This window comes from Acipenser ruthenus, chromosome 41, assembly GCF_902713425.1.
Source record: "Acipenser ruthenus chromosome 41, fAciRut3.2 maternal haplotype, whole genome shotgun sequence".
Taxonomy (NCBI): Eukaryota; Metazoa; Chordata; class Actinopteri; order Acipenseriformes; family Acipenseridae; genus Acipenser; species Acipenser ruthenus.
Window position 1 is genome coordinate 1,981,438 of NC_081229.1, and position 71,244 is coordinate 2,052,681.

At 45.4% G+C, this 71,244-nt stretch overlaps 3 protein-coding genes and 1 long non-coding RNA gene across 8 annotated transcripts in view; 2 read left to right on the forward strand and 2 right to left on the reverse strand.

Annotated features, from left to right (window-relative positions):
• The window catches only part of LOC117434006 (protein capicua homolog), a 38,674-nt gene extending 28,392 nt beyond the window's left edge, over positions 1-10,282 (reverse strand). For 2 of the 3 annotated variants that reach the window (XM_059011090.1, XM_059011089.1), the window contains exons 1-2: positions 9,319-9,521; positions 1-2,644 (exon numbers count right to left, since the gene is read on the reverse strand). The exon at positions 1-2,644 is cut by the window's left edge and continues 1,801 nt beyond it. In XM_059011090.1, coding sequence (XP_058867073.1) covers positions 1-2,556 — 2,556 coding nt within the window. In that variant the 5' untranslated portion in view covers positions 2,557-2,644; positions 9,319-9,521. Of the gene's footprint in view, positions 2,645-9,318; positions 9,522-10,129 lie in introns of those variants that run through there. The other variant, XM_059011088.1, reaches the window with a different exon arrangement.
• Positions 10,283-17,693: 7,411 nt separating this feature from the next.
• On the forward strand, positions 17,694-45,307 carry LOC117964933 (ETS domain-containing transcription factor ERF-like). Of its 2 annotated transcripts, none has more exons than XM_059010692.1 (4): positions 17,694-17,862; positions 34,876-35,113; positions 40,000-40,115; positions 40,856-45,307. In XM_059010692.1, the coding sequence occupies exons 1-4, from the start codon at positions 17,841-17,843 to the stop codon at positions 42,865-42,867; spliced, it is 2,388 nt and encodes a 795-aa protein (XP_058866675.1). In that variant the 5' UTR covers positions 17,694-17,840; the 3' UTR covers positions 42,868-45,307. The 2 variants fall into 2 exon arrangements, with proteins under 2 accessions (XP_058866675.1, XP_058866676.1); XM_059010693.1 differs by having other exon boundaries at positions 34,894-35,113.
• A 5,016-nt stretch (positions 45,308-50,323) lies between these two features.
• LOC117434039 (CD276 antigen-like) lies at positions 50,324-57,545 on the reverse strand. Of its 2 annotated transcripts, none has more exons than XM_059010695.1 (5): positions 56,510-57,545; positions 55,456-55,522; positions 54,199-54,549; positions 53,125-53,421; positions 50,324-50,957 (listed from the first exon to the last, which is right to left on the reverse strand). In XM_059010695.1, the coding sequence occupies exons 2-5, from the start codon at positions 55,505-55,507 to the stop codon at positions 50,770-50,772; spliced, it is 888 nt and encodes a 295-aa protein (XP_058866678.1). In that variant the 5' UTR covers positions 55,508-55,522; positions 56,510-57,545; the 3' UTR covers positions 50,324-50,769. The 2 variants fall into 2 exon arrangements, with proteins under 2 accessions (XP_058866678.1, XP_058866677.1); XM_059010694.1 differs by having other exon boundaries at positions 50,325-50,957; positions 56,520-57,543.
• Positions 57,546-61,198: 3,653 nt separating this feature from the next.
• Positions 61,199-63,431, forward strand: LOC131709053 (uncharacterized). Its single transcript, XR_009311353.1, has 3 exons — positions 61,199-61,316; positions 62,770-62,963; positions 63,309-63,431. It is a non-coding gene; the product is annotated as an uncharacterized LOC131709053 (long non-coding RNA).
• The last annotated feature ends 7,813 nt before the right edge of the window (positions 63,432-71,244 follow it).

Genomic DNA, 71,244 nt, shown 5'->3' on the forward strand with positions numbered 1-71,244 from the left:
TGCAGACGACGACATCACTTCCTGGCTCAGCAGGAGGGGGGAGGGCTGTTCAGGGAGGATGAGGCATCGATTGGAGGAGCCACCTGTCAGCACCAAAGGCAACACTCCCCCTCCCCCTCCCCCTCCCCGAACCCCTATCATCGGAGGGTACCCTGCAGACTTGGAAGGGGAAAGAATCTGTCTCTGGGAGCCGTGCTGCTGCTGCTGCAGGGAGGGAGGGGGTCCCCGGGAGCCTGGCCGCTCCGCCCCACCCTCCTCCTCCCCCACACCCCCACCTCCTCGGTCCAAAAGCAAAGCCACGCTCTCCGCCCTTAAAGGGGAGGCCATGTTCAGGCTGATCTTGGACACCTCCATGTCTTCGGGAGGGGTGTGGTTCTGGATTAGATGATGCTGCTGCTGTTGGTTCTGGTGCTGGTTCTGCTTCTGCTCTGCCCCCTTGTTTTGTGTCTCCCTCGCGGAGAGCAGCAGGAGGGGCTGGTTCTGTGCTGCAGTGGGCTGGAGAGAGCTGAGCTGCTGTGGTTTGAAGCGAGGGCTGCTGCTGTCTCCAATGGCCATCGCGCTGCTGCCGGCAGGAACGCTAGTATTACTGTTATTATTACTGATGCTGCTGCTGCTGCTGCTGTTATTGGTGTTGGAGCTTATAACCCCGCGGCCGGCACTGATAGCACAGATCTCCTTCTCCACCTCCATCTCTTCCGGAGTTTGCGTTTCACTGGCGGAAGACAGACGAGGAAGAAGAGGAGGCCCCCCCCTGATTCTCTCGCTGCTGCCCTCCTCGATTATGACACCCCCCACTCCTCTTCCTCCCCCTCCTGGACCCATGAGTATTACTGCTGCTGCCGAAGTAACTGAAGACAAAGAGGAAGAGGGGGGGCTTTCCTTGTTACCCCCCCAGGGAGCTTGCAGCAGCCTTAGGCTTGAACGGGCAACCCAAGCCCAGTCCTTCTCTTGACCAGACGCACCTGGGTCGCTGTTACTCCTGCTGGTGTCGTCGTTGCCATCGTTATCATTATCATTATTCTTGTTATTATCATTATTGTTAGGATTATTATTGGAAGCTCGGTCGAACCGCACCCTGTAGGACTGGGGGGGGCCGGGTCTCGTTTCCATGACGACCCCCTCCCTGTAGCGGCTCTCGTCCTGGCCGACGCGGGCGCACACCCTGGTTCCCACGGCAACAACGGCGTCGGGGGGCGGGGCCTCATCCAGAATGGGAGGCAGCGGCGGGGGGGCCCCCTCGTAGAAGGCCAGGGCGCGCTCCCCGTGGAACTGCACCCCCAGACCCTGCAAGAGGCTCCCCTGTGTCTCCACCCCGCGCTGGGGACCCTGCTTCCTCCGAGCCAGCGGCCGCTGGGACGGGATCCCCGGCCGGAACTCCCACTGCTCCTCCGAGGGGGCGAGAGGTGGGGGCTGGGGGGAGGGTGTGTGGATGGCAGGGAGGGGCGGGTGCAGGGGGAGCCTGGCTGCCGTGGAGCTGCTCGGGGCGGGCAGGTTACAGTTAGGGTTGGCGTTGGCTTCCTCCAGCTCGGAGTCGGCAGAGTGCTCGCTGGCAGTGTCCGTGGAGGAGGAGCGTACGGACAGCAGACCGCACTTACCGTCCTGGTTGTTTTCGTTATTATCGTCTTCGTCATCTTTATTATTGTTGTTGTTGTTGTTATTTTTATTGTCGTCGTCATCGTCGATGCTGTCGGGTTCTCCATCGGCGTTGCTCTGATCTGCTGTCTTCCCGGCGTCCCCTCCTCTTCCTGATTCCGACTGGGGTGCCGAGGCTTCCCCCAGCCCAGCCTGCACCCCTGAGCTGGCGAGATTCGAACTCGGGGCCTCACTGCCATTGCTGTCTTCCCGGCTGCCATCAGAAGCAACCACACTACTGCTGCTGCTGACTGGAGAGGCTCCCACACTCTCCATGGTGCCCCCCGACACGGCCTCCGTAGTCCCAGCACCCCCTGCTCCTCCTCCTCCTCCTCCTCCTCCTAAACCCCCCCTGTAATGCTCCAACGTGTACTTCTTTTTCGGGGCGCGGGATTTGAAGGTGGCGGTTTTCCGGCTGGAGGGAGGGTTGGTGCTGGTGCTGCTGCTGGCGTTGCTAGAGGAGGGCTCTCCCGTCCCACAATCTACCTCTCCTGGCCCCAGTCCTACTGCGCTCTGCGGGCGCTGGTTCTCCCTGGCCCTCGCCCCTTTGCCCTCTCTGAACTTGGAGCCCTGCGGAAGGGGAGGGGGAGGGGGAGGGGGAGGGGGGTGCTGTGGGAGCGGATGGTGTTGGTGATGGTGGCTCCCTCTGCTGGGAGAGGCCGCTGTGTCCTGGCTCTGCACTCTGCTGTTCGGAGTCCTGCTCTGTGCATGATAGGCGTCCGCTGGGCTCGCTTGCGGTCTGCGCTGAGCCCCTGTTGAAGACGGCTGCTTCTCTCGCTCCCTCTCCGCCTCCCTCCCCCCTCCTGTAGACTCCTGGGCCCCCTGGGCACAGGGGGTGCTCTGCTGGGCTGAAGGGCTGCGTTTCTTCCCTGCTTTGGTCCTTGTGGAGGGGGGTGAGCGCCCCCCTTGCTTTTTCAACGGCATCTTTCTTTTCGTTTTCTTTCGTTCTCTCTTCCTTTCCTCCTCTTTCTCGTTCCTTTTCTACTTGCCCTTGAGACGTTATTTACAGAATCTGAAAAAATAACAAATGCACACACACAAAAATTAATAAACAGATGAACAAACAGAACATCAGTGTTTTTATAATGAGTTCCGTTATAACTTTATACAGGTGCTGTAATTCACAGTTGTTGTTTTTTTTTTTAAATAGTGTTTTATTGTGTGGTCAGGTGATCCCTAGGTGTAGTTGCTGCAGGTATCCACCAGATGGCGAACAGACAAAAAAGAGCTAAAGCTGCGCGTACTGTAGGTAGTCTTCAGTTTCAAAACGGAAATGTGGTTTTAAAGCCGGTGCAGCACATACAGGAGGTCCTCATGACGCGTAACAAGCGCACAGACAGTGAAGGGTTAAACGGTTTGTATGAAAATGGAAAGTTAAGCGGATTACAGCCAAATGCAATCCGAAACATTTATAAGGAGGCCACGAGTGTGTGATAAAAGTTTGCCGAGGATTCACAGACGACTAAAAACTCAGATCTGAAGAAAAACAATGGAATCAAAATCAAACATCAAATGCATTTTATAGTGATCATAACACTAATACTAATACTATTATTATGAATTAGTCATTTAGCAGACACTTTAATACAAATCGACTCAGAGAGACTAGGGGGTGAACTATGCATCAACAACCAATAGGAGCTCGTTTGTTTGACGTCTCATCCTGAAGGACGGAGCACAAGGAGGTTCAGTGACTTGCTCAGGGTCGCACACAGTGAGTCAGTGGCTGAGCTGGGATTTGAACCTCCTGGTATCTTTAACCACTGGCCCACCAAGCCTACTACTACTAATAATAATAATAATAACAATAACAACAATAATAATAATAATAATAATAACCAATCTTGGTGAAATTCACAAACAGGAAATGAGACTATCATCATTATCAGTCTTGAACTTTCACATACTGAACAGTTCTGAATCAGAGAGGAGAGAGAGACAGAACAAGAGAGAGGGAGACAGAAGGAGAAAAACAGGAGAGATGAAAGGATAAAGAGGCTGAGAAACAGAGAGGACAGAGAGGAGAGAGAGAGAGAGGAGGGAGTGGGAGGAATGGAAATTCTGGTCGGTTTCACACTGTGTGTGTGTGTTTTTTTTACTTGTTCGGTTTTAACCGCTTAGCTGCTGGCTGAGTGACGTGCCCCCATTTCAAAGAAATGCAACTTCCTTCCTGTCTGATATTAGCACTACGGCCATGACATCACCCAGATGAGCTCTATCTCCCTCTCCCACTCTCAGCTACTCCTCTCAACCCAGATGAAAGGCATGAACATTAACCCGCTAGAGCCACCTAGCCCCCCAGATTGGAGCCCAAGCCCCCAGAGGAAGGTGAAAGGCTGGTTTAGTGCATTTTTTTTTTCTAACAAAACACTTGAAAAATCGCTGTGTGCTTGAGGCCTGGTTTATTGGCATCATGAATATTCATGAGAATGCGAGCATTGCGCTGCATGTGTGTGTGTCGGTGTGTGTGTGTGTGTCAGTGCGTGCGTGTGTGTGTTGGAGCGGAGCAGCAATTGATGTTCACTCTTAAAAACCTTGGGTGCGTCACGTGAACCCACGCGCCTGTCTCGAAACGACGGTGAAGCAGGGATCTGGAAACGGTCGCTCCAGCACCCCTCACTCAGCAAAAACAAAAGACAAAACAACTAGAGCAGTGAAGTGGCCGCTGGCTGAAAGCCTGTTTCATCTTTAAAGAGTTCTTGATTGATGCAGCGTGCTGAGCAACCCTCGGGGCAGGCTTGAGAGGACGTTTAACCCTGTCTCTATGGGACTAATGACTAGAAATGAGCCCAAGTCCAGCATACAGTACGATGTGTCCCATGGCAGCAATGAAATAAGAATCATACGCTGTCCCCGACAAATACTAATCAATAAATAGATTATGAACAGAGATGCCAGCTTTGTGAGATAAAAATCCCTAGCACCCATGTCAAAGTGTGTGGGGGAAAACATTAGCACAACAGAGCTGCTACATTACAAAATAAAGAAATCAATCCAAAACACTGGTTAATCCCTGCACCACATAGCTTCTCAAAGAGGCCATTTACCCTAGGCAGTCTGGTAGGGTTAAGATGCTCCGAGAGGCTGAGAGATTGACCTCTTTTTGGCCATTCAATCTGTGGTTCATGTCACTGTTTTTCAAATTCAAAATAAAAATATGACAGACAGAAAATAGTATCCAGTCTTTATGGACTCTTTATTGATTATACATGCATATGCAAGTAGCATTCATGTACCCAGAAATACTTTTCTAACCATTATTAATACAATACTAACCCATACCATAACTGAAAGTTCAATTGTGTGTGTGTGTCATTATAGATAGATAGATAGATAGACAGATAGATAGATAGACAGATAGATAGATAGATAGACAGATAGATAGATAGATAGATAGATAGATAGATAGATAGATAGATAGATAGATAGACCTCAAGTAAACTCCTGGCAACTCTCAATACTGTAACAGATAGGGTTTTAAATTTTAGCCACATTTTCATTGATTTTTGTACAACTCAAGCTCATTATTCAAATGTTAATAAAACACAATGTTGACAACATAACTAAATACAGTGGACATTACTAAATACAGTGGACATTACTAAATACAGTGCACAGAACTAAATACAGTGGACATTACTAAATACAGTGCACAGAACTAAATACAGTGCACATTACTAAATACAGTGGACATTACTAAATACAGTGGACATTACTAAATACAGTGCACATTACTAAATACAGTGCACAGAACTAAATACAGTGCACATTACTAAATACAGTGGACATTACTAAATACAGTGGACATTACTAAATACAGTGCACAGAACTGTACCTGTAAATACATTTCTTATCATTTAATACAAAACTGTACCTCACACTGGCATATGAAGTTGAACTAAAACATATCAACTAAACCTCTGGCAACTCAATAACAAAGCAAAAAAGGTGTGCCATTTTAGATTGTAAAACTGTATTCCCTGTCCTAAAGACATGTTCTCCTGTCGCTGATATATCCTCTCAGGATGGCAAAGCAAGCAGCTGCGGTACCACTTTACTGAAGCAGAGTATTGCTACTGAGTACAACGGAGTCTCTGTATCATCGCTATCATCTGTGGGGAGGGTGAAAAGGGCACTTTTCAAATCTGGGGTATATGTGTGCAATTTTTTTTTCTACAGTTGTAGGTTGATTCGTGGGTTCATGTTAATGCACTAGACCAGCCTTTCACCTTCCTCTGGAGGCCTGGGTTCCAATCTGGGGGGCTAGGTGGCGCTAGCGGGTTAATGTTAATGCACTAGACCAGCCTTTCACCTTCCTCTGGAAGTCTGGGCTCCAATCTGAGGGACTAGGTGGCGCTAGCGGGTTCATGTTAATGCACTAGACCAGCCTTTCACCTTCCTCTGGAGGGCTGGGTTCCAATCTGGGGGGCTAGGTGGCGCTAGCGGGTTAATGTTAATGCACTAGACCAGCCTTTCACCTTCCTCTGGAGGGCTGGGCTCCAGTCTGGGGGGCTAGGTGGCGCTAGCGGGTTCATGTTAATGCACTAGACCAGCCTTTCACCTTCCTCTGGAGGGCTGGGTTCCAATCTGGGGGACTAGGTGGCGCTAGCGGGTTCATGTTAATGCACTAGACCAGCCTTTCACCTTCCTCTGGAAGTCTGGGCTCCAATCTGTCGGAGCTAGACAGTCTTATTCTCCTCCCCACCCTCCTCCTCTCTATCTCTCTCTCTGACTCACTGTAACCAAGGAAATTCCTTTGAACACAAAAGAGCCAATAGAATCGGTTCAATGCCGATGATGTCGTAGCCCATTGGAGGAGGGAGGTGGAGGGGGCGGGGATAGGGGAGGGGGAAAGCCAATTAGAGAACAGTGCCGGCTTTGGGACTGGAAAAATCCTAAACACTGAACAGTCTGCCCGAGAGCTGGGGGGGGGGTTCTAGTGGTCAGGACGAGCGCAGGGTTTTTCCCATATTCTGTCAGTTTTAACTAATGCTTCACAGTTCTTTAATTCTGAATCAGTAGGAAAACAAAAGTAGAACTCGTACCGTACTGAGAGTTAATTCAAAAATCAAATAAATCACATAAAAAAATATATATCTCTGGAGTAAAAAAAATTAATAAATAAAAAATGATTGTGCTACACCTAGGCGTGGAACGATAGATCAAGTGTCAAGTTATTATTGATAGATCTGTTTAGATTACTTATTGAAAAGCAGTCATGTGATTTGATTCGGAATCAGGAAGCCGCTCAAAAGGAGCTGGTGACTCGGACTCTACAGGCTCAGACAGAGAAGATACAGGAGCAGAGAAAAAGCACAGAGTTTGACTGGTAAGCATCATACACAAACTGTAAAGGAATGGTGAATGCAACGACTACTACTACGACAAATAATAATAATAATAATAATAATAATAATAATAATAATAATAATAATAATAATAATAATAATAGTCTGCTTCCCCCTGGCAGGCAGGTCTACACTAGCAGGTCCAGCACTCCTCCCTGGAGCCTCGGGGCAGGCAGGCAGGCAGGCTGCAGCTACACACAGCTATGCTAGAGCTGAAGTGTACACAGCAAACACAATCAAAGCAACATATAAACAAACTGCCACTGCCACTTCACTGTCTCAAAGAGCAAGGCCGGCACTCACTGAGCTGAGCTGAGCTGAATTGAGCTGTGGTGTGCTGTACTGTGCTGAGCTGTGCTGTGCTGAGCTGTGCTGAGCTGTGCTGTGCTCTACACACTGGGGAGATGAATTGTTGCTTGTATGTATGCAGAACTAAGGGGTGTGGGGGTTTGGGTGAGCGTCACAGGCTGTTTTACTACACACCCCCCAGCACTAGCTCACTCTCTCTCCAGCAGTTGCTTTCTCTCACACACACCTTGTTTTCTCACTAGGGTAACCATGAACAGATAAATCGTGCCGCTCTTACAGCAAAAGATCTTACAGAGAAATCAAAGCAAGCGTTTCCACAACTGCAGTGGCACCCCAAAATGTTCCAATCTATTTTACTAGTAATGCTCTCGCTCAGGATGGAAATAAGATTCCTATTGCACAGCCGTTTCACCCATCTCCAGCTTTCACTACCAGCTTGATTAGCCACAGTGTGTTTAAGTAACAAGCTCAGGTATGTCTTATTAATGTCATGGTAAAACCAACCCCTCAAAATGTTCCAATCCATTTACTACCAACAAAAACACAAAGATCCACTGGATAGATAATCCTCCAATCAATACAGGCATGGCAATAAGACTCCCACTGCAGAGCGGTTTGATCCATGGTTTCACGATGAGTTTAATAAAACACACCTGAGCTTGTTCCCTATGTACTGTGGCTAATCAAGTTCATAGTAAAACCTGGAACAGGTGAAACTGCAATGCATCTTCCTCTGGAGCCTGGGTTCCAATCTGGGGGGCTAGGTGGCGCTAGCGGGATAATGTTGATACACTAGACCAGCCTTTCACCTTCCTCTGGAGGCTTGGGTTCCAATCTGGGGGGCTAGGTGGCGCTAGCGGGTTAATGTTGATACACTAGACCAGCCTTTCACCTTCCTCTGGAGGCTTGGGTTCCAATCTGGGGGGGTAGGTGGCGCTAGCGGGTTAATGTTGATACACTAGACCAGCCTTTCACCTTCCTCTGGAGGCTTGGGTTCCATTCTGAGGGGATAGGTGGCGCTAGCGGGTTCATGTTAATGCACTAGACCAGCCTTCCACCTTCCTCTGGAGGCCTGGGTTCCATTCTGAGGGGCTAGGTGGCGCTAGCGGGTTCATGTTAATGCACTAGACCAGCATTTCACCTTGATCTTCAGGCACGGAGACTGAACTGCTTCCTCTCTTCCTCCCTCACCCCCCCTTAGAGAAAGGATGGTTCTCCAAAAAACGTTTCAATCCTGCTATAGCTCTGCCAAGTACAGTCACATAAAACACGAGAGGTATGCAGTACTAATAGTAGAAGAAAAATCTACTAGCACAGAGCAGTATGCATGATATTTACTATTGTAGAGAGGCCTGGATTTATCAACATTTATCACCTCAAAGGGAAATATATATTGTGCATATAACGTATACATGTACATATAAGATGGTATGATGAGATATATACACATACACACACATTATATATATATATATATATATATATACATACACATAAATGTATAGATAGATAGATAGATAGATAGATAGATAGATATGGTAAGTTAATAAACTGTGAGCAATCACTTTACAGAGCAACACCAACACTATTGTGTTATTGATAGGGGGCAGAAATATGTAGTGCTGTGTCTTGTTTGACTTTACTGTAGTACGCTACGAGTCACGTTAAAAAAAAAAAAAAATGAAAAAAAAAAATTGACAATAATAACCAAAAACTAGCATACTCTCCAAGTAAGACCGTCAAAACTGCTCGTGCGTTTTATACAAATAATAATAATAATAATAATAATATATTTATAATTTAACGGACGGGAAATGATTCCTGCAACACGAAGTGGGGGGAGTTTGTCTGTAAACATGTTATTATACGCTGTGGATAAACATTCCAAAACAAATAAGAAATAGAAAACGCAAGATGATAAAACTTTCCCCCTGGTTTTTTTTTTTTTTTCGCTCAGTACAGGAATTACTTCGAGAGCTGGGCAGGATTAGATTACTATGTAAAAACTACTCGTCTACTTGACACTTACCACGAACCAAACCAACGCGCCTCAGTCACGGGGGCCACGATACGACACCGCTCCACTCGACAGCTCCGACATCGCGGCGCGTTATTTTATTCTTCTTCAGGTAAAAAAACAAAAACACATAATACAAATTAACATACAAAACTCTGCTCGCTTGTTTTACTCCACAGACACAAAATGGTGAATGAACCTCGAACAGCTGGCCCGTCTAGCCAATCAGAATTCACTGACAGGTACAGTAGCCAATCCCCGCGGCTGCAACTCCTCGAGGGCGGGGCGGACTGTCAGATTCAGGTTGACAGGCGGGCCCAGTCGGCCAATCCCAGGGTGGGAGAAGGCTCGGAGAGGGCGGAGTCGATAGCTTCTGTGCTTCAGACCTGGCATTTACAGTAACCAATCCGAGAGCCAGGACGCTAAGTAACAGCGCGGAGAGGGGCTCAGGGGCAGAGACAGAACGCAAGTGGCCAATCGCAGTAGCCCGGCCCTAAGCACGGGGCTTGTTTACCAACGCCAAACACGCAGGCGCTACTCTTCCCTGCTCAGTGGTCTCTGGGTGTTGTAGTTTTTAAACGCAACTTCCAAGTTTTAAAGCGCATACAAAAAACTACAACACCCCCCTCCCCCAAAAAATACACCCACCCATTCCACCACACGGACACCGTGAAAAAGTAAAATAAGGTGGGGGGCTGAAACTCTACACTTTTAAAAAATACAGCTGTCTCTTTTTTTTAAACTTGTCAATTTTCTAGAGGCTTCTGCAGCCAGAGGTAACATTTTAAAAAGTGGAACACGATTTTTCGAAGACAAAACTCACCGTCCGTCACCATTTTTCAGCCGCGCTTTTGTTTCTGTTTCTGTTTGTTTTTTGATTTTTTTTTTTATTTATTTTTTTTGTAAACTCTGGTCTCTGTTTCCTCTCAGCAACAGAATCCTTTTCCTAACCCAATCACAGCGCTCTCTTCGCCTCTCCTGCGACGTCACTGCTCAACATGCTCCGCCCCGTCCAGCCGGGACGAAGAGTTCGAAGGTGACGTCACCATCCCGCGTTCCCATTGGCCGTGTTTAGACCGGTTCTCTGACCAATGGCGAGGCGGAGTGGTGATGTCACACGCGTGTTGCCACCAGCTGTAGCGGGTGGGCGTGTCCTGGAGTAAACTCGAATTACCCCGTGGTGTGTGCGCGTGTAGGTTTTTACTATTAGTAATAGTGCAGCGCTTCTAATGCACACAGAGACGGGTTATAGCTAGATGCCAGTTACACACACACACACACACACACACATATATATATATATATATATATATATATATATATATATATATATAGCTCAAACAGCCAGCTGCCCAAGGTTTCGATATGTTGTACATATCTTTATCAAGGGAGCATGTGTTTGAATAAAATAAATAAATAAATAAATAAATAAATAAATATATTTGCTTACCGACCTACATGGGCAAAGCAGCTTAAGTAAAAGTACACTTTATAGAGAAAAGAGATTTAGCAGAGCTCAGCTGTGTGCACTGTTATATACAGTATTAATAATGGCAGATTGGACAACTGTACTGCTGCTGCAATCTATTAAACTGAAGGCTAAACCGTGGCAGACTCCCTCCCTCCTTCCCAGCCTCTAAACTCTCACCACTAGAGTACTGTAGACATACACACACACTGACACACTCACACACACAAACACATATACACACACACACAACCACACAGACACACATACATACAGACACACACACACACACATACATACACACACACACAGACACAGACACAGACACACACAGACACAGACACACACAGATACAGACATAGCACACAGACATACACTCACACACATACACAAAGTTCTCTGTTAAAGTTTACTGCTTTGGCATTGTGTGGTAAAAGCACAGCACAGTGCAGTAAAGCACAGAGAAGATAATGAACCAGCCCCCTTCTCAAAGTTTACTGCTTTGGTATCCTGTGATATGAAGGATGAACACAGAGGGCGCTATTTACAAGCAAGTGCAAATTGTCAGTGAGTGACAGTGAGTAAAGTGTGTTACATATTATGAACAACTAGACAACTAGAACTAAAGGGCAGCTCCTGAACTCATAGTCAAAGCAACACAGACGTATCAACGAATACAAATAGCAATGCCATTGGAGTAATCGCAACACGAAGCACTCAGAATGGCTGCACATGTCTTACACAAAGTAAGGGAGCAGTACAACAAACACAGCATTGTCTACCATTATTACATTAACAGAGATTTGGATCATCATTCTCTTAAAGGGAAGTCTCTTACAGGGGAGCTCATGGTCTGTTGTATGTAAATGCTTTGGGCCATACAACCACCCCCCCCCACTCCTTTCTCAGACTCTTCTTAAACTTCTCTGCAGGACTCCTGACCCTGACTAGACCACGACCTTTCCTGTTTGCACCCCAGCGTGACCCCTACAACGTTCTTTTATGTCAACTGTCAATCAGCCCTCCACCCCGCTGCAATGCACACAGACAGACAGACAGACAGACAGACAGACAGACAGACAGCACTACAATAGCAATGAAACAATTCCATACTAACAGGTCCTTTAAACCTTCACATAATAATAATAATAATAATAATAATAATAATAATAATAATTAAATACAGGTTGATATTGGTGAAACAGTTCTAGATTGTGGCAGTTTCTACAACACATACACTTTATACAAATCTATTTTGACCTCTTTCAGGACAGCTAACCATTGCTTCTTTAAAATAATGTTTCTCTGGCTAGCACTCCTTCAAAGGGGTGCCAGTGATCATGTAAACTAGTGCTCATGAGAGATAAGAAAGTGGATTGAAGAAGCAATGGTTAGCACTCGTTTAAAGGGAGGCCAGTGAATGTGGGGCTGTGCCTGCCTCCCTCCCCAGGATCCTCATTAAGTGTTTTTGCAGCAGATAGTAGATTTGCATTTCAAACACAGTTTGATATCATCAGCTGGTAGGTGCTGATTGAATTCCCCGCTGAAGTGGAACTGATTCTCAAAAACACACTTACTCTTCACTGAGACGCCCCCCTCTCCCAATCATCTTCAATGGCACTGCAGACAAACAGGCTGGGGCGCTTCAGTGGCAATGCAATGGTTCTGTATTATACTGAGAGGCAATGGTGGCACGAGTACAGGGCAGCTACAATGGGGCGAGGCTGGTAGAATGAGACCGCAGTGTGCTAACTACACCCTTCCCAAACGGACAGTGGCACTACAATGTAATGACAGTGCTGTATTACACTGAGGGGCAATGGGAGTACAAATATTGGGCAGCTACAAAATTGGACGAGGCTGCCAATGGTAGAATGGCAGCAGAGTAAACTAACTATACCACTCAGAGAGATCAACTAAACAGGAACAGCAGCAGGGTCAGCCCTGGCCAGTACTGCTTCATCTCGGACTGGGACCTGCTCAGATGAGCTGCAGGAACAGTTTAGCTCAGTAGGGGGCTCCCTTTCTCTTTCAATACCCCAGAGTATTAGTTTAGTGCCTATGTGGGGTGGGGGTGGGTTATGTTGGGTTATGCTCCAGTTATGGACTATTAAATGGGAGGAGGGGGAGGAGGGGGGTGGGGGAGGGAAACTGAGATTGAGCAGGAATTGTTATTTAATCTTCAGAGCTTTGACAGAACTTCACTGAAGGAAAGATTATTAAATATTAATGCTGCAGGAGGAGGGAGGAGGGAGGAAGGAGAGGGGAGGGAGGAAAAGAGGGGGAGAGTAGTGAAAGAGGGGGGTTGGGAGGGGAGAGAGATTGAGGGGAAGGGAAAGGACGATGGGGAAGAGAGGGAAAATGTGATGGGGAAAGAAAGTGGGAGGGAGGCGAGAGAGGGGGAAACTGGGAGAGAGGTAGAGGTGGGATAGAGAGTGGAGAAAATTGGGGGAGGGAGAAACAAGGCGTGGTAGAGAAAGAGGGGGAGTGACAGAGAAAGAGAGACAAAGGGGGAGAGATAGAGAGGGGGAGAGAGGGAGATACTTCACACATATCCCACTAATGGGAAACAGAAGCCACTGGTTTGTAGTTGCTGTTAGAAAATAAGGCTTTTAAAGAAATAAATCTTTTTGAAGTTGCTGGAATTACTGAAACGACTGAAAGGATTTGCTCTGGTTTTTTACTCAGCAGACAGAAATCAACCGCTTTCTTTTATTCCATTTTCATTGCCATCTCTCCCCTTTATTGTGGCTTGGAGGAGAGGAGGGTATTTAACCCATTTTGCGACTGATCAAAACCACACTGACTCAGTACTTACTAAGGGCTGGAATATTTTCAAGATGTTTTTTTATTTTGTGTATTTCTTTGATGAAGTCTGTGTCTCGTTAAGGGTAATTCATAACTAATTAAAGTGCCCCCCACCACACACTCACACTGGCACAGACACACGCGTTTGTTTAGTGTTTAAGAGTTTTCTTTAAAACATATTTTTTTTCTCCCTGTAGGCACTATAAACGTGGGCGCGCGCACACACACACACACACACACACACACACACAAACAGAGACACACACACACACACTCACGAGTGACACAGAACTTCTGATTTGAAAGGGGGTCCAGGTTAACTATGTAATTGCTGGGTTGAGGTCATTTCCTTTTGCTCGTGACAGAAAGAGGGAGGGGAGGGAGAGACATAGAGAGAGGTAGGGAGGGGTGTAAAGAGCGAGTGTGTGTGAGGGAGTGTAGAGAGAGGGAGTGTGTGAGTGTGAGAGAGAGGGAGTGTGTGTGAGTGTGAGAGAGAGGGAGTGTGTGAGAGTGAGAGAGAGGGAGTGTGTGAGTGTGAGAGAGAGGGAGTGTGTGTGAGTGTGAGAGAGAGGGAGTGTGTGTGAGTGTGAGAGAGAGCAAGTGTGTGAGAGTGAGAGAGAGGGAGTGTGTGAGTGTGAGAGAGAGCGAGTGTGTGAGAGTGAGAGAGAGCGAGTGTGTGAGTGTGAGAGAGAGGGAGTGTGTGTGAGTGTGAGAGAGAGGGAGTGTGTGAGAGTGAGAGAGAGGGAGTGTGTGAGTGTGAGAGAGAGGGAGTGTGTGTGAGTGTGAGAGAGAGGGAGTGTGTGTGAGTGTGAGAGAGAGCAAGTGTGTGAGAGTGAGAGAGAGGGAGTGTGTGAGTGTGAGAGAGAGCGAGTGTGTGAGAGTGAGAGAGAGCGAGTGTGTGAGTGTGAGAGAGAGGGAGTGTGTGTGAGTGTGAGAGAGAGGGAGTGTGTGTGAGTGTGAGAGAGAGCAAGTGTGTGAGAGTGAGAGAGAGCGAGTGTGTGAGTGTGAGAGAGAGGGAGTGTGTGAGTGTGAGAGGAAGTGTGAGAGAGAGGGTGTGTGTGTAAGAGAGGGGGTGTATGTGTGAGTGTGAGAGAGAGTGTGTGAGTGTGAGAGAGAGGGTGTGTGTGAGTGTGAGAGGAAGTGTGAGAGACAGGGTGTGTGTGTAAGAGAGGGTGTGTGTTTGTGTGAGAGAGAGGGAGTGTGAGTGTGAGAGAGAATGAGTGTGTGTGAGAGAGAGGGAGGGAAGGGTGTAGAGAGGGAGTGTGAGAAAGGTTTGGGAGGAGTTTCCCTGCTATTTGTGTCTTGGCTCAGTGCTGCTATCTTGAGCGCTCTGCTGTTTATAGTCTCGGCTCCACACTGCTTATTTCTGACTCAGGAACAAACTTTTCCTTTTGGCACCTCGCCTGCACAGCACAGCTTCCCCTCATTAGACCAGACACCCTCCCTCCCCCTCTCGCTCTCCCTCCCCACTCTCCTTGAAATAAAATTCAAATGGTCATACAAGCATTGCCAAAACTAAAGTTAGAGACTCAAATATACAGAAATAAAACTAATATCTATCTATCTATCTATCTATCTATGTATCTATCTGTCTGTCTGTCTGTCTATCTATCTATCTATCTATCTATCTATCTATCTATCTATAGCCATCACACTCACAGATATAAGTAACTTTCTCTCCTATTCCTCACTTCAACTTCAAATGGTCTTTACTGACCTGACAAGTCATACAAGCATTGCTAAAGTCTGTACAGCAAATATAAGCTCTCTCTTTCTCTCTCTCTCGCACGGCTGTCAGTCTCTTCTCTTGTGCTGCAGAGTCGGCGTGATAATCTGATTAGTGACCCGCAGCTGCTAACTGGGAAAGGGGGAACAAGTGAGAGCGGGAAAGAGAGAGAGGGAAAGTAAAGGAGAGAGTGGGAATGAGAGAGGGAGAGATAAATAGGAATTGCCACAATATTGAAAGTTGGGACTAAAGTAAATAGTTTTAATAGTCAACAGCTTCAAAATGATGTTTAATATTGTTTAAACATACTGTATCATTTCAACACTGAGACAAACACACACTGAAACACACACACAGAGACACACACACACTGAAACACACACATAAACATACTGACACACACAGAGACACACACACACTGAAACACACACACAGAGACACACACACATAAACATACTGACACACACACTTACACACACTCACATTGAGACACACACACACACAGACACCCACATTGAGACACACACACACCCACATTGAGACACACACACACACACTCTGTAGAGAGGTGAGTGGGTGAGTTAGTGAAGTTATGTGAGGGCTGGCATTCTAAAAAAATAAACAAACTGAACTACAAAAAGACTATTGAGAGAGAGGGAGAGGGGGAACAGAAAGAGAGGAGGAAGGAGAGATTGGGGAAAAACAAAGAAGAAATGAGAGAAGGGTACAGGGAGAAAGTGAGAGGAGAGGTGAAAGAGGGAGGGAGGGAGAGAGAGACAGAGAGGGAGGACTTCCTTTGAGTTTGTTTTCTATGTGTGTTCTGTGTTCTATAGTTTGTGTTCAACAGTCTATATTATTTTATAGAGCACTAATGTGTATGTGTGTGTGTTTAGTGTGTGTCTCTCTTTGTGTGTGTTTACCTCTGTCCCTTCCTTAACTCCCCTTATTTTTCCTCTCTCTCTCTCTCTCTCTCTCTCTCATGTTGAGTCTGTAGTTCACACAATGGCAGCACTGTGCACCCTGAGCACAGCTTGAGACACACAGGGGGCGAGGGATGGAGGGAGGGAGAAAGAGGGGAAATAAGTACTTTTTATGTAACTTTTATAATCCTTTTATTTTAAAATATATAAATGATAGAATTTGTCAACAAGATACAACTGAGAAAAACACACACACACACACACAAACCGCGATCAAAGCTCAACAATGAACTCCTTGTTTTCTGTACTTAACATTAAAACATAAAACACCCAGATTAGCTTGACCCAGATACAAATCAAGCAGGTAAAAACACAAACTACTATTTATTCAGCTGCCAGACATTCAAAACAAACAAACAAAAAAAAAAAACTCCATTTATTAGGAGCAGAGGAAACAAGAACAAAAAGTATATTCAAGTAATTTGTTATTACCGGAAAAAACAAAGACTAAAGCAGACACACGGTTTGAATGGTGAGAGATGGTTATGTAACGGCCGGGTTGCGCACATCATGTTCAGTACGCATCGAGTGTCCCAAGAAAACATTAATCAATTCGACTACAGGACAACCCAGCTGATGGTCGTTAACACAACCCGCAGCAGATTTCATAAGCAGTAAATACGTGATTAGACATTAAAGACAGTTAACAATAACACTGTTTTTAACACAAATGTATAAGAAACTATTTGTGTGTTTGCTTTTAATAAACATCTTAATCCTCTGTACAGAAACATATTTTAAAACAATAATTTTTATTTTTGAAAAACAAAGTAAAAAGTGAAAGCAATGCGCGAGCAGGGAGTGCGTGGAGGCAACGCAGCTCTTCACGCCGACTACGTTGCGTGGTGTCGAGGGGGAAAGAGGCGGGGACGTCTGATGGCTTTGCTCGTGTGGCGCCGCTGTGTCTCCATGGCAACGCCGCGTGCTGCAGTGACGCCAGAGAACGCTGGCGGTGGGCGGGACTCGCGTGGGCGGCCCATGGAGTGAAATATTAAACCACCGCGCGAGGAGAGCAAAGGGAAAGGGAGGAGGAGGAGGAGGAGGAGGAGGAAAAAAAAAAAGAGAGAGAAAAAAAAAACGAGTGTCACAGAGTAGGAAACAACTGAGAAAAAGAAGCAAGCAGACAGTGAGCTGCGTGCTGTATTACTGGAAGAACGGACGCGGTTTGGATTCCTTCAATATGCACGCTGGGATAGCAGAAAACAGTGGACAACATTTCTCCAGACTGTCCTGCTAAACTGAAAAGTAACTCCCCTTCACCACCACTCCAACTCCAAAACAGAAACACCATTTTACTTTTTTTTTTTTTTTTTTTTTTTTTCAAAACACCCATCGCAGTACCGCTTCTGTACCGAAGGAGGGAGAGGGGAGAGCAAGCGAGCCACACTGAGAGGAGTGACTGAAAGAAAGAGAGAGAGAAGGAGGGGGGAAAAGTTTCCAGCGGCACTCTCTCTGTGTACTCGCACACACACACAGAGAAAGGAAAAGCAGAGGATAAAAAATAGCGAAGAAGAAAGAGAGGGACTCGATTTCCCCCCACAATCACAGCGTCATGAAAACCCCCGGCGAAACAGGTATGCGGGCAATCCGTGATTATTCTCCTTCTCGTTTGATTTGAGAGAGAAACGCGTTGCCGTGTCTGTCGAGGGCTTGCGTTCGTGTCTCGCAGTGGAGTGCAGCTGTGAAGTGAGTCGCCGTGCTTGTGTTCGTGTAGTTTGTATTTATTTGTGGTGTTGCTGTGCGCTGTTTTGAGGCGTGTGTGTTGAGCTGGGGTCAGTTTTAGGAAGGGGGTAGCTAGGTGAAATGCTTTCGTTTCGTTGCGGTGTTGGGGAGGGGGGTGAGGAGAGAGAGTAATAGTTTAATGTCGGGCTGTTTTGTATTAGGGAGAGAGCGCGTTTAGGGTTCCAGTGCAGCTGCATTTTTGGTGGAAACAAATATGGAGTTTGTTCGTTTCGTTTTCTTTTGATTTTTGTTGGCGAAGCCGGAATAGAAACCCCGATGCGATTGTATATGTGCGTGTGTTGTTTTAAACCGATCAGCTGGCGTATTTCTAAATGAGTAAGCGACTACTAGACCGAGGTCATAAATTCGGGGAATGAAAAAATCTCGCGTGTGAGAGAGATGACCTGTTGAATGCGTTCATTGCCCTTTCTCTGTGTGTGTGTGTTTTAAAATTACATTTAACTTCTTTTAGTAGAAACCGAGAAAGGCCTGACTGTGTTTCTAACTTCAATGTACCGTTGTCTTATTTTATTTATATAATATCTAATATATTAATCTGCAGTAATTGTGTTTTTTTTTTTTTTTTAAAGGAGGGCGGATTAGAAAAAGTTAATACGTAACACAAACAGGGGGTCTGGTGTTTTTTCTTGTTGATATGTGTGTTTTTGGGGTTGCAAAGTGTTTTATCGTGACTCTGTGTGTGTTCCTTTTCGGTTTACTAAATACAGTAAGAAGGCATTTCCGGAAGTCAGACGTCCGCTTGTCGTTTCTTTTTTTTTTTTTTTTGGTGTGTGATGCGTGTCCTATTCCACTCTAATACAGTGTCCGAGCTGGATAAACTATCGGGGACAGACCTACACAAAGACGGGCCGTTCCCAATATCGAAACTTCATTTGTGTTTTATTTCATCTTGTCTGTGGAGGTGGTTGTTAAGGAAGGCACTGAGTCGGATGCGCTAATGTGTTTATTGTAAATAAACCTATTACTGTGTTGGGGGGGGGGGGAGTCTGTGTACCAATAATAATGGATAGATAGTAATGACAATTTAATGGTTTGTGTTTAAAATGCGCCAGTCCTGTGTTGGTGTCGTTTTACTTTAAGAACACGATGTCCTGTAAAACATAGTACTGTATAGACTAATTAATACCACCCCACACACCCCCCCACAAACACACACCACACACCCCCCCACACACACACTGACACACACACGCACGATGTGTCACATATTGAACTGAGTGCTTGACAGGGCAATGTCTAATAGATAATATCTGTTTCCTTTAAATCTCTGCAGAGGTCATCAACAAATACACTTTTAATGACATCTTGGCAACTACAATATGAAGTTTCCCTGCTACACGTAGCTGTGCGAGCTGTTTGAAAAGCAATAAACCATACAGCACTCTGGAAAACTTAAAAAAACCCTTAAGAGAACCACCTCGGGGGTGAGAGAGAGAGAGGGGAAGGGGGTGGCGTGATTAAGTTTGTGAGCTGGAGTACTCGCCCCAGCAGTGTTCATTTAGAAAGCATTTAAGAAGTTGAATATTAATGATCGCGATACAGAGTCTTATCCGCGGAACCTTGGTCGGATCCGTGTGCTGTCATTTCATTGAGATAACCTGTAGGTTTGATTTGCAAGCGGTGTCTGGCTGCAGCGTTTAGACATCTGGTGATCTCTCGAATTGAGAGAGGAGGGGAGATTAAAACACACACTATCTATCTATATATATATATATATATATATATATATATATATAATTACACATGCATGCTTTGTATTTTCCTAGTGACTTGAATAGTAGTGTGTACATCTGCGTGTTTTCAGTTATTCTTTTCCACACTGTAGGCGCCATTTTTTTCCACACGGAATTTACTTTTATTTAAGCACACACTTTTTTTTTTTTTTTTTTTTTTTTAATGAAACCTACACGTCTGGCAAATTATCGTATTTTAAGATAAGTGACGTGGGTCGTCTTTTCCTTTTTCTTTCCCGCCCCTCTTTTTTTTAAATGAAAGTAAAAGCAGTTATAGAAACAGCCTCCTGTTCATTTTCTATAGTTTTTTTAAAGACTTGCACGTACACTCCGTTTTCAGAATGGGTCCGGTACAGTTGAATTGTAATGTTTAACCGTGTTTTTTATTTGTGAGTGTTTGTTTGGTCCCGTGTTAGTGCATCCCGTATTGGGGTTGCTGATAGTGCTATCAGTGAACGGCGGTGTCTGGATTTTTATTTTTCAAACCACAAGGCCGAGGCTTTGCAGTTTAATGACCTTTCACCAGCCTCGCAATTTTCACGTTTTAACAGTTTGGCAGCATGACGTTTAAACCTCTCTTTCTCTCTCTCGCTAGTCAGATATTTTGAGAGTATTAAAACACAGCAGTACACCCGAATCGTGATTTTTAATGTCGCGATGTATTTTAATAACACATTTTTTTGCCCCCCCCCCCTTGTCGAGTTTGAGACACTCGCACAATTCAGAAAGGAACTTTGTTTCGGAAAAAAAAAACAACGTGGTTTTAAGGTAGACCGGGGGAAGATATAGCGAGGGCGCCTTTTTTTATATAAATAAGTATTGTAATGAAATGCAAATAGTTAGCCATGTGAATGTATGGCAACCACAGACACGCACAGCCTTGATAAATGTCTTTTTAAAGGGAGTAAGAAGGCCGTTTCTTGTCCTATCTGGAACATGTGTATACTTGAGGGGTTCAAGAGGACAGTCTGGTGATGGGAACGCTAATTTGAATGAAGCATGTTGACATACCGATGTATTTTTATCGGGTTATTTAATCAAAACAATTTTTAAAGTAAATAGGCTGCTAATGTATAAGTGCGGACAGCTCTTTCTATAGTCGGTTGAAAGATGGGAGTGGTTATCATATTAAATGCATATCATTTAAGAGCACGGTTTTGTTTTCCCAACTATTTGCCAGCCGAAGCGGTATTTATTGGGGGGTGTGGGTGCAAATAGACTTCTAAACAATCTCATTTACTAGTCTCGCCTGATCAGATAAGAAGCATTCAGTGTAAATCAACAATCATATCTTTTCTTTTTTTTACTTTGCTAAAAGTTACGTGTGTGTTTTTCTTCCAAGTACAGACCATTGTTGTTTTGTAAAGATAATTTAATCTTGTTTGTCAATTTAAAATAAGCACATCATTATTAACGGATAACGCCTGTGATTTGCATTGATCAAACTATTAATATAACGGCGAGACAACAAAGTAGTTATTTATGTGGTTTTGTTTTTGTGCTCTCCACTAACTATATCATGACATGTAAAAATAACACACACAGACAGTTGTTCAAAAAAGGTGTCCGTTGTATTAATTTCCTTTTATGTACATTAGTTGTCAGTGTGTAAACCTAGCGGTTTAGCCAGGCCATCTCATAAATATAAAATTGTCGTCTGTATACCTTCGCTTCAGTGAAACTGTACAGTACGAACCTACACAAACCACCACCTATTCAAATACGCAGAGACAGCGAAACAAAAACAACTGCCATTACAAAGGACAGCTTATTAAAATAACCAGAGCCTCACACACATCGCCTTCATAAGCAGATAGTGAATGAAACTCTTAATACACGTCTACTACCAGTAGAAATACACACGTTATTTTAACTAATAAGTTACACCAAAAAAAAAGACGATACAAGAAAGATATTGTCGAGCATTACAAATTCCAAAACACTCACTTTCCATGAAGTTGGTCTGGCTGTATTGTGTAGGCTAACGTCGCAGTTGAGAGAGGTTAAACCCGTATGGTGTATTTTTTTTTTTTTTTTTAGTTTCCGTTAGTGTTAATCGGTTATTTTTTTTAAATATTTTCAAATCCGAGTGAAGCACGAGACTGACCGTTGGCGTTGGAATATTGAGCCGTATCAAGATTCCAACACCCCGGCCTGCAAATGGCGCCAACTCGCTTGGCTCGAGCGTGCTTTTAAATTTGCGGGTAGAAACTCTTTTTTGTCTTGTAAATACAGACTCTGATTTAATTTAAATAAAAAATAATAATACATATTTTTAAAGTCGTGTTGTCGTCCCCCCCCCCCCCCAAACTACTTGAACACAAGGGCACTTTGTTTTGTTGGTGTGGGATATCCACGTGGCGCCACCTTAAATGTGAGCTTTCTCTCCCTCCCCCCACCGTCCCGTCTCTCCTCTCCTCCTCCTTCCCTCTCTCCTCTCCTCTCCTCTCCCTCCTCCCTTCTCACTCGGCAGGAATTTGTTGGGGCTTTTGAAGTTTTTTTTTTACTGTTTAAACTTGCCTCGTTTCGTCTGACATGTTTCTCTCTCTCTCTCTCTCTCTCTCTCAAACTTTTCATTAACAGTCCAAATTATCCTCTGCCCCGTGTAAAAAAACAAACAAAAACAAAACACACAAACACTTCAGTATTGTGTAGTAGAATAGCAGGGTTAGCAACGTGTGAGCGCCGTAGTTTTTTCCCCCACTATATTTAATTTACGACTACATTGGAATTTTTTTTTTTTAAATTACATTTTAGTAAACCAATTGTAAAACCGTTTAATTTAGTTTTCCACCACGTGGCGAAAAAAAAAAAAACCCAAACTATTCTGTTTGATTTACTAGGCATTTCCTAACTCCTGGTCAGAAAACCTGTCGACTCACACATACATATATATATTTTTAAATATAAATCGATGTGTGTTGGTGTTTTCCATGTTGCTAATGTGATTAATATCACAAATACATAAAACATTGTCCTTCTGAAAAACTGAAACTCAAAGAGTTTCCTGTTTAAAATACAAAACAATCTGTTTATTCATTTTGAAGCTTCCCATAGCTATTATTATTATTATTATTATTATTATTATTATTATTATTTTAGCCTAAAAGTTAAGGTTAGAAACTGGCACTAGCTGTGATGCTGCTGCTGCTGCTGCACCCAGTCCAGGGCTTCAGGGCTCAGTGATGTCTGTTACTGAGCTGAACCTGAGCCAGGAGTTTCTACAAAAACAGTTCTTGCTAAACCCACAGACTCCCTGGAGAGACGTGCGTCCCTTGTTTAAATTCCTGGCACCCGAGGTTAATTCAACAATGTACCTGAACACCAAAAGGTACATATAGCCGAATGGCCCCCATGACCTGTTAGATTTGTTGATGTTTTAACCCCCCCCTCCAGGAGCAGAGTTTGCCCCCCCCTGGTTTAAAATGACTGGGTAGTGAGTCTGCAGAATCGGGGGCCGGTGGTGAGCCAGCTCTGAATGAAGTGACCCCGCTGCTCACCACAGCGTGAATGTACAAGTCTCACCTGTGAGCCTGCAGCGTTACTAAGAGATCCTGTAACCTGCTCTCTCTCTCTCTCGCTTTTCTTTCTCTCCTTTCTTTTTTCTTCTCTTTCTCTCCATTCCTTTTTTTTCTTTCAATTGTTTATATTTATTTTGTATCTAATGATTTTAAGAATACTACGTTTCGTGTAATAGTTAAAGTATTTGTTTACCCTCAAAAACTTGCGATCATTTCTAGAATGTACTTTTGGGTTTTTGAAGGTATTTCTGACGCCCGGGGACCTGGGTGCAGGGCTAGTGTGAGTTTCAAGCTGAGGGAGGGATGGATGGAGGGAGGAATGGAGGGAGGGAGGTGCTGCTCTTTCACTGCAGTATGCTGTAATTCAGGGGATTATCATGGTATGTAATTACAGGTGCTGAAAACCTAGGACTTTGTAACGATGTAATGATAGAGGTTTTGGTGGAGGGCCCTCGCTCACCTTTAAGAGCATTTTGCAGCACTGGGGGGGTGGGGAGACACACACCCTGGATAGGATTTCCTATACTATTAGAGTGCTCTGCAGTGCTGAGTGGAGATCTCTTTCCTGTAGACCTCTATACAGCTCTGCAGTGTTGAGTGGAGCTCTCTTTCCTATAGACCTCTATACAGCTCTGCAGTGTGGAGTTCTCTTTCCTATAGACCTCTATACAGCTCTGCAGTGTTGAGTTCTCTTTCCTATAGACCTCTATACAGCTCTGCAGTGTTAAAACAAGTTAAACCTGCTCATTCTTTCCTGTCTTTTTTTCTCTCCTTTTGTGTCACCTTCTTTCTCCCCTTTCCCCTCCTCTTTTTTTTTTAAAATGTGTTTTGTGTCTGATGAATACTGTGTGTGTGTGTGTGTGAGCGAGGCGTGTCTCTGTGCTAGCAGGGCAGCAGTCGTGTGAAGCTCTCTCTCTCTCTGCTGGCGTTCTCTGAGGTTGCCTGTTGCATAGTTTCCATATCAAACACTGCCTGGGAAAGAGAAAAACACATGACTGCACAGTCTGGCCTGCTGCTGAGACTTCACTGAGCAGCATTCACAACTTCCTGTCAGTACCCAGGAATTATTTTTGTGGGGGTGGGGCTCCGTGCCTCAAGCCTGCCCTGGACTGGAGGGAGCACCCTTTCTCTCAGGAGGGTGCAGGGATCCTATACGTGTGTGTACGCACACGCACACACACACACACACGCTTGCTTGACATTTCTGTTTCAGATAGCGGCAAAGTCGCTGGGAGGCCATGCAAATCCGAGCAACGGTCCCTCTGAACTGTGTCCCGAGTGAGTTTATGGAAGTCTGCAGCCTGGCTGTTTTCCCTGTCCTGTCATCCAGTTTAGCGGATCACCTGAATTTATTTATTTTTTGATCTGGGGAGGGAGGGAGGGAGGGGGGAAACAACGATGGCGGACCAAACCATTAAGGAGGCAGTGTGATCCAGTGGTTAAAGTCCAGGGCTTGTAACCAGGAGGTCCCTGGTTCAAATCCCACCTCTGCCACTGACTGACTCGCTGTGTGTGACCCTGAGCGAGTCACTTCACCTCCTTGTGCTCCGTCCTGCGGATGAGATGTTAAATCAACGTCCTATTGGAAGTGACTCTGCATATAATGCGCAGTTCACAGCCTACCTCTGTAAAGTGCTTTGTGATGGTGGTCCACTATGAAAGGCGCTATAAAAATAGATTATTATTATTATTATTATTATTATTATTATTATTATTATTATCGCTGACTCACTTCAATACTAAGAATCACCGTGGACTTGCCTTTTCTTTTTCAGTGCGACACGCAGGCCTGTTTCTGTGAGCAAACTTATTTTAAAAATTGGTGTTTTAAATCACGGTTCTAAATGGACCTTTTTATAACGCGAATTTACAGGGAGGGGGGGGAAAACAAAACCTGGTGGGGGGGGCTCTTTGGGTAGGTGATTTTATTTTTGGAGTGTGCGCGTCACTGCGTTGAAACTGTGTTGGAACGGATAAAAAAAAAAACCAAAAACCCTTTTTACTATTGATCCGTCCAGCGAGTCGCGAATGACCAGTTATGTAATCCTAGAAAGCCTCTCTCTCTCTCTCTCTCTCTGTCTTTCTCTCTGTCTCGGTCTCGGTCTCTCTCTCTCTCTGTCTCTCGCTGTCTGTCCTTCTCTCTCTCTGCGTCTCTCTCTCTCTCTCTGTGTCTCTCTCTCTCTCTCGGTCTCTCTCTCTCTGTCTCTCTCTCTGTGTCTCTGTCTCTCTCTCTCTCTCTGTGTCTCTCTCTCTCTCTCTGTGTCTCTCTCTCTCTCTCTGTGTCTCTCTCTCTCTCTCTCTGTGTCTCTCTCTCTCTCTCTGTGTCTCTCTCTCTGTCTCTCTCTCTCTCTGTGTCTCTCTCTCTCTCTCTGTGTCTCTCTCTCTGTGTCTCTCTCTCTGTCTCTCTCTCTCTGTGTCTCTCTCTCTCTCTGTCTCTCTCTCTCTGTGTCTCTCTCTCTCTCTGTGTCTCTCTCTCTCTCTCTGTGTCTCTCTCTCTGTGTCTCTCTCTCTGTCTCTCTCTCTCTGTGTCTCTCTCTCTCTCTGTGTCTCTGTCTCTGTGTCTCTCTCTCTCTCTCTGTGTCTCTCTCTCTGTCTCTGTCTCTCTCTCTGTGTCTCTGTCTCTGTCTCTCTCTCTCTCTCTCTCTCTCTCTCTCGGTCTCGGTCTCTCTCTCTGTGTCTCTCTCTCTCTCTCTCTCTCTCTGTCTCGTGTGCGATGGCGTTGTTTGACGGCTCTTGAGCACAGTTTGGGCTCTGTGTGTGCGCCCCTCTCCTCTCCTCTCCTCTCCTCCCTCGTTGAGGCTGTGCAGGTGTGAGCCCGTGTTATCCGTCCCGCGGCGCTGCTGCTCTGTGTTGTTATTGTTGCTCCTCGGCTGGTCCCTCGTTCTGCGGAGGTTACATCATCGGCAGCCCTTTTATGTAACTCCAAACCACGGATTATTCTCTCCAGCTGGGAATATGAATTCCCTTTCTGATCTGGAGTGCTGAAATAAACAGCGTGTTGGGGACTCTCTCTCTCTCTCTCTCTCTCTCTCTCTCTCTCTCTCTCTCTCTCTCTCTCTCAGATGCTTTATCGGCACGACTAGAGCAGAAGTATTGCCAAAGTAATTAGAAAATAAATAATAAAAAAAATAAAATAAAAACATTGTACCAAAAGATTTTACAGATATAAAACACACACACACACACACACACACACAGATAGTTATTTGTGCACCCATGTGTGATAGAAGGGAGTTTCTGTCAGTGAAGTGTAATGAGAGCCGATAGAATTAGAATTTAGAATTGAAAAAACAGGAATTCTAATTCTAATTCCAGTTCCAGTTCCAGCTCTGTTTAATTCTCAACACCAGTGCAGTAATGAAAGTTATTGGGGCTAAAGGAATGGGAATCCTGTTATAAACATTTCTGTGGATGTAGATTTTGTCGGGGGGGGGGGTCATAATGGGTTGTAATTTTAGTTTGGTTTTGGCACGCCTGCGCAGTTTGTCATTATACCTTGAACTTGGATCATTCTAGTCCAGTCTAGAGCATGCGAACCAGGGCTGCAGAGAAGCAGCAGACATTGTCAGGAGGTAATCGGCTTTGAGGGACGGATCAGAGGAGAGAGGTGTGTGTGTGTGTGTGTGTGTGTCAGGGGTGTTTGGTTCAGCTATGCTTGCGATGCGCTGGGATATTTATACTGCTTCCAGGTCACAGGGTCGCTGTGCTGAGTCTGCCCGCAGTGAGATTGGGTTTCTGTTTGAGAACTCTGTTAGTGTCAGAGCCGTGCCAGGGAACAAACGCTGGGGCTTTGCAAAAACTTTAATGTGATGCTAGGCGTTTCAGATGCATTATTATTATTATTATTATTATTATTATTATTATTATTATTAATAATCCGGGTTGAGGATCAATTTTTTGCAATTTTTTGCAATCCAGTCCCACAGTATCAAAATTCCTTTGCAGTGCGATCTGACTGTGTGTCCGATAACATGTGCTTCAAAAAAATAAATAAAACTAGTTATATGAACCTCAACAAACCATAAACAGACTCTCCGTCTCTCCCCTTACAAACTCCCTGTCTCTCCCCTTGCAGACCCTCCGTCTCTCCCCTTACAAACTCCCTGTCTCTCCCCTTGCAGACCCTCCGTCTCTCCCCTTACAAACTCCCCGTCTCTCCCCTTGCAGACCCTCCGTCTCTCCCCTTGCAAACTCCCCGTCTCTCCCCTTGCAGACCCTCCGTCTCTCCCCTTGCAGACCCTCCGTCTCTCCCCTTACAAACTCCCCGTCTCTCCCCTTGCAGACCCTCCGTCTCTCCCCTTGCAGACCCTCCGTCTCTCCCCTTGCAGACCCTCCGTCTCTCCCCTTGCAGACCCTCCGTCTCTCCCCTTCTCTCGGACTTCGGAAATCCTGAATACCTCCCCCCCCTCCCCCCCCAGGCTAAATAAAGACAGGACGGAGAGAGAGAGATTGATAGGGGAGGGTGCTCTCCGTTGCCACTGCGCAGTGTTGGGTGTCGCTTGGAGCACGTCGGCAGAATTCGATGCTGGAAATTTCCTTCCAGTGAAAACCGTCTTGCTCCTCCACACCCTGAATCGAGCGGTCTGTACAGAGGGCTGGCAATCGACCATTTAATCCATATCGAGCTGACTTGACAGACCCTGACAGTGACAGTAAGGCTGCCATTGCATTGCACAGCAGTTTGATCCATTTCTGGGATCCGCTGTGCGTTTTAAATAAGACACACCTGAGCTTGTTAGCTGTGGCTCACCGAGCTGGTAGTAAAACCTGGAATGGGTGACGCCGCTATGCAACAGGAGTCTTTATTTATTTATTTTTGCTTCCCTGGTTCAGGGCAGGCAGTTGGAAGTATTTTCAGAGCGGATCTCTCGCGGTTTCTGTTTCTGTGAAGTCAGCGATGCTGCCTGATAAGTGATTCTGCAGCCAGGTAGGGTGACCTGTGCTGGGCAGGCTTATCAGCACTCTGCTGTAATCTCTCTGAGCTGGCTGCGCTCTCTCCCACCCCCGCAGGGCTGTGTAGCGCGGACGATGGTGGATGTAACGCGTCTGTCTGTCCGTCCGTCCGTCCGTCTGTCTGTCGGGGTCATTTTTTCCTGTTTTTTCAATTCCTTTCTAAAATCAATTCCAGATTTTGTTGATTTTTAGAGAGATTTGCAATTGTTCGCCCGCTTTTATTTTGAAGGTAATTTTAATTATGAATTTCTTAGCAGACGCCCTTATCCAGGACGGCTTACAAACATTACAAGATATCACATTATTTTTACATACAATTCCCCATTTATACAGTTGGGTTTTTACTGGAGCAATCTAGGTAAAGTACCTTGCTCAAGGGTACAGCAGCAGTGTCCCCCACCTGGGATTGAACCCACGACCCTCCGGTCAAGAGTCCAGAGACCCCCCCCCCGGGACAGTGGGATGATCTCGGTGTTATTATGGGATACTCGCACAGCCGCGTGATTCAGTAGCTTCTCTACAGAGGCTCTACCTGTTGCATCTCTCTCTGTCTCCTGGTTTTAAAGGATTTGTTTTCGTTTTATTTTTCTCCGGCTCCTCTGATCCTGTCTTCTTAGTTTTATTTATTTATTTTATTTTTTATTTTTAGTTCTGAAGTATGTCGGTTGCTAAGAGACAGAGTTGAGAGAGAGAGAGAGGCAGAGGAAGTGTGTGTTTGTCGGAGGGGGGGAGGAGGCTAGCAGACGCGTGATGACGCACTGTCCGAGTCAGCGCTGACGTACACGTACGTGTGTGTGTGTGTGAATGCTTTTCTACGCAGGAGTTGTATGAAAGGGTGTAGGGAACAAATGAACCAGCGCACCTCAATAGATGAGTGCGTTATTACAATGTGCCTGGTTTTCTGTACAGGAGAGTGTGAAAGTGGGAGACTGTAATGAAAAGAACCTGAATCTGTGTGTGTGTGTGTGTGTCTCTCTCTCTCTCGCTGTCTCTGTGTGTGTGTCTCTGTGTGTGTGTCTCTGTGTGTGTGTGTGTCTCTCTCTCTCTCTCTCTCTCTCTCTCGCTGTCTCTGTGTGTGTGTGTGTGTGTCTCTCTCTCTCTCTCTCTCTCTGTCTGTGTCTCTCTCTCTCTTGCTGTCTGTGTGTGTGTCTCTCTCTCTCTCTGTCTGTGTCTCTGTCTCTCTCTTGCTGTCTGTGTGTGTCTCTCTCGCTGTCTCTGTGTGTGTGTGTGTGTCTCTCTCTCTCTCTCTGTCTGTATCTCTGTCTCTCTCGCTGTCTGTGTGTGTGTCTCTCTCTCACTGTCTCTGCGTGTCTCTCTCTGCATGTCTCTATCTCTCTCTCCTCGCTCGCTCGCTGTCTCTGCGTCTCTCTCTCTCTCTCTCTCTCTCTGTGTCTCTGTCTCTGCATGTCTCTCTCGCTGTCTCTGCATGTCTCTCTCGCTGTCTCTGTGTAATATTGAATTGCTCGCTGGCAGACAGGAAGTGCAGTCACTGGGAAGTGGTTTTTGTAGAACAATAGCAACTTCCTGCTCTGACTGGTTTAGCCAGAAACTCCAGGAAGTCCGCCCCCCCCACACTCCCCCCACTTCTCTGAAATCTGTGCTCTTAACCCCTGGTGTGCTGGAGACCCCCCACCCGCACCCAGCCCCCTTGAACTGAGTGTTGGATCATTCTGCAGCGTGTTGTAGTGTGATTAGTCCTGCCAGGTTTTCAGATAAGCTTGTTATTTGCTGTAGTTCTGTACAGGGTTTTATATTAGTATAGTGCAGTAACGCCAGCATTGCCCTGTGTGCAGGACAGCACAGCGAGGCTCTTCCCAGCACACAGCAGGCAATGCCAGTGCACTAGATCAGCACTTTATATAGACACCATGGTGGGTAGCTGCTGTAGTTCTGTACAGGGTTTTATATTAGTGTTATATAGTGCGGTCCCGCCAGCATTGCCCTGTGTACAGCACAGCACAGCGAGGCTCTGCCCAGCACACAGCAGGCAATGCCAGTGCACTAGATCAGCACTTTATATAGACACCATGGTGGGTAGCTGCTGTAGTTCTGTACAGGGTTTTATATTAGTGTTATATAGTGTGGTCCCGCCAGCATTGCCCTGTGTGCAGTACAGCACAGCGAGGCTCTGCCCAGCACACAGCAGGCAATGCCAGCGCACTAGATCAGCACTTTATATAGACACCATGGTGGGTAGCTGCTGTAGTTCTGTACAGGGTTTTATATTGGTGTTGTATAGTGCGGACAGCACAGTGAACACTATTTTTAAAACTGTTCTGGGACGCTGCTGTTTTTTTTTTTCAGTGCCTGTGTTTGTTTGGAAGTCGTTTTGTGGCTCCTCTCCGTGGTCTTTCGAGGGAAGGCTCGTGAGCTGTCGAGTGGCCTGCTAATGACTCCATTAGGGAGCAGCGGTGAACCGCGCTAACGAGGGTAAACACCAGCTTTAGGGGAGGGGAGGGGAGGGGAGGGAGGTGGGGGGGTGTGGGAGTGTCTCCTCACCTTTCTAATGAAGAGTTAATGCAGTACGCTCCTCCACTCTGCACCCGGGAACTGCATTCTCCTCCCGCTGACTTGCCCACCCTGCTGTAGCTATCCTTAAACGCTTTGGTGTAAAAAATAATGTGAATGCACTAGACCAGCCTTTCACCTTCCTCTGGGGCCTGGGTTCCAATCTGGGGGGCTAGGTGGCGCTAGCGGGTTCATGTTAATGCACTAGACCAGCCTTTCACCTTCCTCTGGGGCCTGGGTTCCAATCTGGGGGGCTAGGTGGTGCTAGCGGGTTCATGTTAATGCACTAGACCAGCCTTTCACCTTCCTCTGGGGCCTGGGTTCCAATCTGGGGGGCTAGGTGGTGCTAGCGGGTTCATGTTAATGCACTTGACCAGCCTTCCACCCTCCTCTGGAGGCCTGGGTTCCAGTCTGGGGGGCTAGGTGGCGCTAGCGGGTTCATGTTAATGCACTAGACCAGCCTTCCACCCTCCTCTGCAGGCCTGGGTTCCAGTCTGGGGGGCTAGGTGGCGCTAGTGGGTTAATGTTAATGCACTAGACCAGCCTTTCACCTTCCTCTGGAGGCCTGGGTTCCAGTCTGGGGGGCTAGGTGGCGCTAGTGGGTTAATGTTAATGCACTAGACCAGCCTTTCACCTTCCTCTGGAGGCCTGGGTTCCAATGTAAAATGTAATATTTTTTTGTCGGAGTGCAGCAGGTAGTTTTTCCTCGTGCCCGTGCTCGTTCCGACTCTCGCGCTCCCCAGACTCGTAACGCAGTCCAGCCCGTGTTTCTGGGGCTGCGTGTCGGAGCGGGCAGCTTCATTGAACTTCTCTCTCCTCTCTCTCTCTCTCTCTCTCCTCTCTCTCCTCTCGCTCTCCTCTCTCCTCTCTCTCGTCTCCTCTCTCCTCTCTCTCTCTCTCTCTCTCTCTCTCTCTCTCTCTCACAATGGCTCTCGTGTCTCTTCTTGGTTATTTCTGTCTCTCCAAGGCCGCAGGCTGTTTCTCAAGACGGCTCCGACGCAATTCCTCTATTCATTCATTTGTTTATTTATTTATATTTTTAAATGTTCAATTCCTTTTTAAATTCAATTCCTAAATTCTTAAAAGGAATGGGACTTGATATTTTAGAGACATTTAATAACTGTTGTGATTCCTGAATTAACTGTTCTGGGGTTTCTTTTTTTAATATAACAGAGGTTTTGTAAAAATAGGAGTTCATTAAATACGACTGGAGTGAAGGGTTTGGAAACACAGCCCTGTCTGTCTGTCTGAGCTTCGTGAAGAATCGATACTCCTTCCCAGAGAGAGAGAGAGAGAGAGAGAGAGAGAGAGAGAGAGTGTGTGTGTGTGTGTGTGTGTCTCTGCGGGGGTGGGGGGGGGGCTGCACTGGACTGGGGTGCTCAGGGAGAGTTGGGGGGCGGGGGCTGGGTTGGGCTGAGGGGTAAAGCTCTTTGAGAGCTGGAGATGTCTGAGAGCTGAGATTTTAAAAGTGATGAATATTTTATTGAATCAGCGCTTCACTTCTGCCTGACCTCTGAGATCAAATGTCCTGGAATTGTGTGTGTGTGTCTGTGTCCTGGAATTGTGTGTGTGTGTGTGTGTGTGTGTGCGCGCGCGCTTGTGTTTGTTTGGTTCAGGTTAACATTTCAGCAACCCACCTTTTTTTTTTCCTGTTGTAACAAAAATAAATCTCTCTAAATAAGACTGCATGAATTTTGCTTTGCGCGGCTGCAGATCCGTGGAGCGGGCAGGATGGGTGAAGCAAAGAACACGGCGCTCCCGAGTGTTCTGGGAGCGTTCTGTTCTATAGAACGCGGCGCTCCTGAGTGTTCCGGGAGCGTTCTGTTCTATAGAACGCGGCGCTCCCGAGTGTTCCGGGAGCGTTCTGTTCTATAGATGTTTTGTATTGACATCAGTTTAAAAAAAAAAAAAAAAAATAGCATTTTATTTTGTATTTATTCATTTAAATAAATGGGGTATATGGTTTGTTTTAATCATGACTCTTTCTATTGATCGTTTTTTAAATCCTCCGGTCTCAAATCGATTTTTGAGCCGCGCTGGTTTGCTAGTAATGTGTGGAATGGTTTTGCAGGACACTGCCAAGCAGTGCCACGTATGACCGTGTTGTACGCCAGACCAGGTCTGTAGGGGTCTGGTCACGATTTTTCATTTTCGCTCGGCGTGTTTTGATCCCGCAGTGAATAATCTCCGTTTCCTCCCTCATGTCTGTGTGAGGTTTTTTTTTTTTAAGCTGCATAAGTGTCGTGTTAGTGGTGTTGTTTTTGTGTCCTGGACTGGTAGTGTGGTGATGACCTCATTCTCCCCCCCCAACCCCCCCTCGCTCCCCGAGCACACATTAGCCACCACTCTCGCTCCTAAATTATGGATGAGCTTTGATTGGTCTGTTTAGGAGCTGTAATGGAGATTCTCAGTCACCCCTGGGGAGGGTAAACAGAGAGGGAGGGGGGGGTCGTGATGAGGTCAAGTAGGGTCATTGATTCCTGACCTTTATAAAAACAAAGGCTGTATTTTTAGTGATCTGAAAAGGATAAAAAAAAAATTTAAACTGTTTTTTTTATAAAACTTCAGACCACTGAAAAAAAAGAAATTATATATATATATATATATATATATATATAATTTAAAACCTTTATTTTGCTAGGTAAGCACATTTTGAGATTTAAAATCTCTTTTACAAGTGCAGCCTAAACAAGACAGGCAGCAGCAACACAACAAAACACGCTACAAAAACAGATACAAAAATAAAACACAGATCGTAATAAAGCAATCAGATAGAAAGAAGTCTACTCAACTATAAAACAAGCACAGCTCTCAAGCAGATCAGCGTGCAGCTGCCTCTGGAATCGGACTAAAATGATTCAGAACCGCAGCTGAAGTTTAGATCGTAAAACAAGACCAAGGAGCAGAATACCGCAGGCAGGTGATCCTTGAGCAGCCTCTGTACCAGTACTGCAGTTACAGAAAGAGACTCTGAAGTGTTCATTTTATATATGGAGGTAATTTACAAAGAACAGCCTTCTGTAACGGAATATACCAGAGCTTCAGCCTTCGAAGCCAAGGAGGCCCAGCCAGCCAGACTGCAACACCCTGAACTCGTAATGTATATCTCAAGGCTGCAGGATCTATAGGGTGCAGTTTGCTTAATGTGAAGGGCGATGCAAACCTATAGGCTGTGTCCCTAGAATCAATTTGTGGTAAGAATATAGTTAGCCTGTTTTTTTTTTTTTTTAGCTACAGGTCTATTAAAGAAGCTCGTCATGAATTTTCCATTTTTTTTGCAAGATTATCAATATGGATCTTTTTAAAATCGAGATTACTATCCATCCAGATACTCAAACTTCTAGTTGTCAACTATCTCAATAACTTTAACTACAGATAATTTTTTAGTAGCATTTGTCCATGAAGAACATACCGTAGTATTTATGGTGTGTTTATATATATATATATAAAAAAAAAAAGTATTATAACTCGCCCCCCCCTCTTCTGTTAATAGAATCGGACGTTGTTTTTATTTGTAGCTTGTTTTTGAGTTCGGAGGTGTGCCGTGCTGTGGACAGTCTTCTCTGCTGCCACGGGCCTTGCACCCGAGTGCAGTGCAGTCGTGTGCCTTGGCGTGCATAAGCGGGCTTTTGTTCTCAAACGTTTTTGCTGTTCTTTGAGTTTATTCAAATTTCTTTGTGTGTTCAGTGCTGCGATTTTATTTTATTTATTTTTTTGGTCGTTCTGTGCGATGCACACTGAACTGAGCGAGACAGTCTCCACTTGCTTTGCTAGTGTGGTTCAGTTCAGCTGTGGAAAGGGTGATGTGTGTGAGGAGGAGGTGGTGGTTTAACACCAGGAAAGTGGGCAATGGAACATGTTTTGTTTCTATGACTGAGTTGTGTTGTGGGTCTCTCTTTGTCTTTTAAAGAAGCAGATTGAAACTCTGAGACGGACGTTTTTCCTTTTTCCTTTTTGGTGTTGGCGCTAGGCTGTGTGTGTGTGTGCCTGCCGTCCTTTTAGATGTCTGCCAGTCATGAGATTTGTGACCCCGCTCTCACCCCCCAACCCTCCTCCTCCTCCTCCTTGTATTGTGGCAGTTTGATTCGAATATTTGTCTCTCTCTCTGTGCGCTCCTCCTCTCTGACAGCTGGGCTTGCCTTCCCAGACTGGGCGTACAAGCCGGAGTCGAGCCCGGGCTCGCGGCAGATCCAGCTGTGGCACTTCATCCTGGAGCTGCTGCGCAAGGAGGAGTGCCACGACATCATCGCGTGGCAGGGGGACTACGGCGAGTTCGTCATCAAGGACCCGGACGAGGTGGCGCGGCTCTGGGGAGCCAGGAAGTGCAAACCCCAGATGAACTACGACAAGCTCAGCCGGGCGCTCAGGTGAGACACACGCACACACACACGAACTACGACAAGCTCAGCCGGGCGCTCAGGTGAGACGCACACACGCACACACGAACTACGACAAGCTCAGCCGGGCGCTCAGGTGAGACGCACACACACACACACACACACACACACACACACACACACACACACACACACACACACGCACGAACTACGACAAGCTCAGCCGGGCGCTCGGGTGAGACGCACACACACGAACTACGACAAGCACAGCCGGGCGCTCAGGTGAGACACACGCACACACACGAACTACGACAAGCTCAGCCGGGCGCTCAGGTGAGACGCACGCACACACGAACTACGACAAGCTCAGCCGGGCGCTCAGGTGAGACGCACGCACACACACGAACTACGACAAGCTCAGCCGGGCGCTCAGGTGAGACGCACGCACACACACGAACTACGACAAGCTCAGCCGGGCGCTCAGGTGAGACGCACGCACACACGAACTACGACAAGCTCAGCCGGGCGCTCAGGTGAGACGCACGCACACACACACGAACTACGACAAGCTCAGCCGGGCGCTCAGGTGAGACGCACGCACACACGAACTACGACAAGCTCAGGTGAGACGCACGCACACACACACCCCCCCCCCCCAGACCCAGGACCTCCATTGTAGCCCTCCTGTTCATTTCAGTGGGCTGTGTGACGTTGCATAACCTCCAGGTAAACGCTCTCTGTATAGAAATGCTGTCACATGACGTGCGTTATGCAGTGGTGATTGAGAGCCTTCCTGTTCATTGCAATGGGCTGTGTGAGCCGATGTGAAACGCCCACCGTTAAGAAACGCTGCTTTACATAACATGTGTTCAGGGGCAGTGATAGCCCTGCTATTTCAATAGGCTGTGTGCAGCTATACTGTACACAGGGCACTATATAACACTAATATAAAACCCTGTACAGAACTACAGCAGCTACCCACCATGGTGTCTATATAAAGTGCTGATCTAGTGCACTGGCATTGCCTGCTGTGTGCTGGGCAGAGCCTCGCTGTGCTGTACTGCACACAGGGCAATGCTGGCGGGACCACACTATATAACACTAATATAAAACCCTGTACAGAACTACAGCAGCTACCCACCATGGTGTCTATATAAAGTGCTGATCTAGTGCACTGGCATTGCCTGCTGTGTTCTGGGCAGAGCCTCGCTGTGCTGTCCTGTACACAGGGCAATGCTGGCTTTGACCGCACTATACAACACTAATATAAAACCCTGTACAGAACTACAGCAGCTACCCACCATGGTGTCTATATAAAGTGCTGATCTAGTGCACTGGCATTGCCTGCTGTGTGCTGGGCAGAGCCTCGCTGTGCTGTACTGCACACAGGGCAATGCTGGCGGGACCGCACTATATAACACTAATATAAAACCCTACAGCAGAACTACAGCAGCTGCCCCACAGAGCGAAGTGGCTTCAGGAGCGCTTGACTGTGTCTGTGTGTGTTTCTGGCTCCCCTCCCTCTCTCTGGTGTTTTCCATAGAGTGCTGTGGAGAGAGAGTTAAACCGTGATGTTCCTCTCGCCCCCCCCTCCTCCTCTCGCCCCTCTCCCTGCTATCAGTGGTTCCTCTGTTCTCCAGTAAAGAGCCTTTTCTCTGTCCCAGTCTGACAATGAGCTCTCCCCAGCTCCCCTCATCTGCATACAGACGCTGTGTTTGTAAACAAGCCACAAAGGGGGCCCTGTCAGGGACGTGGCCTGGCGTGGCAGGGGTTAAACACGACTCTGGTTGCGTCACGCTTCGACAAGACCCCACCACAACTGCACTACTGTTCAAACGGCACACCACTGCAGCAGGAAAAAAAAACAAAAAATACTTTTATAACTGGTGTCACGTAGTGCGGTCAACGCCAGCATTGCTCTGTGTACAGAACAGCACAGCGAGGCTCTGCCCAGCACACAGCAGGCAATGCCAGTGCACTAGATCAGCACTTTATATAGACACCGTGTTGGGTAGCTGCTGTAGTTCTGTACAGGGTTTTATATTAGTGTTATATAGTGCGGTCAACGCCAGCATTGCCCTGTGTGCAGTACAGCACAGCGAGGCTCTGCCCAGCACACAGCAGGCAATGCCAGCGCACTAGATCAGCACTTTATATAGACACCATGGTGGGTAGCTGCTGTAGTTCTGTACAGGGTTTTATATTAGTGTTGTATAGTGCGGTCCCGTGATTGTTTTGCTCGTGCTTCTCGGTGGAGCCGTGTTCCTCTCGCGGTGACTCCGGCAAACCCAGACAGCGTCCCTGACAGGCTGCTCGTGGTTTCTCTCGCCGCACTTGGCAAAGTTTCAGGTGACGTCTGGAAGATTTAATTACACCCAGAGTCTGTCTGGGTGGAGCGTGATCGACTTAGACTTCTTTTTTTTGTTTGTCTTGTTTTTGTCGACGTCCTTCCGAAAACTTTAATCATCAAGTCGCCGAACGAGTTCCGTGTCATGTTTTACATTTTATTTATTTATTTAAACTCCTGCACAGTGCTGCTTCTCTCTCTCTCTCTCGATTCATTACAGGCTAAGACAAGTTTTGACTTGGCCAAAAAAAAAAGTTTCCTCGTTGCAGAAGAATGTGGAGAGTGTTAAGTCTCCCTGCTGCAGTGTGTGTGTGTGTGTGTGTGTGTGTGTGTGTGTGTGTGCATGCGTGCGTGTGTGTGTGCGTGCAGGAGTGCGTTTCTGCAAGTCTGTGTGTCTTGGTAGCTTTATTCAGACAGCAGGCAGTGCTGCCTCTCGGCGTGTAACTGCAGGGAGGGCAATAAGACTCCTATTGCGTTGCACTTTCACCCACTCCAGGTTTTACTACCAGCTTGATTATCAAACTGCTAAAGCAAGGGGAGTCTTACTTCCATCCCTCTATATCCAGGTGTGGAGATAAGACTCCCGTTACATCGCAGTTTAATCCAGTCCTGGCTTTGGTATGACTTCAGTGAGACACACCTGAGCTTACCTTTACACACTGTGGGCTAATCAGGCTCGTAAGAAAACCTGGAATGGGTGAAACTGCTGCGCAACCGGAGTCTTGCATCCATCCCTGCTATCGTATTACTACACAGACCCTGCTGATGGGAGGCGAGTGTCTCTCCTATTACAAATTATTACAAGCCTGCACTCCCCTGGATACAGGAGCAGTGCCCTGATTGGCCAGTGATGACAGCATTGATTTAAGTGTACCCCCCCCCCCCCCCCTTAGCCAGGACCCCCCAGCGAGGAAGCCCAGGTGTGAGACTCCTGCATGTCAGTCGGTGCTGTGCCTCGCTTTTGAGGATCATTTGAACTGGATCAAAGATCCTGTGTGTAATGAACCTGCCGCCTGCTGCTGTCTTAATCCTTTAGAGGGGGGGCGGGGCGGGGCATGGGGGGGGGGGGGGCTTAAAACAAAACAAAAAGTCACTTTGGGTAAAGTTTTTTTTTTTTTTTTGTGTGAAATTCAATGACGCCTTTCTCTTCTGTGAAAAGCTCATAGTTAAGAAATGTGCTTTTTTTTTTTTTAAAGAACTCTAAACCACACTGAGGTGCTGCCAGGAGTTGAAAGGGTTCAAATAAAATGAGAGCCTTGAGGATTTTTTTTTTTTTTGCTAGTTTTTGTAACACCTGTGCTTTGAAGGTTCTTTCTTTCTTTCTTTCTTTCTTTCTTTCATTCGTTCTTTCTTTCTTGTCAGTACTTGCCCCCTTTACCCTCTGCCTGCTAGCCTACACAAACGTGTGTGTTGTTTTCAGTGGTGTATCCCTGGTTGATTAGCAGAGTTTCACACAGTGACCTCCCTCCAGCTCCGTCTCCTCTCTGTGTGTGTGTGTTTTTGCCAGTGTGCCTTTTTTATTTTTAAATGCAAACCACACTTCAAATCTCAGTAATTGGTGGGTGGAACTAAAACGACTCCCATGTGATGTTTTACTGTCGACCGTATGTGTGTGTTTTTTCTTTCATTTAAATTGCACGCTGCGACGCTCAGAAATAGATGCTGTTTTCTTCCCCGTGTGTCCGTCTCGCTGTGTGTGTGTTTGTCTCTGTATGCCTTTCTCGCTGTGTGTCTCTGTCTGTCTTTCTCGCTGTGTGTCTCTTTCTCGCTGTGTGTCTCTGTCTCTCTGTCTTTCTCGCTGTGTGTCTCTTTCTCGCTGTGTGTCTCTGTCTCTCTGTCTTTCTCGCTGTGTGTCTCTTTCTCGCTGTGTGTCTCTGTCTGTCTCTCTGTCTTTCTCGCTGTGTGTCTCTTTCTCGCTGTGTGTCTCTGTCTGTCTCTCTGTCTTTCTCGCTGTGTGTCTTTCTCGCTGTGCGTTTCTGTCTTTCTCGCTGTGTGTCTGTCTCAGTGTAAGGACACTGTGTCTGAACTGCACTTCACTAACTCACTGTAATAACAGCATTGCTGAAGTGTCGCCTTCCCCCTCTCAACATAAACTCTTTTTTTTTGGTTTGGTTTTTAAGAACATCACTCTAAACCCTTGCGCGTCCCGAGCCAGCATTAGCTGACATGATGAAACATTTACAGTGAAGAGCATCGCGTTCATACGCGTCTTTTTTTTTTTTTTTTTAAAATAGTTTCTTATCGCTAGCAGATCGACCTGCGGCTACAGAACAGGGTCCGGCTTAATTCAATCTACTCCCAATTCCCGTTGGCTTTTTTTAAAAGCAATTTCAACACAGCGTTGATCAAAATCCCAACGACGCGGCGTTCTGTTAAAACAGAGCTTCTCACAGCGGCAACGCATCGCTGCAGATCGAAGTCGCTGTTTGTCAGTCGATTAAAATTGGCTTTCAAATGAAAGCAGTTGAACAATTACTGTCTCTAAAAGTCTCTCTCTCTCTCTCTCTCTCTCTCTCTCTCTCTCTCTCTCTCTCTCTCTCTCTCTCTCTCTCTCTCTCTCTCTCTCCAGGTATTACTACAACAAGCGTATTCTTCACAAGACTAAAGGAAAGCGATTCACCTACAAGTTCAACTTCAATAAGCTGGTCCTGGTTAACTACCCCTTCATTGACATGGGGCCTGGAGGTAAGTGGTGACACGCAAACACACGCACACCCCGCGCTGTCATGTGACCTGGGTTCCACTGGGGGTGTCCCGCAGACGCAACAGGATTTGGAGAGGAACCTTCTCGCTATCAGTCTGACTGGTGCGGGGGGGCGGGGTCTGGCTGAGAGATGAGTGACTCAGGGTTACAAATCCTCCCCCTCCTCCTCCACTTCACAGTTCAGCCGTTCAACTAACACTGAGTCATGAGAGGAAGCATCACATTAATAACTAGCATTGTAGCCAACCTTGATATTGATGCGATCCAGCCCTCTGAAATGTCTTTATAATATATAGCAGTAGACCCTGATATTGATGCGATCCAGCCCTCTGAAATGTCTTTATAATATATAGCACTAGACCCTGATATTGATGAGATCCAGCCCTCTGAAATGTCTTTATAATATACAGCACTAGACCCTGATATTGATGCGATCCAGCCCTCTGAAATGCTTTTATAATATACAGCACTAGACCCTGATATTGATGAGATCTAGCCCTCTGAAATGTCTTTATAATATACAGCAGACCCTGATATTGATGAGATCCAGCCCTCTGAAATGTCTTTATAATATACAGCACTAGACCCTGATATTGATGAGATCCAGCCCTCTGAAATGTCTTTATAATATATAGCACTAGTCCCTGATATGAAGGCACTAAATCAGGGTGTCTGTGTTAGCCCTGACCACTTCTCTCTCCCTCTCTCTTTGTCTCTCTAGGCGGGGTCCCCCAAAGCGCCCCTCCAGTCCCCACGGGGGGTCCCCACTTCCGGTTCCCGTCCACCCCCTCGGACGTGCTCTCCCCGAACGAGGACCTGCGCAGCCCCAACCTGTTCTCCGCCGTGGCGAGGCGCATGGCACGGGGATCCGTGAGCGACTGCAGCGACGGCACCTCCGTCAACTCGGAGATCGAGGAGGGGATCGGAGGGGGAGGGGGAGGCGGAGGGGGAGCCAACTCCGAAGACAGGGGCGGGGTCCCCAGAGACCTGCCAGTGCCCGGCGGGTTCCGCGGGCTCCCCCCTTCCCTCCACCCGCGCCTGTCCCACGACTCCCTCTTCAGGGTCTACCCCCACGGCCGGCCGCACAGGGTGGACCCCCTCAGCCCCTTCCCCGTGTCCCCCCTCCCGGGCCCCGGAGGGTCAATGATGGGCCCCCAGCTGTCCCCGGCCCTGCCCATGACCCCCGGCCACCTGAACTACACCCCGTCCCCCACGCTCAGCCCCATGTACAGCAGCCACTTCTCCTTCAACAGCGAGGATATGAAGCGGTACCTGCAAGCTCACACGCAGAGCGTCTACAACTACCACCTCTCCCCCAGGGCGTTCATGCACTACCCCAACATCATAGTGCCCCAGCCCCAGAGGCTGGACAAGGGGCATCCTCTGCACGCCAGCCTGCACAGCAACCACTCCTCATCCTCCTCCTCTTCCTCCTCCCAGCACCCTCTGCCACCCCCGCCCTCCGCTCACCACCTGCAGCACCACCCAGCCCCCCAGCAGCAGCAGCAGCAGCAGCCCTCTGGAGAGGATCACTTGTCCTCCTTCAAGTTCAAGCTCCAGCCTCCTCCGCTGGGTAAGAAGCACAGGGAGCGGGTTTTGAACGGTACCAGCACCGCGCATAGCGGGGTTCCCTCCTCCTCTTTCGGCTCTTCGGCTTCTGGTACCCCGAATTCGTCCTCCGCAGGGGGTAACGCCCCTTCCTCCTCCTCCTCCTCCTCCTCCTCCTCAAATGCCTCCGGTTGTCATTCTTCTGCCGTTCCGGGGGTCCCCCAGATCAAAGTGGAGCCCATCTCCGAGTCTGAGTCTGAGGAGGTGGAGGTGGAGGGTATCAGCGAGGACGAGAGCTTCTCCAGAGAGGGGGAGGAAGAGGATTTCGGGGACGAAGAGGACTATCTGGACGAGGATGTCTTCAAGACCCCCGCGACCCCCTCCCCCCACACCCCCGGCGGTGGCAGCTTGCTGGACGGCTACCAGTTCACGGCCCATCACAGCCCCCACCCCCACCAACACTACCATCAAACCCACAGCCGACACCTGCAGCAGTACCAGCAGCCAGCAGGAGTCAGCAGCCGGAGAGGGGCTGCCTCTGCCCTGGCCTCCCCCTTGGCTTCATCGCGGACCGGGAACCACACTCCCTCCTCCTCCTCCTCCGCTGGTTTCCCAGTCTCCCCCAAACCGGAGCCCCTGGATTTGGAATCGCAGCCGGGATTTGGGAACGGGAGCGCGGGAGGGGAGAGGAGCGGCGGGAACGCCAGCGTTCCTTCCAGCCCGGGATTCGGAGTGGGGACGGGGTCGGGGGGGAGCAGCAGCAGCAGCAAGTGCATCCCCCTCAAACTGCGCTTCAAGAGACGCTGGAGCGAGGACCAGAGGATGGAGGCGAGCTCCGAGGAGTCAGACGACAAGAAAGTGAGGGGCGAGGAGCAGAAGCAGGAGACGCCTCGGGGAGAGGAGGAAAGGGGAAAGGGGGAGCGAGGGGGGAGCAGCAGCAGCAGCAGCGCTGGGAAAGCGACGATGACGATGACACCGCTGGCGATGATGGATCACGAAGAGGAAGGCAGCAGGGATGCAGAAAGCAGGAGCAGAGAGGAGAAGGGGAAGATTGAAATCTACAATAATAACAGCAGCAGCAGCAGCAGCCCTGACCCAGCGGAGAACAGTGTGGCCACGCGCAGAGTGAGTACCGAGCTGCACAGAGCCACAGCACAGCTCTCTCTGGAGAACAAGGAGTGCTGATCCAGGCAGGCAGACAGCCTGCGACCCCCCCCCTGTGTCATCTGTGCAGGCGTGTGCGCTGGTGTTGACTCCTGTGTTCTCTTCATCAATGTTGTACAGCTCCAGTTTAGTCACACAGTCATCGTCATCCTCCTCCCCCCAGGTTTTGGTTTGAGACTCAAGTATATATATTTCATGTTTTTGCCATTTGGTTTCCAGTGCACGGGCTGCAGTTTTAAAACCTGCCCTGGATTTTGTGGATTGAGGGGATCTGTCAAAACTTTATGGACACACACACACACACTGACTGACTGTGTGTGTGTGTCTCTCTCTCTCTCACACACACACACACACACACACACACACACACTGACTGACTGTGTCTCTCTCTCTCTCTCTCTCACGCACACTGACGCTGTCTCGCACACACCTGTATTCTCTCTCAAGCCATCATCAAGGATTTTTCCCCTCTCTGCCTCACTTTTTTTTTTTCCTAAGTAAACGCAAAGATAACTTATCCAGCGTCTGCTGAACCAGGTAGTTGGAGATGACGTTTTAAAACAAAACAACAAAGTTTTTAATTACAGTCAGATTAAAAAGTCCGGTAACTTTATCGAAGCCCGTTTTCAACCAGCAGTCCATCGACCGCGTTCTCGAGAGAGAGAGAGAGAGGTTTGCCAAATAAAAGTACTGAGGTAACTTTTAAAAACTGCATTCATTTTAATTAGTCGCCCCTTCCCCTCCACTCCACAAATCAACATTTAAACAGACTTGATTTGAGCAGTTTTCTGGGTTTTTTAGATTTTTATATGTAGGGCAGGAGGGGGTTCCTGTAGGATGTCTACAACTCCAGTCTGAAGTTGGCACTGGTCACAAAAAATGGACAAAGCATTTGCTGTGCTTTAAATCAAGGTGCCTATATCTCTGTCTCTCTGTCTCTCTGTCTCTGTCTCTGTCTCTGTCTCTGTCTCTGTCTCTCTCTCTCGCTCTCTCTCTCTCTCGCTCTCTCTCTCTCTCTCTCTCTCTCTCTCTCTCTCTCTCTCTCTCTCTCTCTCTCTCTCTCTCTCTCTCTGTCACTTGAATGCTAAAGCGAGGCTCATTTTTTTTAATTCTTTTATTTTTTTTTAGGAATTTTAAAACGGTTTGCATGAAAGTTTGAGAAGTTGCCCTGCCATAACTTTTTAAAATAAATCAACACACACAAGCTTTATAAAAACAGATCCACATTAGACAGGAGACCTTAACATAGTACAATTATACACAGTGACCTGAAGAGGAGGAATATAAAATCACAGTATATTACAGCAATAGGCCGGGACTCTGTGTGTTTTTAGTTCTCCGCCACGTTGGGACACCATGTGTGGGTCGTGTTCCTGTAGAAATCCGATCAAGTCCAGTAACAGCAGGAGCGCTGCTCCGAACCAGCGCAGAGGGCTGAATCCACCACAGGCAGCTGACAAATAGGGGCTACGCTTGGGGGGGGCTTACTTTCGTTCATTCAGTCTCGTTCTTTCGTTCTTTGCTGAGCTGCAAATACTAATACCTTCTTGCCTTGTTTTTTATAATAATAAAAAAAAAAGATTTTAGACAAACGGAATAAATAAATAAATTGAAGTACATTTAAACAAAATATATCTATATATATTGAAATGAGATGCAACCTGGATAAATAGTAAATAAATGAGAATTCAGGGAGGGGCGGGGCGGGGTGTGGGGGGGGGGGCTGATATTTTAAGAAAAAGAGAATTGATTTTACACACACACACACGTGAATTGTATCTAATATAACTGATTGCTGCCTTATCAACTCAGAGGGTTTCTATACAGCGTGTTATTTTTTAGTGTTTTATCATCTTTCTGATAATTGTCCTATTATTATTGTTGTTATTATTATTATTATTATTATTATTGTTGTTGTTCTTGGGGATCGCCCCCTCTCTCATGGTGTTTATTTTTCCTCTGTTGCTCCCTAGATCTCTCTGATTCATAGCCGTCCCCCCCCCTCGTTGATTGTATTATTAATTGTAGTAATTGTATTTTTTTTTTAATGGATTTTCTCTTCTCCTATTTTTATATATATATAAATATTTCCTCTTTTCTTTCTTTCTGGGTATATTCATTTTTTTTTTTTTTTTAAAAAACATCACAATAATAGTAATAATGTGGGGGGGGGAGAGAAATGAAACAAACAAAAAAACACAAAATTCTTCATAAAATGTAATACTTTTGAAAAAAAACAAACAAACCTGATCTTGTAATTGTACCAGCCCTGCGCTCTTGTTAATAGGTGTAATATAACATTTATAAATGATGAGAGGTGATGATAATGATTTTATTATTATTATTATTATGATGTAACATTGAATTTTTTTTTTTTTTTTTTCTGTTTTTATTATTTTGCCTTGTGATTTTTAAACTGTATTTTTGGGTTCATTAAAAGTGGTTGGAAGCCGTTCTCGTCTCTGCGGTTGTTTGTGTGGCTAATCTCATTCCACAGGTGTGCTTCTACAAGCGCAAAGTCCCTCCTGTGTTTGCTGACTCAGGGTTCGGTTCAATGGAGTTTGCAGCTCCGCGCTGCCTCGCTCAGTGTGTGTGTGTGTGTGTGTGTCGGGGGGTGTGTGTGTGTGAGAGAGAGAGAGAGCAGGTCTCTGTGTGTGTGAGAGCAGGTCTCTGTGTGTGTTTGAGTGTGACAGAGAGAGAGAGCAGGTCTGCGTTGGTGTGCATTTTAATGTGAGTCTGCTTGTGTGTGCACGAGTCATTGCCTTTTACAGGGTGTGTGTGTGTGTGTGTGTGTGTCTCCTTGTGCATGGCAGTGTGCCTTCACATGTGCACAGCGTGTGTCAGTGCATGAACACCATGGGGGGGGAGGAGGAGAAGAAAACAAAAAAAGCTTCCTGGAAACTGCTGAAACAACCAGTTAATTTTGGAAGCAGAATTTCCCCGAGATGCTCTGATCAGAAAGTCTTGTGCTGCTGCTGGTATCGCTGTGCAGCCTCGTGCTTCTGTGGTCAAGGCAGGAAACCCACCTGCTGAGCGCAGAGCCCCGTCCTGCTTCAAACACACCTCCCCCTGAGGCGCTGCGGGCACACTGGTACCCTGAGAAGTATCCTACTTCTGTGTCTGTTTCATAAAAACTGTTGAGCAACGTTTTCCATGGGCTTATCCAGCTAATAACTCCCTGGCATCAACCCCCCCACCACAACAAGCAACACAGAACTTTGGCAGGAAAAATAATATTGCTCACCAGAGATGATAAAAAAAAATACTGCATGGGGTCGTGTGACACATGAGAATATAATGCCACTCCTCGGGCTGGGGAGCTTGGATACCACGCCTCTCTGTGCTTTACAATGCTTCCCTATGCTTTACCAGACCTCTCTGTGTTTTACAATGCTTCCCTATGCTTTACCAGACCTCTCTGTGCTTTACAATGCTTCCCTATGCTTTACCACACCTCTCTGTGCTTTACAATGCTTCCCTATGCTTTACCAGACCTCTCTGTGCTTTACAATGCTTCCCTATGCTTTACCAGACCTCTCTGTGCTTTACAATGCTTCCCTATGCTTTACCATGCCTCTCTGTGCTTTACAATGCTTCCCTATGCTTTACCAGACCTCTCTGTGCTTTACAATGCTTCCCTATGCTTTACCAGACCTCTCTGTGCCTTACAATGCTTCCCTATGCTTTACCAGACCTCTCTGTGCTTTACAATGCTTCCCTATGCTTTACCAGACCTCTCTGTGCTTTACAATGCTTCCCTATGCTTTACCAGACCTCTCTGTGCTTTACAATGCTTCCCTATGCTTTACCAGACCTCTCTGTGCTTTACAATGCTTCCGTGTGAGAAAGGTGAGGAAGTGGAAGCAGGCAGTGTGGTCTCCGCTGTGTCGTGTGATTTTCGAGAATGCAGAGTTCATGGGGGGGGGGGGGGGTTTCCACGAAAGCATGCGAGCGAGAAGAGAGGTGGGGGGGGCAGAGAGAGAGATAGAGAGGGGGCTGAGGTTAGTGTGGTAACACACACAGCCAGGTTTACCAGCACAAGCAGAGATGCACAGAGGATAGTAAAGCACTGACTCTCATTCAGCTCAGAATACACACTCTCGATATAAAATAAATAAATAAATAATTCTACTTATTCAAGTCATTCAAGGGAGTCCAAGATGGTGTGAAAACACTGATGAAACATTGGCACAAATAATGTAGATTTTATTATCTCAGGTTAAGAGAGATCTTTTTTTAATTTGCACGGCTCCCAAGAAAGCTGGCTTCTCTTAACTTTTCTGCATTCTACGATTTTACTTCAGAACATACAAGACAGGCACAGTAACTATTCTTCTAAAAGTTTCCCATAGTAAAAGAGAGGTCTGGTAAAGCATAGAGAGGTCTGGTAAAGCATAGGGAAGCATTGTAAAGCACAGAGAGGTCTGGTAAAGCATAGGGAAGCATTGTAAAGCACAGAGAGGTCTGGTAAAGCATAGGGAAGCATTGTAAAGCACAGAGAGGTCTGGTAAAGCATAGGGAAGCATTGTATAGCACAGAGAGGTCTGGTAAAGCATAGGGAAGCATTGTAAAGCACAGAGAGGTCTGTTAAAGCATAGGGAAGCATTGTAAAGCACAGAGAGGTCTGGTAAAGCATAGGGAAGCATTGTAAAGCACAGAGAGGTCTGGTAAAGCATAGGGAAGCATTGTAAAGCACAGAGAGGTCTAGTAAAGCATAGGGAAGCATTGTAAAGCACAGAGAGGTCTGGTAAAGCAGGCAGGTGGAGCAGAGACACAGCCACTGCTGCAGCTCTGCAGAGAAACCACAGCGAGAGAGAGAGACACACACCGACACGCTGAGAGAAACCACAACACTGCACTGTACCAGCAAGACAGGGAGCTGAGAGAGCAATACTGACACACACTAACACACACACACACACCGACACGCTGAGAGAAACCACAACACTGCACTGTACCAGCAAGACATGGAGCTGAGAGAGCAATACTGACACACACTAACACACACTGACACAGACACTCACACACACACTGAGACACACACACTCTGCGCCGCCTAGCACCCCAGACTGGAACCCAGGCTTCCCGCGGTGCCGGCACCAGACAGGGAGAAACAGAAGTGTATAAATAGCGAGAGAGGAGAGAGAAGGAGAGGGTTTCATAGCAACCGCAGCCTCCTCTCATGTCTAATAGGGACAGAGCCTCCGTGTGACACGACATCTCACTGACACTTCAGGGAAACGCCAAGCAGGGTGCAGAGAACACGGAACAAACAGAACAGAACACGGAACCCGGAATCGGAACCCAGAACATACAAACAGAGCACAGAGCTAGAGAGCAGCACACAGGATAAACAACACAGTTCTGCTCTGCAGTGTTGAGGGGAGTTATCCTTCCTATAGACCTCTATACAGCTCTGCAGTGTGGAGTTCTCTTTCCTATAGACCTCTATACAGCTCTGCAGTGTGGAGTTCTCTTTCCTATAGACCTCAATACAGCTCTGCAGTGTTGAGTTCTCTTTCCTATAGACCTCTATACAGCTCTGCAGTGTTGAGATCTCTTTCCTATAGACCTCTATACAGCTCTGCAGTGTTGAGTTCTCTTTCCTATAGACCTCTATACAGCTCTGCAGTGTGGAGCTCTCTTTCCTATAGACCTCTATACAGCTCTGAAGTGTTGAGGGGAGCTCTCTTTCCTATAGACCTCTATACAGCTCTGCAGTGTTGAGTTCTCTTTCCTATAGACCTCTATACAGCTCTGCAGTGTTGAGATCTCTTTCCTACAGATCTCTAGTACTGGCGTTACAGTGTGGTCTATTAATCAGAAATTGTGGTTACAATGTTATTTCACGACAGTAGAGTGATCTTGAACTGCATTTACAATCTACAGTACCGTCTGTCTAACCCCATGACTCTGAACTCACTCAGTTCGCTGGAGCATTGTCGTTGTTTTTGTGTAGTTTAGCTCCGGCGTGGGAGGGCGAGAGGGAATTAATTATACAAGCGTGTAATATGCGAGTCAACGCTGACATCTTGTGGTCGAAACGCGGTACTGCAGGCAGTCCCCACACCCGAATGAATTGTTTGTTAAACGGGCTCCGGACTTCAACACGTCCGTGAGGTACGAGGTATAAAGGGCGTTCCTAATTAAGGGTACCTCATTTTTGAGTTTTGCTCAGTTTTATGTGCTGTTCAAATCCAATCCGTTCTTCAGATCACAAGTGAATGACGTAAAATATATATATATATATATATATATATATATATATATATATATATATATATGCTAACCTTTGGAAACTCGTGCCGCGACCTCGCAGAAATTAATACCGGCAAGTAATGAGGAGAGGTGACGTGATTGCTGTCTTTAAAATCTGCGGGGCTGGTAAAGTTAACCCCTAACATACAGAAAACAGGACCAGGGGACAGACTCGGGACAGAGGGGAGGAGACGCTTCTTCACACAGAGAGAGTGGTGAGGGGGGTGGGGTGGACTCGCTGGTCGTGATGTGGAGGCTGAACCACTTTTTTTTAAAGTCGCCACACAAGCTGTATTTGTGTATTTATTTTTGCGATGTGATACATTCCATTTAGAAGTTTTGCGGTTAACAAACACGAGAGAAAGTTACAGCACTGTAGTTAAAAGACACAATTAAAGTAACGGGTAGATGCCAGCCAGTTAAAAATGCTCCCAAAATAAATAAATAAATAAATAAATAAATAAAATGGCGAAGTAGCCTGACCTCCATTGAGGACAACGGCACCCGATGGGTTAATCCGCTGCTGGGACCCGGATGAGCACGGCTGGCTTGAAAGCGCGGCTCTGGTTTCTAATCGTGTTTATGTTCTCACTGGAACCGGTATAGCCGAGTCCGAAAAAAAAATAAAACCAGATGAAAGTAACTTGGAAAGCATGTTTATAATAGTTTTGAAGAATAAATAAATAAAAAAAGTGAAAATGCTTATCTTGGAATTTTTCATTATTATTATTATTATTATTATTATTATTATCATTATTATTATTTTATTTTTATTGTCTTGTACAAACGCCAGTAAGAAAATCACATCATCGCATTTTGGCATCATCTCAAACGCGATCAATTAAACAGAGCAAGTGGAGCAGATGTAATTAAGAAACAGCTTCCTGAAAACACAACCCAACCCCCCCAACCAACCAACCAACCCGCCCCCCCCAACCAACCCCCCCCCAACCAACCAACGAACCTGCCCCCCAACCAACCAACCAACCAACCTGCCCCCCCAACCAACCCCCCCCAACCAACCCGCCCCCCCCAACCAACCAACCAACCTGCCCCCCCAACCAACCAACCAACCCGCCCCCCCCAACCAACCAACCAACCAACCCACCCGCCCCCCCCAACCAACCCACCCACCCCCCCCAACCAACCCGCCCCCCCCAACCAACCCCCCCCTAACCAACCAACCCCCCCAACCAACCAACCAACCCCCCCTTCCCCGAAACACACACCTTCAAATACCAAATCAGCACAAATTAACCCATTTAATAACTGTCCGCATTCCACACCTGCCAAAGTAATTTATTTTTTAATTATTTTTTTTTTTAACAAAAGCACACACAATCACACAATATTTACACAATTACCTTCCATCCGTGGACAATCAATCTCGTGGATGAACCGAGCGCAAAGTCTGTGACAGAATAAAATGCATCAATTCAGCAGCCGCAGCGTGATATGAGGTGAAAAAATAAATAAAATAATGATAAAAACAACATTACAACCTTTACCCATTTCTTACAGCTGCACGCATCTTATTGGAAGTAGAAAATGTATAAAAGTCAATTACACAAATTTACAAATAGTATTTTTTTTTTACAAATGTAGTGATTTCTGTCTTTTTCATCTGCCTGCCTCCCTTCATCTACTGGTACATGTAAAACAATTTCAGGAACGCTGTTTGTTTGTTTGTTTGTTGTGGTCTGTAAGTGGAGTCGACGGTTCAGAAGCACAGCGCTGCCGTCGACATCTCGTCATGAAGAGTAAAATCACCGCCAGCGCGAATACCGTCACTGGAGCCACGACTAGGAGGATCCGAAACTGTCTTTGGTGCATTCCCAATACAAGAGGAGGAACTATACATAAAACAGAGAAAAAATAAATAAATATGAGTGAGGACTAATCCAGATCTGCAGGAAGTGAAGCCGGGCCTGTGTAAGCAAGCAGAAAGGAACCTCTCACAGCAGGACTACACTTCCCAGAATCCACTGGGGTGCAGGTAAAAAGCCCGATAGGACCCAGACTGTGCTAGTGTACGTGGAGTCATGTGTTAACCCTACACACTGAAATCTACAATAAGGTCTCCCTGTATGATAGCTGTGAATACCTCTACCCCCTCCCTGTATGATAGCTGTGAATACCTCTACCCCCTCCTGTATGATAGCTGTGAATACCTCTACCCCCTCCTGTATGATAGCTGTGAATACCTCTACCCCCCCTGTATGATAGCCGTGAATACCTCTACCCCCCCTGTATGATAGCTGTGAATACCTCTACCCCCTCCTGTATGATAGCTGTGAATACCTCTACCCCCCCTGTATGATAGCTGTGAATACCTCTACCCCCTCCTGTATGATAGCTGTGAATACCTCTACCCCCTCCTGTATGATAGCTGTGAATACCTCTACCCCCTCCTGTATGATAGCTGTGAATACCTCTACCCCCTCCTGTATGATTGCTGTGAATACCTCTACCACCCCCCCCTGTATGATAGCTGTGAATACCTCTACCCCCTCCTGTATGATAGCTGTGAATACCTCTACCCCCCCTGTATGATAGCTGTGAATACCTCCACCCCCCCCTGTATGATAGCTGTGAATACCTCCACCCCCCCCCCCCCCTGTATGACAGCTGTGAATACCTCTACCCCCCCCGGGCTGCATCGCCAAGTCCATGGTCAAGCGCGGCTCACTGAATTCAGCTGGAGAATCAACGAGCGAGCATCAATACCACACAGAGCAGATACTCAGAGATGCAAGCTGAAAACTAACAAATCTGGGGCAGATAAATGTGTAATTATTTGATCGTGCGGAAGTTTTGGGGGACACCAGATCAACATGAGGAGGGGTAGTGTCTGACAGGGGACTGCATTGGGAGAGGACACCAGATCAACATGAGGAGGGGTAGTGTCTGACAGGGGACTGCATTGGGAGAGGACACCAGATCAACATGAGGGGGGGTAGTGTCTGACAGGGGACTGCATTGGGAGAGGACACCAGATCAACATGAGGGGGGGGGTAGTGTCTGACAGGGGACTGCATTGGGAGAGGACACCAGATCAACATGAGGGGGGGTAGTGTCTGACAGGGGACTGCATTGGGAGAGGACACCAGATCAACATGAGGGGGGGTAGTGTCTGACAGGGGACTGCATTGGGAGAGGACACCAGATCAACATGAGGGGGGGGGTAGTGTCTGACAGGGGACTGCATTGGGAGAGGACACCAGATCAACATGAGGGGGGGTAGTGTCTGACAGGGGACTGCATTGGGAGAGGACACCAGATCAACATGAGGGGGGGTAGTGTCTGACAGGGGACTGCATTAGGAGAGGACACCAGATCAACATGAGGGGTGTAGTGTCTGACAGGGGACTGCATTGGGAGAGGACACCAGATCAACATGAGGGGGGGTAGTGTCTGACAGGGGACTGCATTAGGAGAGGACACCAGATCAACATGAGGGGGGGTAGTGTCTGACAGGGGACTGCATTGGGAGAGGACACCAGATCAACATGAGGGGGGGTAGTGTCTGACAGGGGACTGCATTAGGAGAGGACACCAGATCAACATGAGGGGTGTAGTGTCTGACAGGGGACTGCATTGGGAGAGGACACCAGATCAACATGAGGGGTGTAGTGTCTGACAGGGGACTGCATTGGGAGAGGACACCAGATCAACATGAGGGGGGGTAGTGTCTGACAGGGGACTGCATTGGGAGAGGACACCAGATCAACACAAGGGGGTATTTGTTTCTCAAAGCCTGAAGTATACTGTCCAGTCGATATCAGGCCACAGTTTATGGCCTGACTACTGCACACATGACTAATCTGAACAGGGTCTGGTAGCAACGGACAAGGAGTCTTCTGTAATCGGCTTCCCGCTGAACATCAGTAAAGAGCTGCAGCAGAGAGGGAACAGAATCGGACGTTCTGAATTGAGGTTGACTCGGGTTGACTGAATTATAAAAACGGTGCACCCTCACCCCCGTGCGCTCAGCCCCGATTTCTCTCCACATGCCCTTACCTGTGCTTGGGTGCAGGGTGACAGCTCGGCTCACTCTCTGCTCCATCACGGGGTGATCCAGCTCGAAGGTGAAGGTCTCTGCTTCATTCACCACCACCTCCAGCTCACTCTGGATCTGGTAGAGCCCCCTGCTGTCCACAGACTGCTTGGTGTGGCTCTGGTTTGTGATGTCACTTCCTGCCGCATTCAGCCACAGCAGTGTGGGCCGGGGATAACCGCCCGCCACCCTGACAGTCAGGGTCACAGGATCACCGGGGCGAGGCAGGCCAATCGCTAACTGCGGCTCGCTGTAAGGGGCTGGACAGACACAGAAACACAGCCAATGAACAAGCTTTTTAACCACCTGCACAAATATGAACGTCAACATTTGAGCCACGTGCAGGGTCTTCAAGATCAAGAAGAAAAGTAAGTTGTTTGAACACAGAGCCTAATATGCATAGAACACAATGTGAAGAACACATAATCTGCTGCTTTTACTAAGGAACTGACCCCAACCCTGATGGCAGCCAAGAATGAAAGTGTTTTGTGTGGTTCCTGTTACCTGCAGACTGACTCCCCCTCTCTTTCGCCGGCGCTGTAAACCTGAACACATCTCTACAGGAATACAGATCATCGCTCCTCTTCTCCGTCGATAACAATCAGCGCCTCCCTTGTTTTGAAATGTGTACATCTTCAAAATGACATGCTAGTGTATTTTTTATTTCATAAATTTAGAGTACTCAATTATTTAACCCCTGATTTGCTCCCCTATGTAGAATGTCCTTTCTCCCCTCACCGCAGCGATTCCTCACACAGCTCAGGAGAACTGAAGGTTCAGCGGACGTCCTCCGATCCCACGACCGAGCCAGCTTCCTCTTCCACACCCAGGAACTCCAGAGCGGAGGTCAGCAAGCGACCGGCCTCCGGGGGACAAAGGCCAGCCCTGCAGGTGTCCGCCCGAGCTCACTGGATGCCTGGACGGTGGGGTCCGCTGTAGTGCGACATGTGCTGTGTGTGTGTTTAACATGTCCCCTTCCCCCTGAATTACCTGCCATGGTATAATAGTCAATGTCAGGATGGTTTATAAACACTGACCTGCCACTATGAGCCTCACGTCTCCCCTGGTGTTCTCCACTTGGTTGGTGACAGCGCAGGTGTACCAGCCCTCATCCTCCCCCCGCACCTGCTTCAGTCTGAGGGAGGCGTTCCCCACACTGAGCTGCTCTGGGAACAGCTGGGTCCGATTCCTGTAGGCTTCATTCTGCAGAGCCAGCTGGTCCTGACCGTAATAGTAACTGTGGACCATCCGATAGTCACGGTGTTGCCAGGTAACCACCACTTTGGTGAGATCAGCCCCCGCTTTATAGGAGAAAGAGCAGCTGAGAGTGACATCACTGCCGGGAGGTGACATCACTGGTGACCGGGGCACCACCACTGCCAATGAAACTGCGGGAAGGAAGGCAGACAATGAAGTCACTACATTCTGAATTCAAACTATCTCTCTCTGCGAGATGTCTGCTCATACATACAGCAGTCAGCTTCATTGTTTACATTTGAAATTAAATGTATTGGTTTCAAAAGTGTGTGTGTGGGGGGGGGCAGTTTCTGTAGCTGGTGCATATAGTAATAAAATAAAAAAATAAATTCATTTCATTCAGACTTCAGAGGACAGGAGGGGGACATTTCACAGCCATTCAAATTGGGGGTAAAATAATTTGGCACTCTAAATAAAAAAAAAGGAAACTAAATAATATCTTAGTTGCTCTTGTGTCACCATGAATTCGACACTTAAAAAGAAGAACATTAGGAAATAGAAGTGGATTAGAAAGCCAGAAACATGCCTGCATCAGTTTACTGCAGGTTACCTATATATTGTAATCATTGCATTAAAAAAAAATAATAATAATCCAACATGGTTTTGCAAGAACACATCCTCTGCTTAAACCTCTTGAAAATTCATAAACTTACCGGAAAGCCGACATGTCAATAGCATTCCCAGGGCTGTGTTTCTTTCACAGTAAAAAAATGGCTTTAATGTTCCTAAATATTTAATGCTTACCTGAACAGTAAATATTACATTGCTGAATATTAAATTCATGTCCACCTTTTAAAAACATTATTTACCATCACTGTAAAAAAAACAAAACACTGAGAAATGTCCGCTTCTGGTTCTGGAGAGAGGGATTGTAAAGAAAGAGGATCACAGATCACAGATCCCGAGATTGTCGCACAGGTAAAGCAGACGTGACAGCGCTGAAGGATGGTACCATTCCCTGTTGGATCAGACCATTGCAAGGCCGCGCTGTTTACTGTAGGTCAGAATAAAGCTGTATAAAAGAATAAATCTCTTACTGGTTAGAAGCAGAGGCAGAGCAAACAGACAGGAGCTGAGCGTCCTCATCATAACAGCACAGAAGAGCTGGGGAAATACAATAATAACAATAATAATAATAATAATAATAATAATAATAACAACAATAACAACAACAACAACAACAACAACAACAACAACTAGAACTGTCAGGCACGTTGACGTCTTCCAAGCTCAATATCAGTACCTAATACTGTAGCAAAGTAACAATTTGTTATTATAAACCAGGTTTCCATTTGACTTTAAGGAGAGGTCAGAAGGTCACAGTCAAGGTCATTTTTGAATAGAGCATATATGGTTTCCTATATGTGTTCCACAGTAACCATTAACCTATCTGCACTCTGTAAGGAGTTTTACATTTGACCGAAGATTTGGAAAGGTTTTTAAAGAAGTGCATCACCTGGCCATATTGGTTTACACACAAACACCATCTTTGAAAAACTTAATTGTATTGACACAGATATCACATTATTTTTACATACAATCACCCATTTATACAGTTGGGTTTTTACTGGAGCAATCTAGGTAAAGTACCTTGCTCAAGGGTACAGCAGCAGTGTCCCCCGCCTGGGATTGAACCCACGACCCTCCGGTGAAGAGTCCAGAGTCCTAACCGCTACTCCAGACTACTTTTAGATAAATGTCCCTAATACACATACATATATTGACGCGGAAATGTATCTATCAAAGTGTAACTCGTGTTTTCCTTATCTTACATCCCTGAGTACAGAAAAACACAAATACTTTTTTTTATTTTTCTCTACAATTTAAACCTGCGTTAAGAAGTTCGGATACAAGTGCAGTTCCTGAAACGCTATCTGTGTTTTACTGGTACTTTAAAAGTGTAAACACGGTCCTGTCCGAGTCCTCAAATAAACTCTATACACGCCATACTGGCGATGTGAGGCGGTTCAGTTTTTCAGCAGATTCTGTCTGTTCTGTCGCATCGCTGCAGGATGCCGCTGCCCGGGAACATACGGTCTGCACTCGGACTCGTTTCAACGTTTATCCGGAGCTTCAAACCATGAATCATACCTGTTCTTACCTGGTGAAGGGACCCGCGGTCGCAGCTGCACGCTCGAGTCTGCCTGGATCTCATCAGAGGAGAGGACCAGGGGCGAGGGGGTGTGGCTAAAACTGAGCGGCTGCTGTGATTGGATACATGTTCTCCTATTTGGAATCGTTTTAAACGCCTCGAGATAAAGGAACTGGATAATAACACGCTTTGTTTGGATCTCTGGGCATTTGACGGTATATTAATTCTTGCAGTTATTTAAATAAACTTTTACGAAGGTACGGTTTGGTTTCCTTATTGCCTGTTTTTGGTATTGTTGTCTGCCTCCTATTGTAAAGTTATATTTGCTATTGCCACGCATAGCATTATATCTCATTATACATTAATATTACTACACCTTAATAGTGACAATGATCTAAACAGTGTTTCTGTAGGAAAAAATATCAACATACAACTGAAACAGCATTTAAAACACCCAACAACCTAATTTGTTCATCTCTGTCACTACAGATTACAGAAAAAAATGGCAAATATACTGTGATATTTAGTCAGAGAACAGAACAAAAAACTCTGAGGTAAGCAGAAGCAGTAACCCTGTATTCAAAAGCCATCTGAGAAATCACACACGCAGGTCTCACTCAGCATGTGAAATATACAGGCTATGACGCAGCGGCATCTACTTCTTAAAATAAATACCACTTTATAAAGCTGACTAGCGAGTATGCGATGTTTAAATTAGACAGCACAGATACATGTCACCACTACCCTCCGATTTCAGAAACACATTTAAAACACAATTGAAATCTCTCCTGCTCTCTGCTGACACACCCCGTTGGGTTTTTAAACACGGTCGGGTTCGGTATAGAATTCTGTTGAGCCGCGGACAGAAGGGCTGCGGCACTGCGCAAACTGACACGGAAGTCTTTTAGTCAACAAATATCATCTAATGCTGGTTTACAATCCAGTGAAATGATGCCGGTTACCGGCCATCGATGAGAAAACAGCCTCTGAAAGTACTGACCAACTTCTCTTTAACAGCGCAAAAAACGCTGAGTAGGATCATTCCTACACACACACACACACGCACGTACACCACCCGGAAGCTCCTTCCTCGATCTCAAGTGACAGTTTAGATTTATTTTAGATTTTAAACACTTAGGTTTATAAAACTCATTTTAAATAGGTGTATACAATAGATATACAATATATTGACGCGCAAATGTAAATCCGTGTTTCCATCCCCGAGTAGATAAAAACACAAAGACAGATTATCAGTGTTGTTACTGAAACACTGTGCGTGTTTTTCTGGTGCTCTAAACGTATAAACACCGTCCTCAAATAAACATTATTTGTTGAGTCTTTTACTGACAAGGGCGGTGGTCTCACTACAAATACAATTGCGAGTCAAAACACGTTTAACAAGATATATGACGCCACCTTTCTTTAGTTTTTTTTTTTTGTTTTTTTTTTAAACAAGGAAGTTGGCCATGTGCGGCGGTTTAGTTTTTCAGCAGATTCTGTCTGTTCTGCCGCATCGCTGCAGGATGCCGCTGCCCGGGAACATACGGTCTGCACTCGGACTCGTTTCAACGTTTATCCGGAGCTTCAAACCATGAATCATTCCTGTTCTTACCTGGTGAAGGGACCCGCGGTCGCAGCTGCACGCTCGAATCTGCCTGGATCTCATCAGAGGAGAGGACCAGGGAGGAGGGGGCGTGGCTTATATATTGATTTATTTATTCATTCATTAGGAGCGCATGGCATCTATACATTTAGATGATTAGAGCCCTCATTAGTCTCTTTTTTCATATCGTGCTTAATTTGAGCCGGATCCTGCCGGAACAGGATCCGGCACCTCTCAGATTTGACTTTTTTCGTTCCGGTACCTCTCGCGGCATGATTTATTATTTTTTCCTGCTTTATGTACCTACAACATTGTCAAAACAGTAATTAGCGCATACAATGCATGACGTAAAAAAATGAAAAACTATAATAAAATAAACATTTCAAAAGAAGATATTGTGTAAACTGATTATATATATATATATATACACACACATACAAAATTGTGAAAACGAAGTCATTATTTACAAAAATAACATAAAACGCTTTTTTCACATTACCTGCACAGCACGATTTAAAAAAATGAACACTTCAAAACAAAATATCGTGTAACCAGCTGTACACTGGTTATAAGGAGGCCTACATACACAATTGTAAAATCGAAATAAAATGAAATGAAGGTACTTACATTATGGCGCATTTGTTGATTCGTTGATTTCTTTTTACAAAATTTGTCGTGACATTGCTAATGCGTAAGACACAAATATAGCTATGGTTTACTGCAAAGTTCGCTAAATATTCTGTATTATATTTCTTAGCAGACGCTCTTATCCAGGGCAGGTTACAATTGTTACAATATATCACATTTTTTACATACAATTACCGATTTATACCTTGCTCAAGGGTATAGTAGCAGTGTCCTCCACCTGGGATTGAACCCACGACCCTCCAGTCAAGAGTCCAGAGCCCTAACCACTACTCCACACTGCTGCCTGTGTAGGTACTTAGATAGCTAATTGCAAATGTAAAAAAAAGGGGAGGGGAGGGGCGCCCAGGCCCCTCGTGGCGCCGCCCCTGCAAGAGACTGTTATCAGACAAGCCTGTGACGGTATGCACACCTAAAACCACCGTATCCAAAATAAACTGTGCTCTGCTACCGGTGTAGCTAAAAGATTAAGCGAAGAGGAGAGAGCGGACGGGCGCTGTTGTGGATCCTATACCGAGGACTGAAGACTTTGTTGCAGTTGTTTGTTGAGTCTATCGAGAATTGAAAGCTCTGTTGCCGAGTTTAATCCAGTGTAGGATTGAAGATTTCGTTGCGGAGAGGAGAGTTTTTGTACTGGACACTTCATCAACAGATTGAGTTTCCAAACCAGCCGACCAAAAGTCTAAGCTTCAAGGAACCGTTGAGTATAATTCCAGTTGCATTTTCCTTTCATGGAACTAAATTAATTAATTGTAACACATTCACATAGAATTGAACTGTTAATTATTTAGTTTGCACACTTTGCATGTGAAATAACTTTTAGTGAAACTTGATGAAGTAACTATAAGTAATCTACCTCCTATTGCTGTATGAAGAATTTCTTTAAATAAACGTTGAAACGAGTCCGAGTGCAGACCGTATGTTCCCGGGCAGCGGCATCCTGCAGCGATGCGACAGAACAGACAGAATCTGCTGAAAAACTGAACCGCCGCACATCACCCGGTCTGCTGCAGGTGGCAGCTATTATTTTGTCAAACGTGTTTTGACTCGCAACTGTATTTTTAGTGAGACCACCGCCCTTGTCAGTAAAAGACTTTATTCAACAAAGAATGTGTATTTCATGTAATGTTTATTTGAGGGCGCTGATAGGACGGTGTTTATACGTTTAGAGTACCAGAAAAGCACTCATGTTTCAGTAACAACACTGATAATCTGTCTTTGTGTTTTTATCTACTCGGGGATGGAAAACAAGGAAAACACGGATTTACATTTGCGCGTCAATATATTGTATATCTAATGCATACACCTATTTAAAATGAGTTTTATAAACCTAAGTGTTTAAAATCTAAACGAACGCGCGTTAAAGCAATCCGATTACAGGAGCGCGTCGCTTATTACTCGGTACAGTGCATATGTTTACAGTGACTCCTCGAGGAAAGAAAAACAGAAATAGAAATTAAATCACGTTTTGTCAGGATCTCGGGATTTCAAACCGTTATATAAACCACGAGATAATTTATTACTCAATATCCCGAGATCACTGATAGGATTTTTTTTTCTTCGCATTTGTTTCCTAAGCTACCGTACTTTAATGTTCTATCTACCTCAAAAAATAAATGCGAAATGTTTACTTAACATTCAAACAATCACCATGAACGCCTGTTCCATTTTTTACAGTTATGTTTAGCTTTTGAATCTGCATTTTGCTGTTTCGTTTTTCGGTTAGCCTATTTTCTGTTTTGCTTAATCTAATCACACTGGCACCAGTAAGGATGTCAATATGTAAACGCATTATCACTGTGTTTAACACTATCCATTGTGGTATTGGTTTGTTGGAACAGATTCAGGATCTGTGACTGTGTGTGACCACAGTTCAGTCGTAAAAAATAATTATATAACGATTTTAAGCAAACTGTATTCATGTGACTTGTAAAGCTCATGTATTATGTATATATATTTGTTTGTTTCGATTGTCTTCTGGTGTGTGTGTGTGTGTGTGTGTGTGTGTGTGTGTGTGTGTGTGTGTGTGTGTGTGTGTGTGTGTGTGTGTGTGTGTGTGTGTGTAGCACTGACGAGGGACAGATCAGCTAGTTTAATAAAAACTCTTAATATAAGATGTTATTTTTTGTAATGGTTTATCCATGAACACACTGCTCTCGGCTCTCAGACCCAGGATGTGCATGTCACAGGAGAGTAGAAATGAGTAAACTCTGTATCCCTTATATGAGAAGTGGGGAAACTCCGTATACCCTCGACTACACACTGACCAAAGGGAATTACACACTTATTGATACAGTACTGTATGTATTTAAAAAAAAAAAGCATGTGAAATGTATCTAGTTGTGTTGTTTTTTGAACAGTGTGATTATATACATGTTAAGGGTAGTTATGTATGCCACGCCCCTCCATTCCACCGCCCGGGAATTAGGAGCAGCTGAGACACGCCCAGTGAATGCACCTGGGCACCGGTACCCTGAGAGCCTAACCATTAATACGCTTCAGAGCAGAAGAGGAGGGGGCTGTGAGTCCTGCAATCCTGTACACTGAACTCTCAATAAGTAAGATCCGTGCATGTGTTCGCTTTTCACTAGGAAAAGGGTTAAACAGCACTGCAGATGCACCAGCGTTACCACGGATTGTGAGAACATGCAACTGCAGAACAATAGACGCGTCCTTCAGACAACGCGGGGTCTCTATGGTTTGAGTGCAAAAATATGAATCATACGAAAAAGAGTGATTAAAAAAGGCTACAGGTGTAAAGTTAATGCAGGTTCACAAACATGTGAATAATGTATGCAAAAATCAATTATATCCGGACGTTTCGGACTCCAAGTCCTTCAGCTGGAAAAATATATAAATACAGTGTGTGTGAAAGAGAGATGAAAGAGAGAGAGTAAGTTTTAGTGAAAGCATGCTTCATTGTTTGTTAGCTTGCACGTGCAGTCAAAGTTAACTTTAATTTTCAGCGGTATTAAATGTGCGTGTGTCGTTTTTTTCTTTCTATGGAATTTGCCCTAACGAACGAAATTGTTGTTTTAAACACGAGATCGTTTTGTGTTATTCAAATATTTTATTGGCACAGACAAGGGACGGGTGCGCGTCGGTTATGGAGGATATTTTATAACAAAATGAAAATTAATTAATTAATTAATGCATTAAAGGTCCGTCCAATGAAAGGTATCGCCTCTCCTTCTCTTTGTCTCTCATCTCCTATAGAATGAACTATTTTTGCTTCATAAAGTCAAACGAACCCTGCTGAACACTGTTATTGAGTTACACACCGCTTTGAAGTTACGACAAACGGAAAAATGCGACATTTCAAAATCTAGCATGAAATGCTTCACTGCGATTATGGAGTTTCTTTGATTACACGATGTTAAATAAAAAAATAATTATATATAATTATATAAATAATAGTAAAAATGACTTTAATAGTAACACAGTTAGGTTTAGGGGTAGACATTAGGTTAGGGGGTAGATTTAGGGGTTAGGAGGCTAGTGGGTACCTCCTTGCCCATTCCTAGGGGATGATTTTTGCTTGATAGCGTCCCATTGAATCGACTGGAATCGTGCATAACACTAGGCGCAGTGCTTCCGATGCCATGGTAACTATTGTTCGATTGCAAACATATTCATCAGACATCGTTTTTGAAGTAGTGCTACTAGTGAGTAAGCGTAGTAACAGCGCAGAGTCTCCTACCACGGCGAACATGTTTTAAGTTGGACCAGAGAGAGGGAGGAGAGGAAGAGGAAGCAAGTGATTCCTCTAACTTTATTTTTCAACGGTATTAAATGTGTGTGAGTGTCCTTTTTATATATATGCAATTTGCCCTAATGAACAAAATCGTTGTATTTTTTAACGTGATATCGGTTTTGTGCGACAGGTTGTCGTTATTATATATGTGTGTGTGTAGCACAGACGAGGGACAGATGGATGAGATCGGGCCTTTTTGTTTGAGTGTAAAAAGTCCTTTTTAAACGCATCTCTGAACCCCTATGATCACCTTGCAGGTGCGCTGGACTCAGAAGGATTTGCTTTGTTTCCAAGCTATGAAACCGCTGCTTCTCTGAACCCCAGCAGAGGAAGGACAGCCCACATGTTTCATTAAACACAATGATTACCCTGCAGCCGCGCTGGATTCACAAGGGCTTGCTTTGTCTCCAAGCTATTAAACAGCTGCTCTTCATACAAGTTTGGCTGCATGGTAAGTTACTGGAAAAAACAAACAAACAAAGGTTACATTTTATTTGTATTTCTGACCTGAACTTTGGAGTACAATAGGCTGCGAGACGTGCTGTAGCAGATGCGTTTATCCAAAGCGACTCACAGAGACTAGGAGGTGAACTATGCCTCATCAACCAAGTTATCAAGCCCCTTTCTTTAACCACCAAGCCAACTAAATTATTATTATTTATTAATAATTATTATTAATTTAGCTATACTATGATCTTCCATTGCGATTTCTTCTATAAGTTTCTCACACTGGCATTTACAGGACCTGTTCAGGTACACATATAGCTACATCAATGGCTGCTGTTTTTTGTTCCAGTCTGCGTTGCAGTTACAGTGCCCCGGTCTCCAGTGACGTCACCTCCCGGCAGTGATGTCACTCTCAGCTGCTCTTTCTCCTATAAAGCGGGGGCTGATCTCACCAGAGTGGTGGTTACCTGGGAATGCCCTCCTGACTATCGGGTGGTCCACAGATTCTATTACGGTCAGGACCAGCTGGCTCTGCAGAATGAAACCTACAGGAATCGGACCCAGCTGTTCCCAGAGCAGCTCAGTGTGGGGAACGCCTCCCTCAGACTGAAGCAGGTGCGGGGGGAGGATGAGGGCTGGTACACCTGTACTGTCTCCAATGAAACAGAGATCACCAGTGGAGACGTGCAACTCATAGTGGCAGGTGAGTGTCATCTTACTGGTATGCAGCACTGAGAGAGCTGCAACACTCCAGTTCTCTATTCACAAGCACACTGCCCTGACACTGTTTTGTAAAATAGAGGCTGTGACATTTGCAGCAAAGTCACTTTGGAGTGCTGAGGTTATTTATTTATTTATCGTACAGTAATCGATTTAGCCACTGGCTCATTTCCGTTGATTTGGAAAACATGATTTTAAAATGCTGTTGTCGTTTCTATTCCCAGCTGAATTCAGCGAGCCTCAGCTGGTCATTACTGACCGTCCGGACAGTCCAGACAAGGCTCTCCTGAGCTGCATCTCCACAGGATACCCCAGCGCTTCAGTGCAGTGGCTGAATGAGACAGGATGTGACATCACAGAGAGCAGCAGGACTAGCCAATCCCTGGCCAGGGATGGGCTGGTGGAAATCACAAGTCACATTCTAGTGTCCAGGGATGCTAATTATACCTGTGTTCTTACCCACAGCCGACTGAACCAAACCCTCAAGAAGACGATCACCTTAACAAAGAAGGGTAAGAATATGACATGACTGGCTCATCACTTCAAACCTGAGCCACTAACTCCATTTGTAATGGAGACGTGACTTGCTGTAAAAGTTTTTGATGTCTGTTTTTCGCTTGTGGGCTTTTTAAAATGAAGCTATCCCACACAACAGAAGGGGGACTGGATTATAGTAATTACAGGGCACTTAACCCCACCTGTCCCCCAGCATCTCTTTATAGACACATTGACTTTCTGCTTTTCTCAATCCCTGTACAGAAGCGTTGGGTTGAAGAAGCATTCCTGATGTTGATCCTCATTTTGTTTTTTTTCTAATCCACAGGTTATCCGGACAGGCATCACATTGTTTCGTGGGTTGTCTTGACAGGGGTAGGGATAGCAACAGTGATGATTGTAATCAGCCTGCTTTTCAAGCGCCTCTGTGATGCCAGCACAACAACAGATCCAAAAGAACAACAGAACATGCCCTGTCTGATTTAACGGGTTCCAGGGGTCCATCAGACGTGTAAAAGTATCACATCTCAGGGAGCTGTTCTCGTACATTATAGTTAGTTTATTAACGTCGAGGCATTATGTAAGCAATAAGACCCAACAGGGCAATATTGGACAATACCAGACCGCTGAAGTCTGTAATGCAGCCCTGACGCCACAGGCACCTTATCACCCCTGGAAGGTGCGGTATTCCCCAATAACGCCCAACCTGTAGGGTCTTAGAAAATGGGCAACTGTTTACGAAAAAAAAAGACATAAACAAATGTTATGGTTTAAAACTTGAACAGTAGGATGCTCAAGGATATCTATCCAGGTGAAAAGGCACTTAAACAGGTACTTTTTATTTCGTGGTCATCTATTGAAAGTTAATGGACCCCCCCCTGTCAAGGATACTAGCCAATGAGATGCCAGGAAATAAAAAAAAAATGAATGATGTCTAAAACACCAAAGCACGGTACAGCACTTACACTATATGAAGACAATCTGTGAACATTACTGCAAATAAGGACTGCACTTTAATACAGTATTTGGAGATTTACTAAATAGTATTTTGGAGTTTGGTGTAAAAAAAATCGTAATTCTATGAATTGCTTGCTTTCTTGTTTTCTTTCATTTAACACGGTTAACTGATTTTTAAACCAGCATGTTCTATATTCAACACATCTATAAATAAAGAAGCCACTCCACTGGACTGGAAAATTGGCAATGTTTGAACTATATTTAAAAAGGGAGATCAATTTCACCCTGGGAACTACAGACCTATAAGCTTAACATTAATTGTATACAAAGTCATAGAAACTATAATAAGTCTAAAGTCAACTTGACAGGTTATAAAACCGAGACAGTTGAATTCAAAGCTAGAGAGGTTATATTAAAATTATATAATGCGCTGGTACGACCACACCTAGAATAGTGTGTCCAGGGACAGGACCAGGGAGCACGGAGTGGAAGCTGAAGAAGGGCACATTCAGGACAGAGGGGAGAAGGAGCTTTTTCACAGAAAGGATGGTCACCCATTGGAACAGGCTGCCGGACAGAGATGTTGAAGCAGAGACTCTCGGATCCTTCATGAATAGACTGGATAGAAAATAAAAAAAAATTGTACATTTCTATGCAACAACAGTAAAAAAAATACCTGTCAAAGATTTGTTTTTACTGAGGTTAATATTTCAATGTATTTCACCTTTTTTTTTCCCTCTAAACTGTAAGAAACATTAAATGTAATGCATTCTGTTTTTAAATGAAATGTTTCTACCTTTATTTGTAAATATACAATCTTCTACATTTGTGGCTATTGCCTCTATAGAAGCAAAAAATCTTTTGTTAATTTTGTTGTTAATCGAAGAAAACCTCCTGCATAGTACTTAAGGCTATTATTATTATTATTATTATTATTATTATTATAGACCCGGTGGACCTTGTGTGCTGCAGTATGTAAACAGGCGCAAAGGACGCTGGGACTATGATGGGTTTTTTTGGAAAAGGATTTCCTGAGTAAAGCGTGGAGACGTTTCATAACCAAATGCAATACCAGAGCTCATGTTTAAATGCAATACCAGAGCTCATGTTTAAATGCAATACCAGAGCTCATGTTTAAATGCAATACCAGAGCTCATGTTTAAATGCAATACCAGAGCTCATGTTTAAATGCAATACCAGAGATCATGTTTAAATGCAATACCAGAGATCATGTTTAAATGCAATACCAGAGCTCATGTTTAAATGCAATACCAGAGCTCATGTTTAAATGCAATACCAGAGCTCATGTTTAAATGCAATATCAGAGCTCATGTTTAAATGCAATACCAGAGATCATGTTTAAATGCAATACCAGAGCTCATGTTTAAATGCAATACCAGAGCTCATGTTTAAATGCAATACCAGAGCTCATGTTTAAATGCAATACCAGAGCTCATGTTTAAATGCAATACCAGAGCTCATGTTTAAATGCAATACCAGAGCTCATGTTTAAATACAATACCAGAGCTCATGTTTAAATGCAATACCAGAGCTCATGTTTAAATGCAATACCAGAGATCATGTTTAAATGCAATACCAGAGATCATGTTTAAATGCAATACCAGAGATCATGTTTAAATGCAATACCAGAGATCATGTTTAAATGCAATACCAGAGCTCATGTTTAAATGCAATACCAGAGCTCATGTTTAAATGCAATACCAGAGCTCATGTTTAAATGCAATACCAGAGCTCATGTTTAAATGCAATACCAGAGCTCATGTTTAAATGCAATACCAGAGATCATGTTTAAATGCAATACCAGAGCTCATGTTTAAATGCAATACCAGAGCTCATGTTTAAATGCAATACCAGAGCTCATGTTTAAATGCAATACCAGAGCTCATGTTCAAATGCAATACCAGAGATCATGTTTAAATGCAATACCAGAGCTCATGTTTAAATGCAATATCAGAGCTCATGTTTAAATGCAATACCAGAGCTCATGTTTAAAACGACAATGCGTATCTGCTATGTACTTCTTTCTAAACTGCGTATTTGAGACCCATGCAGAGCTACCGTCCCGTCTCCCTCCTACCCTTCCTCTCCAAAACCCTCGAGCGGACTGTACACCGCCAGCGCTCTGCTTTCCTGTCCAACCACTCTCTGCTCGACCCTCTCCAATCTGGCTTCCGCTCTGCTCACTCCACTGAAACCGCCCTCCTGTCTGTCACCAACTCACTTAAGTCTGCCCGAGCTGCCTCTCTCTCCTCTGTCCTAATTCTCCTCGACCTCTCTGCTGCCTTTGACACTGTTGATCACTCTATTCTACTATCATCTCTCGCTGACCTGGGGATCTCTGGCACTGCTCTGGTTCTCCTTCTACCTCTCCAACCACACTTACCAGGTAACCTGGCGTGGAGCAACCTCCACACCTCACCCTCTCTTAACAGGAGTCCCCCAAGGGTCAGTCTTGGGTCCTCTCCTGTTCTCTCTCTACACCCGCTCCCTGGGCCCCCTCATCGCATCCTATGGTTTCTCATACCATTTCTATGCTGATGATGCTCAGATTTTCCTCTCCTTCCCCACCTCTGACTCCACCATCCTCTCCCGTATCTCTACCTGTCTGTCTGCTATTTCCTCCTGGATGCACTCGCATCACCTCAAACTCTCTAAATCTGACCTCCTTTTCTTTCCCTCCTCCTCCTCCTCTGATCTCTCTATCTCTGTTCCTCTGGAATCTACCACACTCTCTCCCTCTTCCTCCGCTAAGAACCTCCACTCTGGCACGCACTTGCCGATTCTTCTTGAGCAACATCCGAAGAATCCGACCCTTCCTCACCAACTACGCCACCCAGCTCCTGGTCCAGGCCTTGGTATTCTCCTGCCTAGACTACTGCAACTCCCTCCTGGCTGGCCTCCCTGCGTCCGCCACCCGTCCGCTCCAGCTCATCCAGAACTCCGCTGCCCGCCTGGTGTTCTCTCTGCCTCGCTTCTCCCACGCAACTCCACTACTCCGCTCACTCCACTGGCTCCCAATCACCGCTCGCATCCAGTTCAAGACTCTTGTACTAGCCTACAGATGCCTTGACTAGACTGCACCCAGCTACCTCCAGACCCTCATCTCTCCCTACACCCCCACTCGACCTCTCCGCTCCGCCTGCACTAGAAGACTGGCTCTACCTCCTCTACGCTCCCCTTCCTCCAGAGCCCGCTCCTTCTCCACCCTTGCTCCGCAGTGGTGGAATGACCTTCCTACAGAAGTCAGGACTGCCCAGTCCCTGACCACATTCCGACACCTCCTTAATACTCACCTCTTCAGACAACACCTGTAAAACTCCTCTGTTTTTCCCCTGGGACACTTATCACCCTTCCTTAAATGCGCTTTATTTGCTCTTATCTGCCCCCTATTTTACTGCATTTAATCCTGTACTTCAGAATACTGTAATCTGCCAAGTGTTTAATCTGTAGTATTTTGTATTTAATCATATCCTGATGTAACTATCACTGTCACTGTTATCTGCTGTATTATTGAATTGTATTTTGTCACACTTGTACTTGCTTGAACCAAAGTCACTGTATTTAACTTGCTCTTAATTGTATTATTACTTGTACTGTGATACTTGAAATGTATTTGCTTACGATTGTAAGTCGCCCTGGATAAGGGCGTCTGCTAAGAAATAAATAATAATAATAATAATATATTATTATTATTATGATCAAGGTCGTAGCCAGTTATGAGGCACGAGCCTCGGTTAAAATCATTATATATATATATATATATATATATATATATATATATATATATATATATATATATATATTCTTAAGGCTCTTTTACACGTTGATTTGCAGGCAAAATCAAATGCATTTCCTCCCTCGTCGTGTGCCTGCATTAATACCGAAGTCCCGCTGATATCTGCAGCCTCCGTTATCTTCAAAATCTTTTACTGTCATTGCAGACTACAAAGACAATCACTCGATATTTATTTTATTTTTAAACGCGGGGATTCACTTCTACTCCCCGCCAATAACGTGCAGAATAAAACGAATCGCTCTGCATTCATAAGTAGTGCTCTTATAATGCAAACGCAGAATTAATAATTATTCATTTTATTTATAGGCCTGTGGTCTGCAAGATTAGGATGTAAAATTAAATCTAGTGTCTACACACATATTCTGGCATGGTTGCATCACTTATGGTCTTGTATATTGAATTTGAATGTTGCAAAGAAAAGGCTAGTGCTTGCACCACAGGTCCTGCAAATACATACACTTGAATGTATTTGTATTTGCTTGCGATTGTAAGTCGCCCTGGATAAGGGCGTCTGCTAAGAAATAAATAATAATAATAATAATAATACAGAACCTCGGGTAATCAAAATTCTGCAATAGTATCTTATAAAAAAAACTGTTCACTAAGCTTTTGTAGTTAAACAAAACGTAATAATGCGCTCATATATTTTTTTCTTCAGTTCTAAAAAATTATCCATGGATGGCTACAGCCCTGATAATTCATATTATAATCATCGCTTACCTTCGGCTGCACAGGATTCGACCAGCATTCAAATTAAAAACAGCTTCTCAATTCAAAATTTGCGCGCTGCACAACTTCCTGGAGTTATTGTCCAGCCCCCTAACGTAATAAAACGTCTGACGTCCCCGACCAAATTCATGTGTTTCATTAGATACATCAGCACAGCTATTCTGAGAAGTTACATACACAGACCCCGTTAGAAACAGTTTGCACGTTATTATACTTACACAGAGCGTGCACAATGTGTACAATTAAAGATATGTTATTTATAATAATCCTATTACAGCATTTAAACAGCACAATGAGGGCAGCAGTGTGGAGTAGTGGGAAAGGGCTCTGGACTCTTGACCGGAGGGTCGTGGGTTCAATCCCAGGTGGGGGGACACTGCTGCTGTACCCTTGAGCAAGGTACTTTACCTAGATTGCTCCAGTAAAAACCCAACTGTATAAATGGGTAATTGTATGTAAAAATAATGTGATATCTTGTAACAATTGTAAGTCGCCCTGGATACTCTGTGCCAGGAGATGGCGCTGCTGTGTTAGTAATGCCGCTTCAGACTGTACGCTTCGAGTGATTCCAAACCAGGACAGTGTATTCCGAGTGAGCGCCGCCCAGCCCCGTGTGCGTGTATTTTACACAGAAAAAAACAATATTGCAGCTGTTCAGCAAAACAGAACATCTGTCTTTCCCCGTAGCTGAAAAGCCTGGCCTAACTTTCAACACCAATACCGAAAATAAGATTTATTTTATTTTATAGATACGATGTAGAGTTTGTGTAACTTATTTTGAAACAAATTTATTTTTATTATTATTATTATTATTATTATTATTATTATTATTATTATTATTATTAAAATCAACATAGACGATGTTTATATTGGCTTATGTGATAAAATGAAAATAAACAAATAATAATAATTGGACCTACAGCTCGGAGTTCACATTTTAAATGGATAGTGTCGTGCCGGAAGGTAGTCAGTGTTGTTTAAAAATGATCTTAAATAGTAATAAAATAATCGATTTGTAGTGTTTGTAGGCACATGGCAGTTTTTCGACTTTTATTCCAGCATCCGTTACGTACAGACCTGGAAACGTAGCCTGGATGCGGGAGACACATCTTAACCAAAACGTCACGCATAAAAGAAACAAGACTTTTAAAATTTAACGTCACAAAGAATGACGCATGTGACTCACGCGTGTCTTCTTTGTGACGTTGGGTGTCAGTCTTTGTGACGTTGAATTTTGAAAGTCACTTATCTTTTTGAAAAGTTACCTGATTTGATTTATTGTGTTTCAGAGTACTGACAGAGATGGTCACTTTTTTTTCTGTGTGATATTCTTTAGAAAATATAGTATTTCATATTTATTTAAGTTCCTAAATAATAATAATAATAATAATACAAAAAAAAACATAAGTGAGAGGAAAGGATTTTAAAAAAATAGGTGAGTTTGTCTTTTATCTTTTATAAGCTAATTTAAATGGAAATGTGAGAGCCGGTTAATTTTCTAGAGGTTAATATTTGTTTTCTGGGTAGTAAAGTCAGGGAAACCTTAGTCAGATATTCCTGACTTCAG

Coding starts and splice junctions, on each gene's coding strand:
- LOC117434039 (XM_059010694.1), bottom strand. CDS start 56,573: ATGAGATCCAGGCAGACTCGAGCGTGCAGCTGCGACCGCGGGTCCCTT. Junction 55,523..56,519: donor ACCGCGGGTCCCTTCACCAG/GTAAGAACAGGT, acceptor GTATTTCCCCAG/CTCTTCTGTGCTGTTATGAT. Junction 50,958..53,124: donor CACCCTGCACCCAAGCACAG/GTAAGGGCATGT, acceptor TTTTATGTATAG/TTCCTCCTCTTGTATTGGGA.
- LOC117964933 (XM_059010692.1), top strand. CDS start 17,841: ATGAAAACCCCCGGCGAAACAG. Junction 17,863..34,875: donor GAAAACCCCCGGCGAAACAG/GTATGCGGGCAA, acceptor CCTCTCTGACAG/CTGGGCTTGCCTTCCCAGAC. Junction 35,114..39,999: donor AAGCTCAGCCGGGCGCTCAG/GTGAGACACACG, acceptor CTCTCTCTCCAG/GTATTACTACAACAAGCGTA.